Here is a 72,089-nt window from a genome sequence, read left to right as displayed (position 1 = left end):
TGCTGAAGAAAGGTGCGGGGCTGACCTTCAGGTTGTACAGGTACGACCATATACTCTCACTAAAACACTACTAACACAATAGGCAGATAAGGGATTTTCCAGAATTATCCTAGTAAATGTGTCTAATAACATCTGAATCGCTCCCACTGCCCTCTAGTCTTTTTTTTATAGGTAGGTAGGTCTTTATTGTCATTGCAACAAGTACAACGAAACTTTGTTTTCAGCACAAACCTGTTCAAGATTAGACAAACAAACAGTGTACAGGGTTACAGAACAAGAACGCTGATGGGTCGCAATAAGGCGCCCCGTAAAAGATGGGTAAAAAGGTAAATGCTGGGGAAGGTTGAGTAAAAAAATACAATCCAGACTGGGCTCCTAAGGGGGCCCAGTTCGGAGTGGGAAAAAACCTCCATAGCAAAGCACATATACATATTACAACATATATCTCGAGATATTTAGCAACAGAGGTTATGTAGTTCAAGGTCATGGTGGTAGGTCGCAGCTCTCAGGCGCTGACCATCCATTCATCACCCCTACAGGATTAGCGTCAAGGGCGTTGGATTGGGGGACAGGAGGGTGTATGTGTGGCGTATATTTTTTTGTGGATGTCTGTGTGTGTGTTTATAAACCCATAGTGTGTCTCTGTTCCGCGGCCTTGATGTATTTGCCGTCGCTAGTCCAAAGTCCACAACAACAGGTTTATGTCCATGAGAGACAAAAAAGGGAGTTTGTTGTGTGTTCCTGCAGTGATCTTCGGGAGAGTCTCGAAGCCAGGGAAAAAAATCCAAGTTAAAATGATTTGTACGCGAGTGGAAATAAAATTTGCCTTTCACTTTAAATTGTCAATGACTGGTCCTCAAAAACAGCGGAGTATATAGTCCGATGTAATCCACAGTTCTTCCTGCATCCTCCAATTTTTTGTGGCAGCTTTGGGGTACTTTGTAGACTGCCAGCAACTTCCAATTTGTTGACAAACCAGAGCAACGCTTACTCCAATCAGCAGATGTCCTGTTGTCATAATTCCCAATAGGTGGATATCTTCACGTCCTTGACAGAAAAGGGTCGCCAGGCACACGGCACTCCTTTTTCTCCCAAGAGTCCGTCGTGTGTCCAGCAACAACCGCTTTGTCACGACAGCAGGTTCCCCCAAACCCAAGATCTTGTCAATTTTGTTGAGGCCAGTTAAATAGTTCCAATGTTTAGATTTGGAGAGCAGTGCAAAAAGAGCCAACAAGAAAGTTAAGACAAGACAAAACAAAGAAGCAAGCAGGAGAGATAAGGGAGAGGAAAGGGGAGCGTCCACCCTCGGTGAGTCCTTCACTCTCACTTTCCTCATCCACGAATCTTTCATCCTCGCTCAAATTAATGGGGAAATCATCACTTTCTCGGTCTGAATCGCTCTCGCTGCTGGTGGCCATGATTGTAAACAATGTTCAGATGTGAGGAGCTCCACAACCCGTGACATCACACGCACATCGTCTGCTACTTCCGGTACAGGCGAGGCTTTTTTATTAGCGACCAAAAGTTGCAAACTTTATCATCGATGTTCTTTACTAAATCCTTTCAGCAAAAATATGGCAATATCGCGAAATGGTCAAGTATGACACATAGAATAGACCTGCTATCCCCGTTTAAATAAGAACATCTCATTTCAGTCGGCCTTTAATTTACATGCCTGCAATCACAAAGAACAAAGTCCTTCAAAAGTAAAGATCCTCTACGTCTGATATAAAAACACGTCCATTCCAGCTTTTCAAATGATCTCCGGATCAACGCGTAGCCCAAACATTTGCCCGGAAAGGACACGAACATTGATTTACTAAGCCGCTTTTGCTTTGTGGCGACGACGATTTAACATGTCTTTGCTCTCGTTTTCAGCAGCAGGAGCCGGAACGCCGCCCGCCCCCGTTCTGTTGTTTCAGCATGAATGATCTCTCCCATTGACAGCTTTGTTCATGCCTGCAGGCAGATCAGCACCTGTAGCCAAAGCCCAGTGGATACCGGCCTAATTACCGTTCTCATCCTGTCCTTGCACAACCCCGCTCAGCAAAACCTCATAAAAAGACGCAGCTGAGAGGAGCTTCCATCGTTTTTCGTTTTTTTTTGTGTGTCGCTGCTGCTGCTATACCAAGCAGTGCTGAGGAAGCATGTGGAAGAAAGCCATCTGGGACCTTCAAGGTCAGGGCGACACAAAAAGAGGCAAGAAGTACATCAGTGATCGTTGACAGTTCACACTTGTGTCATGTGGGCAGGTGTCAGCGTCTTTCTGATCCCATGGCGTGTCTGACAGCATGTGCAGCAGTTCTGTTGTTACATCCAGACATGCAGGAGCTGTCAGCACAGGAGTATCCACTGGCAGTGCTATTAGGACGTATTAGAACAGGAGTGTCAAAGTCAAGGCCCGCGAATGAATGATCTAAACCAGGGGTCGGGAACCTTTTTGGCTGAGAGAGCCGTGAAAGCTCGTTTCGCAAAATATTATTTTTATTAGCGCAGGTCTAGAATTTCCGCCGGGTCAAACTCCTTTCGCAAAAATAATTAGCGCAGAGTCAAACTCGTCACGTCACGAGTGACACTTCACCTGTCATCATTTTCAAATTGTGAAGGCTGATTCAATGATTTGAAATCGCATAAAGGGAAGAAGATTAAGAACTATTCAGTAGGATTTAAGGTCCAAGCTATTGAATATGCTAAAAAGAACAGTAAGCAGCTATGTTTTATTAATATACCGTAGCTGCGTGTGTCAAATATGAGTCATTAAATGACTCCCGCCTCCTGGTGGTAGAGGGCGCTAGTGATCCTTCTTGCGACTACTCGGCTGCAGAAGAAGTGACAACAAGCAGCCAGAGTGAGCAGCGATCGTTTATTTTTTCCTCTCGCTTGCACTTTTAACATGGAGGATTACATATCAATCAATCAATGTTTATTTATATAGCCCCAAATCACAAATGTCTCAAAGGACTGCACAAATCATTACGACTACAACATCCTCGGAAGAACCCACAAAAGGGCAAGGAAAACTCACACCCAGTGGGCAGGGAGAATTCACATCCAGTGGGACGCCAGAGACAATGCTGACTATGAGAAACCTTGGAGAGGACCTCAGATGTGGGCAACCCCCCCTCTCTAGGGGACCGAAAGCAATGGATGTCGAGCGGGTCTAACATGATACTGTGAAAGTTCAATCCATAGTGGCTCCAACACAGCCGCGAGAATTCAGTTCAAAGCGGATCCAAGACAGCAGCTAGAGTCCCGTCCACAGGAAACCATCCCAAGCGGAGGCGGATCAGCAGCGTAGAGATGTCCCCAACCGATACACAGGCGAGCGGTCCATCCTGGGTCCCGACGAGCGGTCCATCCTGGGTCTCGACTCTGGACAGCCAGTACTTCATCCATGGTCATCGGACCGGACCCCCTACACAAACAGTTTTCTAAACTGGACTTTCAATCGAAGCAGGAGGTAATAAAGGAAGATCTCCATCGAGACAGAGAGACTTTTAAAACTGAAGAAAGATAAGGAAGACTTCTATAAACAAGTTGATGCTTTTGATCAGAAGGAGCTGCGCATCACACTCAAATTTATAAGCGCAGGCCTAATTTTACGGCATGCCTTTGGTAAGTGAGAAGAGGTTTTGAATTAATTAGCGCCCCGGCGGCAATTCAAGGAAATACGATACTTTTAGATATTTTGGGAAAGTAAATAAAAAATACTGTTATCTTTAATTATGGTCATGATATGGTTATGTTAGGCTAGCAGAGAAGTCGCCACACCACTGGAAATACAGAATGATTTCACCTCTAAAAGGTTACGTTGCATGTCAGCTAATTGTGAAGGTCACATTCTTTTTTCCTCAGCAAAGTCATCATAATGTCATCAGGCCTTCATTAATGTGCAAATTTTGCTCTTTGCCATTCCGTTAGCAGAATGCTGCACTTTTCGTACATTCTTATCCTCCCCGGAGTCGTCTGCGGCTCACAATTTCTGTCAGCGCAATCGGTCCTTGTTCAGGAAATCCACTTTAGAGTTTGTGTTCACCTGAGCTAACTGGAGAGTTTTCACTCTCTGCAGGGACTTGGCGTGACGGGGCGCTGACAGCTCGAAATGTGATGTGCAGGGTGTCCAAAATACCAGTCGGCATGACCAGGCTAGTTCGAAAGGAACACCGAGTAAAAAGTGAGGAGCCGAAGCATGACGACACGCTTGTGCAATTCTGCTCGCTGCAAAAAGTCAGTGTTCAAAAACAAGAAAAACAAATGCAAATGTTAGTGGCATTTTATGTGAATCAAGCAAATTGATCTACCGATAAAACAAAAAAAATGGGCTTGTCAAGACTTTACACAAACAATGAACCCAAAAATACCTTCCAATAAGTACATTCTCACTAACAACAAGTGCACGTTTCTTCATAGAAAAAAAAAAAAGAGACCTTTTTGCTCAAAATATTCTTAAATTAAGTGAGTGTGAAGTGAATTATATTTATATAGCGCTTTTCTCTAGTGACTCAAAGCGCTTTACATAGTGAAACCCAATATCGAAGTTACATTTAAACCAGTGTGGGTGGCACTGGGAGCAGGTGGGTAAAGTGTCTTGCCCAAGGACACAACGGCAGTGACTAGGATGGTGGAAGCGGGAATCGAACCTGCAACCCTCAAGTTGCTGGCACGGCCACTCTACCAACTGAATTCTAGTGCCATTATCTTGAAATAATGATATGCGCTCCATATTTATTTTTTTTATCGTAATTTTGAAGAATTCATCTGAATGTGCAAGAACTATTTCTGTTCAAAATTATTTGAAATGTCACATGTTAAATGTTTAAATAATAACTGTCAGTTTGCTGTACTGTGCCCACTGTCCTATGTGAGTACGTATGTTCTATTGTTTCATTGAAAATAAAACAGCAAAATCCATTAGGCTGTCATCTGTTTTAATTATTGAGACACAATTGTGTCAAAGTCGTGATTATTTTATTTCATGCTGGAATAAAAAAATCTTACTTTGAAAAAGCAGTTTTATATTTGTGAGTGTTGATGACACAGCTTTGCAACAGTTGATGATAATCAATCAATCAATGTTTATTTATATAGCCCCAAATCACAAATTTCTCAAAGGACTGTACAAATAATTACAACTACAACATCCTCGGAAGAACCCACAAAAGGGCAAGGAAAACTCACACCCAGTGGGCAGGGAGAATTCACATCCAGTGGGACGCCAGTGACAATGCTGACTATGAGAAACCTTGGAGAGGACCTCAGATGTGGGCAACCCCCCCTCTCTAGGGGACCGAAAGCAATGGATGTCGAGCGGGTCTAACATGATACTGTGAAAGTTCAATCCATAGTGGCTCCAACACAGCCGCGAGAGTTCAGTTCAAGCGGATCCAAGACAGCAGCGAGAGTCCCGTCCACAGGAAACCATCTCAAGCGGATCAGCAGCGTAGAGATGTCCCCAACCGATACAGGCGAGCGGTCCATCCTGGGTCTCGACTCTGGACAGCCAGTACTTCATCCATGGTCATCGGACCGGACCCCCTCCACAAGGGAGGGGGGGACATAGGAGAAAGAAAAGAAGCGGCAGATAAACTGGTCTAAAAAGGAGGTCTATTTAAAGGCTAGAGTATACAGATGAGTTTTAAGGTGAGACTTAAATGCTTCTACTGATAATAGATTTTATTTGTAAATAGCACTTTACATTGAGCAAACAACCTCAAAGTGCTACAGTGTATTAAAAAAATAAAATTAAATCATAATAATAAATAAAAATAAAAACTACAACAGCAATGGCTAGAGCTAGTATGCATATATCATAAAGTTTTTTTTTTTTTTTTAAAGAAGGGTTTTTAAGCCTTTTAAAAAAATATCCACAGTCTGTGGTGCCCTCAGGTGGTCAGGGAGGGCGTTCCACAGACTAGGAGCAGAAGAGCAGAAAGCCCGGTCTCCCATTGTTTGTAGCTTTGTCCTCGGACGTTGGAGGATGTTAGCCTGTCCGGAGCGGAGGTGTCGTGTGGAGGACTTGGGGGTGAGTAGTTCTTTGAGGTAGAGGGGGGCATTTCCATGGAGGCACTGGTGGGTTAGTAGGGTGACTTTGTATTCAATCCTGAGTGGAACAGGAAGCCAGTGAAGGGATTTGAGAATTGGTGTGATATGGTCGTATTTCAATCAATCAATCAATGTTTATTTATATAGCCCTAAATCACAAGTGTCTCAAAGGGGTGCACAAGCCACAACGACATCCTTGGTTCAGATCCCACATAATGGCAAGAAAAAACTCACAACGGAGTGGAATGACAATGTCAATGACTATGAGAAACCTTGGAGAGGACTGCAGATGTGGGTGACCGCCCCCCTCTAGGGGAGACCGGATGCAATGGACGTCGAGTGGGTCCAGCATAATATTGTGAAAGTCCAGTCCATAGTGGATCTAGCATAATAGTGAGAGTCCAGTCCATAGTGGATCTAGCATAATAGTGAGAGTCCAGTCCACCGTGGGGCCAGCAGGGGACCATCCCGAGTGGAGACGGGTCAGCAGCGCAGAGATGTCCCCAACCGATGCACAGGCGAGCGGTCCACCCCGGGTCCGGACTCTGGACAACCAGCACTTCTTCCATGGCCACCAGACCTGTGTCCCCCCTTCTGTGACGTCTGGCTGGCATTGTGGTGAAGTGGATTTCATTCTCTCGTGGATGCAGGCGGAATGACACAGCGTGAAGGTAAGGATGAGGATTTATTTACACTAAAGAACAAACTAAGAACAAAAAGACTTGCACATAGGCACTATAGACAAAACGAACAAAAAGCGCTAGCATGTAAGCTAGGGACATAAACAGAGGAAGCTAATCAAGTCCAGAAAAGGGTAGTTATCAAAATGCGGGATAGCGACTTCATTTGTTGCATGGAAGCAAGTTTTAAACTGCGAGGCTGAACGGCAAACAAAGGCAGGCTTAAATAGGGAGGAAAATAATCAAAGGCAGGTGACACAAATGGGTTATCATGGGAACGGAACAAAACAGGAAGTGCCACTAGGAACTAAGGAAGTCAAATACTAAAAGGATGTGATACAAAACAGAACAAAACCAGAATATGCCATGATCCGAGTAGCGGATCATGACACTTTCCACAAGGGAGCGGGGGGCAGTGTAGAAAAGAAAAGAAACGGCAGATCAACTGATCTAAAAAGTGAGTCTATTTCAAGGCTAGGGTATACAAATGAGTTTTAAGATGGGACTTAAATGCATCTCTAACTGTTACCGGAAAGGCATTCCATAGTACTGGAGCCCGAATCATCAGGATCCTAGATATTCTAGTTTCAAGCGTGTTTTCCTCAATATAGGTCATCAAATGTCAGCAACAAGCTGTAATATCTTACTAAGATCATTGAGGACCAAAACCCTTAAAACAAGTAAAACACTAACATAAAATCTGCTTACTGAGAAGACTTTTCTTATCAGACAGAACATAAGCAAATATCACCCTTGTTTGAGATGTTTATTTTTACTTAGATTTCACTTTCTGCAGTGTGTGATCGGACCACAAAATGTGTGAAACGTAACACAACACATTGGAACCTTTCTAGACAAATTGGGCAGGGCCACTGGTACATGAAGGCAAGGGAGGACTATGTTTCTGTGTCGGACCAGTTAGTGTTTTGTCCTGCTGCATGCCATTGTGTCTCCCAGGTGCCTGCCATGGAATTTACACGCAGGAAACATGGCGGGGAAGTCTTTGTTTAACTCCAGAGGCACAGACCACTGCTCGTTAGTGCCGCCTGCTCACATCCAGTCTGCCAGCCAAATGTCGACGCTCCTGTAATCCCTACAGTTTGGGTGTGTGTGTGTGTGTGTGTGTGTGTGTGTGTTTGTGTGTGTTCTGGCAATGCTTACTTAATGGGGACATCGCTCAGTTTACACACCTTTAGGGGACTTCTGACGGTATGGGGACCAAAAAACAGGTCCCCCAAGTGAAGACTTTTCAAATGATGTTCATCATTTAAAAAAGTGTTAACCATTAACGGTATAGCTCGGTTGGTAGAGTGGCCGTGCCAGCAACTTGAGGCTTGCAGGTTCGATTCCCGCTTCCGCCATCCTAGTCACTACCATTGTGTCCTTGGGCAAGACACTTTACCCACCTGCTCCCAGTGCCACCCACACTGGTTTAAATGTAACTTAGATATTGGGTTTCACCATGTAAAGCGCTTTGAGTCACTAGAGAAAAGCGCTATATAAATATAATTCACAATACTACTGTGATTCTGTATGGTATCCATCCTTTTTTAAAACTAAAATAACCCCCCCCCCCAAAAAAATCTGGTTTAGTGTTCCTTAGGATGATATTTCCGTACAGCATGTTTATAAAACATTTTTACCTTAAAGTATGATTCACACCCCGAAAGGGAATAAGCGGTAGGAAATGGATGGATGGATGGAAGTTTCCATCTTTTTATATATGGTAGTTGGAGTTACAGAAAACTTCTTTACTGCTAAATAACAGTTTTCAGTATTGTCACAGAAGATGCAGGATTTGCTTTAACATTTAAGTGGGGAAACTTCCTATAAGAGGACAGCTGTAGTGCTGTATTCTGAGGATCATGTCATATTTAATTTGAACTTTTTTTTTAATGGTCCTCAGTAGTGACGTACAAATTTGCTCCCCATGAACCATATTAACTCTTTTTCCCCAGGGTCCCCAGTAAGTATGAACAGCACATTACTTCATCAATCCAGAGACTTAAAGACGTGTATGAGCTAACTGGGCAGTGGCCATTTTACCTATTTTTGTTTATGCTTCCATAACTTGTAGAAAGGATGGTCCCCACAAGTCATGATCAGAAACTTGGTCCACACTCCAAATGATAACCAGTGTGTGTGTGTGTGTGTGTGTGTGTGTGTGTGTGTGTGTGTGTTCTGGCAATGCTGACTTAATGGTGACATCACTCTGTTTACACAATCACCTTTAGGGCACCTCTGACGGTATGGGGACCAAAAAACAGGTCCCCTAAAGGGAAACCCTTTTTAATGATATTTAGATCCTTTCTGAAGCTGCCTAAGTGATTTTTAATCCTTGGCCCATATTTAATTTGAACTTCTTCTTTTTTTAAATGGTCCTCAGTAGTCAAGTATAAATGTGTGAATTATGAAAAATTATTTCAATTTGCTCCCCATGAACCATATTAACTCTTTTCCCCCAGGGTCCCCAGTAAGTATGAACAGCACATTACTTCATCAAACCAGAGATTTAAAGACGTGTATGAGCTAATTGGGCAGTGGACATTTTACCAAAACTTTTTAATGCCTCCCCTGTAATGACTGTTTGGCATAGTAATGCCGGGTTTGTCCCTCCGTGGATGCGTCGACAAGAACACAGCAATGGTAAGTTTAAATGATTTATTAAACTTAACAAAAGCAGGCTACGAACAAAAATACTGGAGCTAACAGACAAAATAAACCAAGGGCGCTAGCATAAAAGCTAGGAATAGAAAACATAAAAACTAAGACTGGCACAAAGGCACACAAAAAAGGAAAAACAATTCATCAGCGTGAGAGCTGGAATAAAACAAAGGTTTAGCATGAAAAGCTAACGAGAATATACTTACATGAAGTCAGTCAATACTGTTGCTAGACGGCAAATTTATGGACCCAGACTGAACAAAGAAAAGAGGAAAGCTTATATAGGGAGAAATCAAGGAGAACCAGGTGTGTGTAGAAAACAAGGAGCAAGTGAAATCAATGTGTAACCATGGTAACGGACTAAACAGGAAGTAAGTGGGTCAGAAGAGAATGAAACAAAGATGGAAAAATAAACATGTGAAGATCTGAGTCACGGATCGCAACATCCCCAACTTGAAGAAAGGGTGGTCCCCACAAGTCATGATCAAAACCTTGGTGCCCATTCCAAATGATAACCAGTATGTGTGTGTGTGTGTGTGTGTGTGTGTGTGTGTGTGTGTGTGTGTGTGTGTGTGTGTGTGTGTGTGGTTGTTGATAAAAAGTCTGGCCTCCCTGGATCAGAGTGACAACCCTCAACAGCTGTAAGAGTCACTGCCAAGGTACGCCCGCCCTTCCCGCCCGGTGTCAGTGTTTATGTCTCCTACTCTGGTTCCATTGTTCGACCCGTCTTACTTCACCACATTAAAACAATCATCACAAAATCGCGACTTATTTCCCCCCAAATGATCATTGTTTTTCTGCAGAAAGCCCCTCCCATGATGCACTGGGTCCCCACTGCAAAAAGTGAAATCTAAGTAAGATGAAATATCTCAAATAAGGCTGATATTTGCTTATTTTCTGTCTGATAAAATAATTCTTCTCACTAACCAGATTTTATGTTAGAGTGTTTTACTTGTTTTAAGTGTTTTGGTCCTAAATGATGTCAGTAAGATATTACAGCTTGTTGCTGAGATGTGATGACCTATATTGAGTAGAACATGCTTGAAACTAGAATATCGACTTTTGCAAAGCTGTGTCATCAACACTCACAAGTAGAAAAGTACTTTTTTAAAGTAATCATTTCTTACTTCAAGCAGAAAAAAAATAATGATGCCAAGCACATATCATTATGTCAAAATATGTCAGTAGAAGCATTTAAGTCCCATCTTAAAACTCATTTGTATACTCTAGCCTTTAAATAAAGCCACTTTTTAGATCAGTTGATCTGCCGTTTCTTTTCTTTTCCACAAGGGAAGGGAGAAGAGGGCGGGGTGAGGTTTCGGAGGGTGGTTGCTGGCGGTCCAAAGTTGAGACTGTGCATCAGTTGGGGACATCGATGCTAACCTGTCTCCACTCGGGATGGTCTCCTGTTGGCCCCACTATGAACTGGACTCTCGCTATTATGTTAGATCCACTTTGGACTGGACTCTAAATACTATGTTAGATCCACAATGGTACTGGACTCTCACTATTATGTTAGATCCACTATGGACTGGACTCTCACACTATTATGTTAGATCCACTATGGACTGGACTCTCACTATTATGTTAGATCCACTATGGTACTGGATTCTCACATTATAATGTTAGATCCACTAGGGACTGGACTCTTATAATATGATGTTAGATCCACTATGGACTGGTTTCTCACAATATTATGTTAGATCCACTATGGACTGGACTCTCACTATTATGTTAGATCCACTATGGACTGGACTCTCACTATTATGTTAGATCCACTATGGACTCGACTCTCACTATTATGTTAGATCCACTAGGGACTGGACTCTCTCACTATTATGTTAGATCCACTATGGACTGGACTCTAAATACTATGTTAGATCCACTATGGACTGGACTCTAAATACTATGTTAGATCCACAATGGTACTGGACTCTCACTATTATGTTAGATCCACTTTGGACTGGACTCTAAATACTATGTTAGATCCACAATGGTACTGGACTGTCACTATTATGTTGGATCCACTATGGACTGGACTCTCACACTATTATGTTAGATCCACTATGGACTGGACTCTCACTATTATGTTAGATCCACTATGGTACTGGATTCTCACATTATAATGTTAGATCCACTATGGACTGGGCATTTACTATTATGTTAGATCCACTATGGACTCGACTCTCACTATTATGTTAGATCCACTATGGACTGGACTCTCACTATTATGTTAGATCCACTATGGTACTGGATTCTCAAAATATAATGTTAGATCCACTATGGACTGGACTCTCACTATTATGTACGATCAACTATGGACTGGACTCTCACTATTATGTTAGATCCATTATGGTACTGGATTCTCACAATATAATGTTAGATCCACTATGGACTGGACTCTTACAATATGATGTTAGATCCACTATGGACTGGTTTCTCACAATATTATGTTAGATCCACTATGGACTGGACTCTCAATATTATGTTAGATCCACTATGGACTGGACTCTCACTATTATGTTAGATCCACTATGGACTGGACTCTCACAATATTATGTTAGATCCACTATGGACTGGACTCTCACTATTATGTTAGATCCACTATGGACTGGACTCTCACACTATTATGTTAGATCCACTATGGACTGGACTCTCACTATTATGTTAGATCCACTATGGACTGGACTCTCACACTATTATGTTAGATCCACTATGGACTGGACTCTCACTATTATGTTAGATCCACTATGGACTGGACTCTCACTATTATGTTAGATCCACTATGGACTGGACTCTCACTATTATGTTAGATCCACTATGGACTGGACTCTCACAATATTATGTTAGATCCACTATGGACTGGACTCTCACTATTATGTTAGATCCACTATGGACTGGACTCTCACTATTATGTTAGATCCACTATGGACTGGACTCTCATACTATTATGTTAGATCCACTATGGACTGGACTCTCACACTATTATGTTAGATCCACTCTGGACTGAACTCTCACTATTATGTTAGATCCACTATGGACTGGACTCTTACAATATGATGTTAGATCCACTATGGACTGGACTCTCACTATTATGTTAGATCCACTATGGACTGGACATTCACAATATTCTTAACTGCGGTCCTCTCCAAGGTTTCTCATTGTCATCCCACTGGGCTGAGTTTTTCCTTGCCCTGATGTGGGATCTGAGCCGAGGATGTCGTTGTGGCTTGTGCAGCCCTTTGAGACACTTGTGATTTAGGGGCATATAAATAAACATTGATTGATAGATTGAAGCGTTCTTCTTCTTTATTCTTCGTTCTTCTGCTTTGTCTCTGTTATAATTTTTGGACATTACTACTTGCCGTAGTTTTGAAGCAATGCATGATGGGAATGCGGATGTTGTGTGTCAGTGTATTAACGTGCCGGCTGGAATAAACACACGCTGAGAAATAGCTCCGTGCCTGCCTGCTTTATGGCTTATAGATGACTCTATGGATAACGGAGACATACATAATAGTCTCCTTTTCAGGTGAGAGAGGACACTAAAGGCACGCCCCCAATATTGTTGCCCCGGGAGATTTTCGGCTGGGTACTGAAATTCGGGAGTCTCTCGGTATAATCGGGAGTGTTGGCAAGTATGGTTGTCACACCTTGGCCAGAAACAATTTTGCTGACAAAGCACTTAAGCAGGAAGGAATATGGAGGCAGGACTAATTAGGGGGTGTCACCCTGCTGTAGTGCCCTTTAGCAATGAACAACAACCCTGTTTCACTCGGTCATGTGACCATACATGTTGTTGCACATCATTGAATATAAAGTGAGGGTGTTTGAATGCATGTGTGTTTATGTCCAATGCTTCTTTCTCCCGGGCAGAAACACAACACATGTAGAAGTTGTGCAAAAACTAGGGATGAAGTGAAGTGAATTATATTTATATAGCGCTTTTCTCAAGTGACTCAAAGCGCTTTACATGGTGACACCCAATATCTAAGTTACATTTAAACCAGTGTGGGTGGCACTGGGAGCAGGTGGGTAAAGTGTCTTGCCCAAGGACACAACGGCAGTAACTAGGATGGCACAAGCGGGAATCGAACCTGCAACCCTCAAGTTGCTGGCACGGCCACTCTACCAACCGAGCTATGCCGCCCCTATGACAAGATCCCAGAACTTTCCAAAACAACAACTGTTAAATTCAAATGAATTAACTAAATAAAATTAAATATAACAGACCAAGTAACCGTTATTTGTTGACATTCGGTTTCAAAGCCAAAGGGAGCCACGGCGGAGGCATGAAAGAGCCGCGGGTATGCACCGAAATGAAAATTTGTGGCCAAAGCCGAAGCCGAATAAAATTTAAACGCTTGGCCGAAGGCCGAATACTGAATACCGAATAATGAATGCAGTTTTTCACCATTTTTTAAATATTGCATAAATAGCCTAGAATAAACATTTAGACATATTTTTCAAATAAAGTAATTTTTTATTGAATATTGACGTTTTTTTAATATTCCAGTAGTCTTTGCTTTTCAAAAAAAGCACAGTTTTTCATTTATATTAGGCCTTCAAACAAAACATGCATTCCAAAAAAAAATAAAGTGCATTAAAGTGGATAAACCCACAACAAATGAATTATTGTCCTTTTGCCAAAAGTCTGCTTAGCCACAGTAGATATGCTAATAATGTAAACAGAAGGCTTAATTAAATTTCAATTAAGTGTGTGCTTGTAACTTGGGATGCACCGAAATGAAAATTTGTGGCCGAAGCCGAATAAAATTTAAACGCTTGGCCGAAGGCCGAATACTGAATAATGAATGCAGTTTTTCACAATTTTTAAAATATTGCATAAATAGCCTAGAATAAACATTTAGACATATTTTTCAAATAAAATAATTTTTTATTGAATATTGACATTTTTTTAATATTCCAATAGTCTTTGCTTTTCAAAAAAAGCACAAAGTTTTTCATTTATATTAGGCCTTCAAACAAAACATGCATTCCAAAAAAATAATAAAGTGCATTAAAGTGGATAAACCCACAACAAATGAATTATTGTCCTTTTGCCAAAAGTCTGCTTAGCCACAGTAGATATGCTAATAATGTAAACAGAAGGCTTAATTAAATTTCAATTAAGTGTGTGATTGTAACTACGGATGCACCGAAATGAAAATTTGTGGCCGAAGCCGAATAAAATTTAAACGCTTGGCCGAAGGCCGAATACTGAATAATGAATGCAGTTTTTCACAATTTTTTAAATATTGCATAAATAGCCTAGAATAAATATTTAGACATGTTTTTCAAATAAAGTAATTTTTTATTGAATATTGACATTTTTTTAATATTCCAGTAGTCTTTGCTTTTCAAAAAAAGCACAAAGTTTTTCATTTATATTAGGCCTTCAAACAAAACATGCATTGCAAAAAAAAGATAAAGTGTATTAAAGTGGATAAACCCACAACAAATGAATTATTGTCCTTTTGCCAAAAGTCTGCTTAGCCGCAGTAGATATGCTAATAATGTAAACAGAAGGCTTAATTAAATTTCAATTAAGTGTGTGCTTGTAACCTCATACACTTATACAGGTAGCCTACACAACAGGCTAATAATGTAAACAGAAGGCTCAAGTAAATCTCAATTAAGTGTGTGCTTGTAACCTCATACACTTATACAGGTAGCCTACACAACAGGCTAATAATGTAAACAGAGGCCCCACTAAATCTCAATAAGTGTGTGCTTGTAACCTCATACACTTATACAGGTACACAACATATCCCAACGTCACTGCACGTTGGTTGATTGCGTCACCGCGTCAAAAACTTGCGTCACACGCCACTATTCGGCCTTGTTTTTAACTCATTCCACCGAAGGCCGAATGTGGCTTTTTTTGCCATTTTCGGCCGAATATATTCGGTTACCGATTAATCTGTGCATCCCGAGCAAAAACCCACCATGTGTGTTTGGGAAGCAAACTCCTCTCGTGCGTGCGTGTGAGCGTTATGGCCGAGGGACGGTAGGAGGGAGGCTTAATGGGTTCGGAGACGATGACATCAGCGGTGCTGTTGGCGCCACTTATCTGCACGGGATCTCCCAGCTGCCCTGGCATTTCCTGAAATATGTCACATACAGTCAAAATAAAGATGCAGAAGATATTCCGAAATAATACGTCTACAGTTGTAAAAAAAAAAAAAGGTTTCTTTTATACCAAGCAATCATCAAACCTTTTGTTTCTTACTTTTATGGAGAAATGTAGAAGCACTCTTGCAGTGCAACAACAGAACCAAGTTGTTACGCTGTGGGGCCGGCTGGCACTAACTGTTATGAAGCACCGGAATGATCAACATTTATTAAAATGCATGTTTCTAGAAGTTTTGTCATTTTGGTACGGTATTGTTGAGAGGCGGAGCCGCCGGTCCGACGGAGGGGCAGGACACGCTGGAGCCCGGCCCAAGATGGCGGCATTGGTTTTGTTCATGATCAATAGCGCTTTTTCTATTGGTATTTGTATTGCTCCAGTTTTAGTGTAAAAATGCTCATTGTCATTACTATATTATTTATTTCACTAACTGCTTATTTGCTATCACTTTTACGATCATATTTGTACATATTATGTATGTGCTGGTGTTGTTCTATTGTTGTTGTTGTTATTGTTTTCTCTCTGTCTAATCCCCCTCTTATCCCCACAATTTCCCCCTCTGTCTTCCTTTTTTTCTCTTTCTATCCCCTCCTGCTCCGGCCCGGCTGCACCAAATGATAATATAAATACATTTAATAAAGTCACATTCAAATAAGTCAACAAGAGAAGTATCTTACACTTCTCTTTTGTAAAGTAAATCTGAACAGCCGATACGGGCATCTACATCAACTATAGGATTTGCCTGAGAAGCTGGACAGGACAAAAAAAACAAAAAACAAGATGGCGGCAAGGAGGCGGAGGATGCGAGCGAGCGGCGAGGCGCGGCGAGGCGCGGCGTGCCGGGAGCGACGCCACAATTAAGTTCAGGTGCGTGGATCGCGCACCGGTACACAATTAACATTTCTACTCACGATGTAAAAAAGGGGAGAAGGAGGAAAGAATGGGGCAGAAGGAAGAGGAGAGCCCGTAGCAGTGCCTGAAGAGCAAGAGCGACAGAGAGCAGACGACGACGACGGTGGCTGAAAAGCGACAGGCGAACGAGCATTGGAGGAAGGTGTTGAAAAGTGACCCGACCTACACTGGGGTTTATTGCAAAACAAAAAAAGAGTCAAACCTGCTCAAGCAAGATGTCCTTCCTTGATGGTCCATTGAACCCACACTACAGCGAGCGACTGTCACAGGCATTTATTATTATATGGCACTTCAGATATTGTGCCTTCACGACTTGACTACTTGCTAATCTTCAATGACCAGTAGTTCATCCTCTGTATATTCAGCTTCAAAAAAGCCAAGTTTGTGAATCCTCATTTGTCCAAAAATTGTTGTCTTTTTCGTTTATACTATACTTTCCATCCATCCATTTTTTTACCGCTTGTCCCTCTCGAGGTTGTAGGGGGGTGTGCTGAAGCCTATCCCAGCTGCACTCAAGCGGTCCTACAGTTTCGTTTCTTGAAAAACAATGTAACTAAAACTCACACTTTATTCATGGCAATGGGGTTTCTCTCAGTTCTGTTACCCAAACACATTACCTCCTCTGAAAATGTGAAATATTGCATCATTCGGATCATCTGCAGTCCACAGAAAGGCCAAATGTTGACTTATTTTTGTATATTTAATGATAGTCAAACTATGATTATTTTAATTTAATTTTTCATTTTTAAAATAAAAATTGTGTTGAATTGCTGTAGCGTGCTGCGAGTCAACATGCTATCAGCATTAATGTCATGTGACTACATTTCATGTATTTGCTAATTCTATGCTTAAAAACTACTGTGACTTTCCGTCCTGTTACTCAAATGAGTCATCTTTGACTTAAGAGCCTTGTACAAAAATGAATGACTATTTTGTGTCAGTCCAAATGTTTAGTTTTAAATTTAAAGTAAAAAAAGACACAACACAAACCAGTGAAGTTGGCATGTAGCACAATTCATAAATAAAAACAGAATACAGTGATTCGCAAATCCCTTTCAACTTATATTCAATTCTGGGTGTTGTTGATAAATGGCTTTGGCTTTGCATAGTAGAGTTTTAACTTGCACTTACAGACGTAGCGACCAACTGTAGTTACTGACAGTGTTTTTTTGAAGTTTTCCTGAGCTCATGTGGTGATATCCTTTACACACTGATGTCGTTTTTTTGACGCAGTACAGGTTGAGGGATCCAAGGTCTGTAAACATTTTGAAATGTGGACTCCTCAGACCGCAGAACACTTTTTCATTTTGCATCAGTCCATCTTAGACGAGTTAGGGACCAGCGAAGCCGGCGGTGTTTCTGGGTGTTGTTGATAAATGGCTTTGGCTTTGCCTAATAGAGTTTTGACTTGCACTTGCAGATGTAGCGACCAACTGTAATAACTGACAGAGATTTTTTCCGAAGTGTTCCTAAACCCGTGTGGTGATATCCTTTACACACCGATGTCGCTTTTTAATGCAGTACCGCTTGAGGATCGAAAGTCACAAGCATTCAATGTCACGTGCAGTGATTTCTCCAGATTGTCTGAATTTTCTGATGATATTACAGACCGTAGATGGTGAAATCCCTAAATTCCTTGCAATATCTGGTTGAGAAATGTTGTTCTTGAACAATTTGTTCACTCATTTGTTGACAAAGTGGTGACCCTCGCCCCGTCCTTGTTTGTGAATGAGTGAGCATTTCATGGAAGCTGCTTTTAAACCAGTGGTTCTTAACCTTGTTGGAGGTACCGAACCCCGTTAGTTTCATTTGCACATTCACCGAATCCTTCTTAGTGAAAAATAAAATGTTTTATTTTTCAAATTCAAGACAAAGTTATATGTTTTTGGTAACACTTTAGTATGGAGAACATATTCTAAGTAACAGAGACTTAATTTAGAGGGTTTTTGGACACTAGAGGAACATATTCTAAGGAACAAAGACTTAATTTGGAGTTATTTGGTTAGGGTTAAGGTTAGGGTTAGAGCAGGGGTAGGGAACCTATGGCTCTAGAGCCAGATGTGGCTCTTTTGATGACTGCACCTGGCTCTCAGATAAATCTTAGCTGACATTGTAAGAAATTAATAATTCTGCTGGTAATAACAGTGTCAAAAATAACGTTCAAAATACAAAACATTTTCATGCATTTTAATCCATCCATCCGGTTTCTACCGCACCTGTTCAAGAAGTCGCATTAATGGTAAGAAGCATTTTATTTATTGTTGGTTAGCTTCAGAATAAAAATGTTATTAAAAGGAACAAGAGACTTATTATACTGTAAAAAAGTTGGTTTTACTTAAAAATTAATGCATTTAGTTGTATTCAGTCTTTAAAAAAATATTATATGGCTCTTACGGAAACACTTTTTAAAATATTTGGCTTGTATGGCTCTCTCAACCAAAAAGGTTCCCGACCCCAGGGTTAGAGAGTTAGGGTTATAATGAGCTCATGCCGAATTAGGCATTAATAAGTACTTAATAATGACAAGTTAAGAGCCAATATGTTACTAATTTGCATGTTAATAAGCAACAATAATTAATGGTGAATATGTTCCCCATACTCAGGTGTTACCATGTTTTATTACTGATGCACAAAATGAACCGTGCATGAACATCACCTTGTTCAAAGAATAAAAACGACACAGTGCATAAACTCACAACAAATTACTCCTGCTGTTGCCGTATCCGTAATACGCCGATAGGTAGATTTTTTTATTGACACGATGAATCGGGTCTGTTTTGACCTCCGCCGAACCCCTGATGTCGACTCACCGAACGCCTATGGTTCGATCGAACCCAGGTTAAGAAGCACTGTTTTAAACCCAATCATGGCACCCACCTGTTCCCAATTAGCCTGTTCACCTGTGGGATCTTCCAAATCAATCAATCAATCAATCAATGTTTACTTATATAGCCCTAAATCACTAGTGTCTCAAAGGGCTGCACAAACCACTACCACATCCTTGGTAGGCCCACATAAGGGCAAGGAAAACTGGACGTCGGTGACAATGATGACTATGAGAACCTTGGAGAGGACGAAAGCAATGGATGTCGAGTGGGTCTAACATGATACTGTGAAAGTTCAATCCATAATGGATCCAACACAGTCGCGAGAGTCCAGTCCAAAGCGGATCCAACACAGCAGCGAGAGTCCCGTCCACAGCGGAGCCAGAAGGAAACCATCCCAAGCGGAGGCGGATCAGCAGCGCAGAGATGTCCCCAGCCGATACACAGGCAAGCAGTACATGGCCACCGGATCGGACCGGACCCCCCTCCACAAGGGAGAGTGGGACATAGGAGAAAAAGAAAAGAAACGGCAGATCAACTGGTCTAAAAAGGGAGTCTATTTAAAGGCTAGAGTATACAGATGAGTTTTAAGGTGAGACTTAAATGCTTCTACTGAGGTGGCATCTCGAACTGTTACCGGGAGGGCATTCCAGAGTACTGGAGCCCGAAATGAAAACGCTCTATAGCCCGCAGACTTTTTTTGGGCTTTAGGAATCACTAATAAGCTGGAGTCCTTTGAAGGCAGATTTCTTGCCGGGACATATGGTACAATACAATCGGCAAGATAGGATGGAGCTAGACCGTGTAGTATTTTATACGTAAGTAGTAAAACCTTAAAGTCACATCTTAAGTGCACAGGAAGCCAGTGCAGGTGAGCCAGTATAGGTATATATGTATGTATATATGTATATAAAGGTATATACAGTGTAAGTATATATGTATGTATATATGTATATAAAGGTATATACAGTATAGGTATATATGTATGTATATAAATAAATAATAAATGATAAATGGGTTGTACTTGTATAGCGCTTTTCTACCTTCAAGGTACTCAAAGCGCTTTGACACTAATTCCACATTCACACACACATTCACACACTGATGGAGGGAGCTGCCATGCAAGGCGCCAACCAGCACACATCAGGAGCAAGGGTGAAGTGTCTTGCTCAGGACACAACGGACGTGACATGGTTGGTACTAGGTGGGAATTGAACCAGGGACGCTCGGGTTGCGCACGGCCACTCTCCCCACTGCGCCACGCCGTCCCTATATATATGTATATAAAGGTATATACAGTATAGGTATATATGTATGTATATATGTATATAAAGGTATATACAGTATAGGTATATATGTATGTATATATGTATATACAGTATAGGTATATATGTATGTATATATGTATATAAAGGTATATACAGTATAGGTATATACGTATGTATATATGTATATAAAGGTATATACAGTATAGGCGTAATGTGATCAAACTTTCTTGTTCTTGTCAAAAGTCTAGCAGTCGCATTTTGTACCAACTGTAATCTTTTAATGCTAGACATTTAAAATAAGTGCCTGGTGAGCATTTCTCAACGTTCTCTGTCTTTTTTGCCACTTGTGCTAGCTTTTTTTTAAAACATTTTGCAGTCATCCAATACCAAATGAGCTAATATTTGCAAAAAGATAACAAAGTTTTCCAGTTGGAACATTAAATATCTTGTCTTTGCAGTCTATTCAATTGAATATAAGTAGAAATGGAATTGCTTTTGGTAGCAAAGCAGACAAAAGGGCTGTGACTACTTCAATAATTATGTATGGAATGCCATGTAAAAGAAATGATGTGTTTCTCCTCAAACGTCCAAGAAGGGGAACACTGGCGTTGATGAACTTGAGGCAGCCAGCGATGCACAGTTGGACAATCGCAGCCTCTCACACATGCACAGCCAGCACAGCTTGCCATTAGCTCAGGGTTGGCCCACCCCAGACGACGTTGCCAATCTCTCACGCCATCTGCTCGTCACCGCAGCGCCGCTGTCTTGAGGAGGAAGTGTGGAACTGTCTTTCCACGCCTCATGCTGACCATTCCTCCTCGATAAATGTAGGCCTGAGTGAACCGATTCATTGTTACTTCTTAACAAAGTCATGCCCTGCCATGAACAACAAAACATGCACAAGGAAGTTGTCACGTTGTGGAAATGGTAAATAAAAATAGAATACAATGATTTGCAAATCCCATATTAAATTTAATAGGGTGCAAAGACAAGGGTGGAATGCCATCTCCGGGTTGGGGAGGAGACCCTGCCCCAAGTGGAGGAGTTCAAGTACCTAGGAGTCTTGTTCACGAGTGAGGGAAGAGTGGATGGTGAGATCGACAGGCGGATCGGTGCGGCGTCTTCAGTAATGCGGACGCTGTATCGATCCGTTGTGGTGAAGAAGGAGCTGAGCCGGAAGGCAAAACTCTCAATTTACCGGTCGATCTACGTTCCCATCCTCACCTATGGTCCTGAGCTTTGGGTCATGACCGAAAGGATAAGATCACGGGTACAAGCGGCCCAAATGAGTTTGGGTCTCTCCCTTAGAGATAGGGTGAGAAGCTCTGCCATCCGGGAGGAACTCAAAGTAAAGCCGCTGCTCCTCCACATCGAGAGGAGCCAGATGAGGTGGTTTGGGCATCTGGTCAGGATGCCAACCGAACGCATCTAGGGGACGTCCAACCGGTAGGAGGCCACGGGGAAGACCCAGGACACGTTGGGAAGACTATGTCTCCCGGCTGGCCTGGGAACGCCTCGGGATCCCCCGGGAAGAGCTAGGCGAAGTGGCTGGGGAGAGGGAAGTCTGGGTTTCCCTGCTTAGGCTGTTGCCCCCGCGACCCGACCTCGGATAAGCGGAAGAAGATGGATGGATGGATGGATGGATGGACAAGATATTTAACATTTAAGCTGGAGAAAGTTGTTATTTTATGCAAATATTGGCTCATTTGGAATTTGATGCCTGCATCATGTTTCCAAAAAAGCTGGCACAAGTGGCAAAAACGAGTGCTAAAGATGAGGAATGCTCATACTTATTTGGAACATCCAACAGGTGAACAAATCTATCATGTTAGACCCGCTCGACATCCATTGCTTTCCGTCCCACATATGCAGTCCTCTCCAAGGTTTCTCATAGTCAGCATTGTCACTGTCACCGACGTCCCACTGGGTGTGAGTTTTCCTTGCCCTTATGTGGGCTGTACCGAGGATGTAGTTGTGGTTTGTGCAGCCCTTTGAGACACTAGTGATTTAGGGCTATATAAATAATCATTGATTGATTGATTGAACAGGCTAATTGGGAACAGATGGATGCCATGGTTGGGTATAAAATCAGCTTCCGTGAAATGCTGAGTCATTCACAAACAAGAACGGGGCGAGGGTCACCACTTTGTCAACAAATGCGTGAGCACAGTTTCAGAACAACATTTCTCAACCAACTATTGCAAGGAATTTAGGGATTTCACCGTCTATGGTCCATAATATCATCAAAAGGTTCAGAGAATCTGGAGAAATCATTGCATGTAAGCGATGATATTACAGACCTTGGATCCCTCAGGTGGTGTTCCATCAGAAACCGACATCAGCGTGTAAAGGATATCACCACATTGGCTCAGGAACACTTCAGAAGAACCACTGTCAGTAACTACACTCAGTCGCTTCACCTGTAAGTGTAAGTTAAAATCAAATTGAATCATATTTATATAGCATTTTTCTCTAGTGACTCAAAGCACTTTTATATAGCTAAACCCAATATCTAAGTTACATTTAAACCAGTGTGGGTGGCACTGGGAGCAGGTGGGTAAAGCGTCTTGCCCAAGGACAAAATGGCAGCGACTAAGATGGCGGAAGCGGGGATTGAACCTGGAACCCTCAAGTTGCTAGCACGTCCACTCTACCAACCGAGCTATACCGCCTCTAAAACTCTATTATAAAATAAATAAATGGGTTGTACTTGTATAGCGCTTTTCTACCTTCAAGGTACTCAAAGCGCTTTGACACTACTTCCACATTTACCCATTCACACACACATTCACACACTGATGGAGGGAGCTGCCATGCAAGGCGCCAACCAGCACCCATCAGGAGCAAGGGTGAAGTGTCTTGATCAGGACACAACGGACGTGACGAGGTTGGTACTAGGTGGGATTCGAACCGGGGACCCTCGGGTTGCGCACGGCCACTCTCCCACTGCGCCACGCCGTCCCTTATGAAAAAGAAAAGCCATTTACCAACAACACCCAGAACTGCAGCCGTCTTTACTGGGTCCGAGCTCATCTAAAATGGACTGATGCAAAGTGGAAAAGTGTTCTGTGGTCTGACGAGTCCACATTTCATATTGTTTTTGGAAACTGTGGACGCCGTGTCCTCCGTAACAAAGAGGAAAAGAACCATTTGGAGTGTTATAGGCTCTGAGTGTAAAAGCCAGCATCTGTGATGGTATGGGGGTGTATTAGTGGTAAGGCATGGGTAACTTACACATCTGTGAAGGCCCCATTAATGCTGAAAGGTACATACAGGTTTTGGAGCAACATATGTTGCCATCCGAGCAACGTTATCATGGACGCCCCTGCTTATTTCAGCAAGACAATGCCAAGCCATGTGTTACAACAGCGTGGCTTTATAGTAAAAGAGTGCGGGTACTAGAGTGGCCTGTCTATAGTCCAGACCTGTCTCCCATGGAAAATGTGTTGCGCATTATGAAGTTTAACACACCAAAACGGAGACCCCGGACTGTTGAACAACTTAAGCTGTACATCAAGCAAAAATGGGAAAAAATTCCACCTGAAAAGCTTAAAAAATGTGTCTCCTCAGTTCCCAAACCTTTACTGAGTGTTGTTAAAAGGAAAGGCCATGTAACACAGTGGCAAAAACTTTTTTGCAATGTTGCTGCCATTAAATCCTAAGTTCATAGTTATTTGCAAAACAAAAATGAAGTTTCTCAGTGTGAACATGAAATATCTTGTCTTTGCAGTCTATTCAATTGAATATAAGTTGAAAATGATTTGCAAATCATTCTATAAAAGACAGATAATAAAGTCTTCAAAAATGTCATTTAGTGACAACATTAACGGGACACACATTGATGGCTCCGCATCCAAGAAGACAAAACACATGGAATATCGGATTCCAAGTACCTGACTGAGGTGCAAGTATTCATCCTCTCCCTCTCCAAGGTCCTTAGATAAACGGAGAACCTTCTGCAGAATATGAAGCAGAGCACAGAATGCATCACACGTAAAGCTGAGAGGAACACATGAATCATATATGCTGACACATTCTTACACAATGTGCTTTCTTTATCCGCGTGTGCAGATCCTTTACACCACAGATGTCCATGGCCTGGGTCTGCAAACAAACACTCACATCCGATGGGAACAGTCTTTGAATTAATACGAACCCCGTTTCCATTTGAGTTGGGAAATTGTGTTAGATGTAAATATGAACGGAATACAATGATCTGCAAATCATTTTCAACCCATATTCAGTTGAATATGCTACAAAGACAACATATTTGATGTTCAAACTGATAAATATGTTTTTGTTTGCAAACAATCATTAACTTTAGAATTTGATGCCAGCAACACGTGACAAAGAAGTTGGGAAAGGTGGCAATAAATACTGATAAAGTTGAGGAATGCTCATCAAACGCTTATTTGGAACATCCCACAGGTGTGCAGGCTAATTGGGAACAGGTGGGTGCCATGATTGGGTATAAAAACAGCTTCCATGAAATGCTAAGTAATTTACAAACAAGGATGTGGCGAGGGTCACCATCCATCCATCCATCTTCTTCCGCTTATCCGAGGTCGGGTCGCGGGGGCAACAGCCTAAGCATGGAAACCCAGACTTCCCTCTCCCCAGCCACTTCGTCTAGCTCTTCCCGGGGGATCCCGAGGCGTTCCCAGGCCAGCCGGGAGACATAGTCTTCCCAACGTGTCCTGGGTCTTCCCCGTGGCCTCCTACCGGTTGGACGTGCCCTAAACACCTCCCTAGAAAGGCGTTCGGGTGACATCCTGACCAGATGCCCGAACCACCTCATCTGGCTCCTCTCGATGTGGAGGAGCAGCGGCTTTACTTTGAGTTCCTCCCGGATGGCAGAGCTTCTCACCCTATCTCTAAGGGAGAGACCCAAACTCATTTGGGCCGCTTGTACCCGTGATCTTATCCTTTCGGTCATGACCCAAAGCTCATGACCATAGGTGAGGATGGGAACGTAGATCGACCGGTAAATTGAGAGCTTTGCCTTCCGGCTCAGCTCCTTCTTCACCACAACGAATCGGTACAACGTCCGCATTCCTGAAGACGCCGCACTGATTCGCCTGTCGATCTCACGATCCACTCTTCCCTCACTCGTGAACAAGACTCCTAGGTACTTGAACTCCTCCACTTGGGGTAAGGTCTCCTCCCCAATCCGGAGATGGCATTCCACCCTTTTCTGGGCGAGAACTATGGACTCAGACTTGGAGGTGCTGATTCTCATTCCGGTCGCTTCACACCACCTTGTAAGCAAATTGTCGAACTGTTTTAGAACAACATTTCTCAACGAGCTATTGCAAGGAATTTAGGGGTTTTACCATCTACGGTCCGTAAAATCATCAAAAGGTTCAGAGAATCTGGAGAAATCACTGCACGTAAGCGATGATATTACGGACCTTTGATCCCTCAGGCGGTACTGCATCAAAAACCGACATAAGTGTGTAAAGAATATCACCACATGGGCTCAGCAACACTTCATAAAACCACTGTCAGTTACTACAGTTGGTCGCTACGTCTGTAAGTGCAAGTTAAAACTCTACTATGCAAAGCCAAACCCATTTATCAATAATATCCTGAAATGCCGCCGGCTTGGCTGGGCACGAGCTCACCTAAGATGGACTGATCAATCAATCAATCAATCAATCAATCAATCAATGTTTATTTATATAGCCCCAAATCACAAATGTCTCAAAGGACTGCACAAATCATTACGACTACAACATCCTCGGAAGAACCCACAAAAGGGCAAGGAAAACTCACACCCAGTGGGACGCCAGTGACAATGCTGACTATGAGAAACCTTGGAGAGGACCTCAGATGTGGGCAACCCCCCCCCCTCTAGGGGACTGAAAGCAATGGATGTCGAGCGGGTCTAACATGATACTGTGAAAGTTCAATCCATAGTGGCTCCAACACAGCCGCGAGAGTTCAGTTCAAGCGGATCCAAGACAGCAGCGAGAGTCCCGTCCACAGGAAACCATCTCAAGCGGATCAGCAGCGTAGAGATGTCCCCAACCGATACAGGCGAGCGGTCCATCCTGGGTCCCGACGAGCGGTCCATCCTGGGTCTCGACTCTGGACAGCCAGTACTTCATCCATGGTCATCGGACCGGACCCCCTCCACAAGGGGTACATTCACACACTGATGGCGGGGAGCTGCCATGCAAGGCGCTCACCAGGACCCATCAGGAGCAAGGGTGAAGTGACTTGCCCAAGGACACAACGGATGTGACTAGGATGGTTGAAGGTGGGGATTGGACCATCAACCCTCAGATTGCTGGCACAGCCACTCTACCAAATTCGCCACGCCGTCCATAAAAATAATCAAAAAGTTCAGAAAATCTGGAGCGATGATATTACGGACTTTTGATCCCTCAGGTGGTACTGTATCAAAATCCGACATCAGTGTGTAAAGGGTATCACCACATGGGCTCAGCAACACTTCATAAAACCACTGTCAGTAACTACAGTTGGTGGCTACATCTGTAAGTGCAAGTTAAAACTCTACTATGCAAAGCCAAACCCATATATCAACAACATCCAGAAACGCCGCCGGCTTGGCTGGGCTCGAGCTCACCTAAGATGGACTGATGCAAAGTGGAAAAGTGTTCTGTGTTCTGACGAGTCCACATTTAAAATTATATTTGGAAACAGAGGACGTGGTTTCCTCCAGAACAAATAGGAAAATAACCATCCGGATTTTTATAGGCACAAAGTTTAAAAGCCAGCATCTGTGATGGTGGTGGTGGTGGTGGTGGGGGTGTGGGGTGGGGGTGGGGGCGGGATGTAATAGTGCCCAAGGCATGGGTAACTTACACATCTGTGAAGGCACCATTAATGCTGAAACGTCCATAAAGGTTTTGGAGCAACATATGTTGGCATCCAAGCAACGTTATAATGGACGCCCCTGCTTATTTCAGCAAGACAAGTGTTACAACAGCGTGGCTTCGTAAAAAAGAGTGCGGGTACTTTCCTGGCACGCCTGCAGTCCAGACCTGTCTCCCATCAAAAATGAAGCGTAAAATACGACAGCGGAGACCCCGGACTGTTGAAGGACTGAAGCTCTACATAAAACAAGAACGGGAAGGAATTCCACTTTCGAAGCTTCAACAATTAGTTTCCTCAGTTCCCAAACGTTTATTGAGTGTTGTTAAAAGAAAAGGTGATGTAACACAGTGGTGAACATGCCCTTTCCCAACTACTTTGGCACGTGTTGCAGCCATGAAATTGTAAGTTAATTATTATTTGCATAAAAAAATAAAGTTTATGAGTTTGAACATCAAATATGTTGTCTTTGTAGTGCATTCAACTGAATATGGGTTGAAAATGATTTGCAAATCATTGTATTTGGTTTATATTTACATCTAACACAATTTCCCAACTCTTATGGAAACGAGGATTGTATCATAAAGGTTGTAGGAAATGATCCAAAAAAACACAACTGAATGAGAGAAACACTGTAAGTTCATGCTCGACCTGAAGAATGTCTCTTTTTAAAGACAAGAAGAAAACAGGACATTCTTTGGACGTAAAAATCTGTTGCTCTCCAAAAGGGCTGCAAGGATTAATCAATGACAAATGATGATTCGTTTAGAAAAAAGCTTCGATTCATATTCTCTTGTCTTGAGTGGGACAAATAAACATTGATCCAAGTCGGACTGCATGGAAGCTGCTGCAATGGAGACATTATTTCACTTCATTAACACACACGCTAAACGTGCAATTTAAATGTTGATTACAATTGTTTGAAAAAAAAAAGAACAGAAGGTTTTGGAAAGCAGAAAAATCGTTGTTTGTGCATGGAGGCTACAAAGTGTATTTTTTCTAATTACTCGATTAATCAAACAAAGTGTTGTATTTTCCGGACTATAAGGCGCACTTAAAATCCTTTTTTTTCCCTCAAAACTCGACAGTGCGCCTTATAACCCGGTACCCCTAATGTATGGAATAATTCTGGTTTTGCTTACCGACCTTTAAAGGGGATCATTATCACAATTTCAAAAGGGTTAAAAACAATAAAAATCAGCTTGTTTTATTTTTCGAAGTTTTTTTCAACATTTTACCGGTCCCAGAATATCCCTAAAAAAAGCTTTAAAGTTCTTGATTTTCGCTATTTGCGATGCGACTGTCCATTTCCCTGTGACGTCACACAGTGCTGCCAATACAAACAACATGGCGGTTACCACAGCAAGATATAGCGACATTAGCTCGGATTCAGACTCGGATTTCAGCGGTTTAAGCGATTCAACAGATTACGCATGTATTGAAACAGATGGTCGGAGTATGGAGGCAGATAGCGAAAACGAAATTGAAGAAGAAATTGAAGCTATTGAGCGAATCGCTATTGACGCTATTCGGCCATAGCATGGGTGTACCTAATGAAGTGGCCCATAGCATGGCTGCCTTATTAGCATCGCCGGTAAAATGTGCAGACCAAACGATCAGGACTTTCGCATCTTGTGACACTGGAGCAAGTAAAATCCGTTGATTGGTAAGTGTTTGTTTCGCATTAAATGTGGGTATCTAGTTTCAAATGTACATACAGCTAGCGTAAATAGCATGTTAGCATCGATTAGCGTAGCATGTTAGCATCGATTAGCTGGCAGTCATGCCGTGACCAAATATGTCTGATTAGCACATAAGTCAACAACATCAACAAAACTCACCTTTGTGATTTTGTTGACTTAATCGTTGCAAATGCATCTGCAGGTTATCCATACATCTCTGTGCCATGTCTGCTTTAGCACCGCCGGTAAATAGCATGTTAGCATCGATTAGCGTAGCATGTTAGCATCGATTAGCTGGCAGTCAAAATCAACAAAACTCCCCTTTGTGATTTCGTTGACTTAATCGTTGCAAATGCATCTGCAGGTTATCCATACATCTCTGTGCCATGTCTGCCTTAGCATCGCCGGTCAAATGTGAAGACACTCTGGCAAATTCAATGGGGGTCTGGCGGCAGACACTTTGGTATCTTGGGGCCAGTGGTGCAACTTGAATCCCTCCCTGTTAGTGTTGTTACACCCTCCGACAACACACCGACGAGGCATGATGTCTCCAAGGTTCCAAAAAATAGTCAAAAAAACGGAAAATAACAGAGCTGAGACCCGGTGTTTGCAATGTGTGGAAAATGGAAATGGTGGGTGTGTTACCTCGGCGACGTCACATTCTGACGTCATGGCCTCCAGAGCGATAAACAGAAAGGCGTTTGATTTGCCAAAATTCACCCATTTAGAGTTCGGAAATCCGTTAAAAAAATACATGGTCTTTTTTTCTGCAACATCAAGGTATATATTGACGCTTGCATAGGTCTGCTGATAATGTTCCCCTTTAAGCAATTTTTTTTTGGTACATGGTTTATTGATAAGTGTGACCAGTACAGTTAATAAGGAAATAATACAAAATGTTAGTGAATATCCTTACCTGGGTGTCACTTTGGAGCAAACACTCGGCTTTAAAAACACATCAAACTGATGTTCCAGAGTCTTAAATACAACATAAAAACATTGAAATGTATCAGGAATTCATTAACACTGGAGGCAGCTCAAACCTATTTTAATGCAATGATTATGTCTCGTTTTTATTATTGTATAACATGTTGGTCCCAGGCAAGCAAAACGACACTGAGGCCATTGGAAACTTTGCACAATAGCTCAAAATCCGTGACTGAAAAACACAACACCACCACCACTGTTTAGTTCTCCAAAAATACAGATTGTTAAATTTAGCTAAAATTCAAAGATTACCATCAATACGTATGGCCCGTGGAATCCTAAATAACATTACACCAGCGCCACTTAAGCACTTTGTCCAGATTACATCTGCTGTGACAACTAGAAACACACAAGCCTTCACCAGGGGGCGGTGTAGCGTACCCAGATGTCAAACTTATTTTGCACAATCAGCCTTTTCATATAAAGCCATAAAGTAATGGAACGACCTCACAACAAACTTGAAAAGTCCAACAGATTACTCTTCATTCACAATTGAAGTTAAAAAGTAGCTTTGGAGCGATCAAAGCTGCTCACACGGTCACTAAGGTGGACACTATGATTGGCAGATCAACTTAATGTGTATTCGATTTATCCATGAGAGTATTTTTGTTGTAAATTATGAGGTGTGTCTGTTAAAATCATGGTTCTTTTTACAAATGATGAAAGATGTGAACAAGAGCATGTATTGTATTTGTGTGATGATGTAAATGAGGTGTGGTTATATTGTATATTAAGTATGTGTACATGAAAGGGCATTTTGTGACTTTTCTTAATTTGATTACATTCTATAATATGATTTTATTGTCATAATTCTATTGCATGATTTTTGTATCCCTTTAGGGACTGCAGATGGAAATGAGCTATAATCTGGTACGGAACATATCTGTCTTTGAGCGAAATGTTTCTGTGGATTGTCCCTTCAAATAAAGACTAAACCAGTAGATGGCAGTCAAACATCAGAGATACGTGTATTCTGCAATAGGATGGCAATATGACTCAACATTTTATATGTTCCATTGAAAATATAAAACATTAAAAATCTATCAAAAATGTTATAGCAGGACTATGGTAAGCTATGAAGCCACACCCCTTTATGGATTGTACTGTGCTTCAACATAGGGGTACTATTATGGTGTGTGTATAAGGTAAGACATATTATCTGGCGTTTTGTTTTGCAATATTATGCAAAAGCAACTTTTCTTACCTTCTGGTACCTGCTGATCTGTATTTGGGATCTGCATAAGTCCTGAAAAATTGCACGAGTCCGCCTTTGTAGTCCGTGGCGACGCCGTAGTTTCTCTATCTTCTTGTTATGGGACGTTCATCCTCCGCTGTTGCCATTTCTACAATAAAGTAATAAAGTTCTTACTTATATCTGTCAGTACACTTGCCATGGAAGCGCTAAAACATACCGGTGTAGTGAGTTCACATTATTCACCCAAGGAACTTTAGTTATTAGAGAGTTCCGGTCGGACGGTATTTCATGAGACACATTTCCGGCTTGAAACTGAATGCAGTTCTATGTGCAGAATCTCCACACTGCAAAAAGTGAAATCTAAGTAAGATGAAATATCTCAAATAGGGCTGATATTTGCTTATTTTCTGTCTGGTAAGATAATTCTTCTCACTAAGCAGATTTTATGTCAGAGTCTTTTACTTGTTTTAAGGGTTTTGCTCCTAAATGATCTCAGTAAGATACTACAGCTTGTTTCCGGCATTTTATTTTGAGTAAAATATGCTTGAAACTATTTTTGTCCAAGTGTCCAAAACACACCCAGCAATGGTGCACAGGAAGGCGGGGAAGAAGAGGGGTAAAAGGCGGCCGAAATGTTCAAAAGTCCCAATTGTGTCCTAAATACCTCCCCGGGGTTCCAGTCCCACGAGTCCCGCCGCCGGCCACACAAGTCCTGGGATACAAAAAATGTCCAAAACGCACCCAGCAAAGTCCCACGGGAAGTAAGGGGGAAAAATGAGAAAAGTCGGCAAAAGTCCCCTCCCCCAAAATTTTCTAAATACCTACCCAGGTTCGAGTCCCAACCGGGTTCGAGTTTGAGTTTGAGTGCACACTCGAACCCGGGTGGGACTTTTGAACATTTCCCCGACTTTTCTCACTTTCCTCCCCACCTTCCCGTGGGACTTTGCTGGGCGCGTTTTGGACACTTTGGGCATCCCGGCCGGCGGCGGAACTTGTGGGACTCGAACCTGTGTAGTTATTTTGAACATTTTTGGGACTTTTGCTGACTTTTCCAACTTTCATCCCCTCTCCCCGTGGGACTCGGCTGGGTGTGTTGTGAACATTTAGGGCATCCTGGGACTTGCGCGGCCATACATAAGATTTTATGTTAGAGTGTTTTACTTGTTTGAAGTGTTTTGGTCCTAAATGATCTCAGTAAGATATTACAGCTTGTTTCCGGCATTTTATTTTGAGTAAAATATGCTTGAAACTATTTTTGTCCAAGAGTCCAAAACACACCCAGCAATGGTGCACAGGAAGGCGGGGAAGAAGTCGGGTAAAAGGCGGCCAAAATGTTCAAAAGTCCCAATTGTGTCCTAAATACCTCCCCGGGGTTCCAGTCCCACGAGTCCCGCCACCGGCCACACATGTCCTGGGATACAAAAAAATTCCAAAACGCACCCAGCAAAGTCCCACGGGAAGTAAGGGGGAAAAATGAGAAAAGTCGGCAAAAGTCCCCCAAAATTTTCTAAATACCTACCCAGGTTCGAGTCCCAACCGGGTTCGAGTTTGAGTTTGAGTGCACACTCGAAACCGGGTGGGACTTTTGAACATTTCCCCGACTTTTCTCACTTTCCTCCCCACCTTTCCGTGGGACTTTGCTGGGCGCGTTTTGGATATATTTTGGGCATCCTGGCCGGCGGCGTAACTTGTGGGACTCGAACCTGTGTAGTTATTTTGAACATTTTTGGGACTTTTGCTGACTTTTCCAACTTTCATCCCTTCTCCCCATGGGACTCGGCTGGGTGTGTTATGAACATTTAGGGCATCCTGGGACTTGCGCGGCCATACATAAGATTTTATGTTAGAGTGTTTTACTTGTTTGAAGTGTTTTGGTCCTAAATGATCTCAGTAAGATATTACAGCTTGTTTCCGGCATTTCATTTTGAGTAAAATATGCTTGAAACTATTTTTGTCCAAGTGTCCAAAACACACCCAGCAATGGTGCACAGGAAGGCGGGGAAGAAGTGGGGTAAAAGGCGGCCAAAATGTTCAAAAGTCCCAATTGTGTCCTAAATACCTCCCCGGGGTTCCAGTCCCACGAGTCCCGCCACCGGCCACACAAGTCCTGGGATACAAAAAATGTCCAAAATGCACCCAGCAAAGTCCCACGGGAAGTAAGGGGGAAAAATGACAAAAGTCGGCAAAAGTCCCCCAAAATTTTCTAAATACCTACCCAGGTTCGAGTCCCAACCGGGTTCGAGTTTGAGTTTGAGTGCACACTCTAACCCGGGTGGGACTTTTGAACATTTCCCCGACTTTTCTCACTTTCCTCCCCACCTTCCCGTGGGACTTTGCTGGGCGTGTTTTGGACATTTTTGGGCATCCCGGCCGGCGGCGGAACTTGTGGGACTCGAACCTGTGTAGTTATTTTGAACATTTTTGGGACTTTTGCTGACTTTTCCAACTTTCATCCCCTCTCCCCGTGGGACTCGGCTGGGTGTGTTATGAACATTTAGGGCATCCTGGGACTTGCGCGGCCATACATAAGATTTTATGTTAGAGTGTTTTACTTGTTTTAAGTGTTTTGCTCCTAAATGATCTCAGTAAGATACTACAGCTTGTTTCCGGCATTTTATTTTGAGTAAAATATGCTTGAAACTATTTTTGTCCAAGTGTCCAAAACACACCCAGCAATGGTGCACAGGAAGGCGGGGAGGAAGAGGGGTAAAAGGCGGCCAAAATGTTCAAAAGTCCCAATTGTGTCCTAAATACCTCCCTGGGGCTCCAGTCCCACGAGTCCCGCCGCCGGCCACACAAGTCCTGGGATACAAAAAATGTCCAAAATGCACCCAGCAAAGTCCCACGGGAAGTAAGGGGGAAAAATGAGAAAAGTCGGCAAAAGTCCCCCAAAATTTTCTAAATACCTACCCAGGTTCGAGTCCCAACCGGGTTCGAGTTTGAGTTTGAGTGCACACTCGAACCCGGGTGGGACTTTTGAACATTTCCCCGACTTTTCTCACTTTCCTCCCCACCTTCCCGTGGGACTTTGCTGGGCCCCTTTTGGACATTGTGGGCATCCCGGCCGGCGGCGGAACTTGTGGGACTCGAACCTGTGTAGTTATTTTGAACATTTTTGGGACTTTTGCTGACTTTTCCAACTTTCATCCCCTCTCCCCATGGGACTCGGCTGGGTGTGTTATGAACATTTAGGGCATCCTGGGACTTGCGCGGCCATACATAAGATTTTATGTTAGAGTGTATTACTTGTTTTAAGTGTTTTGCTCCTAAATGATCTCAGTAAGATACTACAGCTTGTTTCCGGCATTTTATTTTGAGTAAAATATGCTTGAAACTATTTTTGTCCAAGTGTCCAAAACACACCCAGCAATGGTGCACAGGAAGGCGGGGAGGAAGTTGGGTAAAAGGCGGCCAAAATGTTCAAAAGTCCCAATTGTGTCCTAAATACCTCCCCGGGGTTCCAGTCCCACGAGTCCCGCCGCCGGCCACACAAGTCCTGGGATACAAAAAATGTCCAAAATGCACCCAGCAAAGTCCCACGGGAAGTAAGGGGGAAAAATGAGAAAAGTCGGCAAAAGTCCCCAAAATTTTCTAAATACCTACCCAGGTTCGAGTCCCAACCGGGTTCGAGTTTGAGTTTGAGTGCACACTCGAACCCGGGTGGGACTTTTGAACATTTCCCCAACTTTTCTCACATTCCTGCCCACCTTCCCGTGGGACTTTGCTGGGCGCGTTTTGGACATTTTGGGCATCCCGGCCGGCGGCGGAACTTGTGGGACTCGAACCTGTGTAGTTATTTTGAACATTTTTGGGACTTTTGCTGACTTTTCCAACTTTCATCCCCTCTCCCCATGGGACTCGGCTGGGTGTGTTATGAACATTTAGGGCATCCTGGGACTTGCGCGGCCATACATAAGATTTTATGTTAGAGTGTTTTACTTGTTTTAAGTGTTTTGCTCCTAAATGATCTCAGTAAGATACTACAGCTTGTTTCCGGCATTTTATTTTGAGTAAAATATGCTTGAGACTATTTTTGTCCAAGTGTCCAAAATACACCCAGCAATGGTGCACAGGAAGGCGGGGAAGAAGTGGGGTAAAAGGCGGCCAAAATGTTCAAAAGTCCCAATTGTGTCCTAAATACCTCCCAGTCCTACGAGTCCCGCCGCCGGCCACACAAGTCCTGGGATACAAAAAATGTCCAAAACGCACCCAGCAAAGTCCTACGGGAAGTAAGGGGGAAAAATGAGAAAAGTCGGCAAAAGTCCCCCAAAATTTTCTAAATACCTACCCAGGTTCGAGTCCCAACCGGGTTCGAGTTTGAGTTTGAGTGCACACTCGAACCCGGGTGGGACTTTCGAACATTTCCCCGACTTTTCTCACTTTCCTCCCCACCTTCCCGTGGGACTTTGCTGGGCGCGTTTTGGATATATTTTGGGCATCCCGGCCGGTGGCGGAACTTGTGGGACTCGAACCTGTGTAGTTATTTTGAACATTTTTGGGACTTTTGCTGACTTTTCCAACTTTCATCCCCTCTCCCCATGGGACTCGGCTGGGTGTGTTATGAACATTTAGGGCATCCTGGGACTTGCGCGGCCATACATAAGATTTTATGTTAGAGTCTTTTACTTGTTTTAAGGGTTTTGCTCCTAAATGATCTCAGTAAGATACTACAGCTTGTTTCCGGCATTTTATTTTGAGTAAAATAGGCTTGAAACTATTTTTGTCCAAGTGTCCAAAACACACCCAGCAATGGTGCACAGGAAGGCGGGGAAGAACAGGGGTAAAAGGCGGCCAAAATGTTCAAAAGTCCCAATTGTGTCCTAAATACCTCCCCGGGGTTCCAGTCCCACGAGTCCCGCCGCCGGCCACACAAGTCCTGGGATACAAAAAATGTCCAAAACGCACCCAGCAAAGTCCCACGGGAGGTAAGGGGGAAAAATGACAAAAGCCGGCAAAAGTCCCCCAAAATTTTCTAAATGCCTACCCAGGTTCGAGTCCCAACCGGGTTCGAGTTTGAGTTTGAGTGCACACTCGAACCCGGGTGGGACTCTTGAACATTTCCCCGACTTTTCTCACTTTCCTCCCCACCTTCCCGTGGGACTTTGCTGGGCGCGTTTTGGACATTTTGGGCATCCCGGCCGGCGGCGGAACTTGTGGGACTCGAACCTGTGTAGTTATTTTGAACATTTTTGGGACTTTTGCTGACTTTTCCAACTTTCATCCCCTCTCCCCATGGGACTCGGCTGGGTGTGTTATGAACATTTAGGGCATCCTGGGACTTGCGCGGCCATTCTTAAGATTTTATGTTAGAGTGTTTTACTTGTTTTAAGTGTTTTGCTCCTAAATGATCTCAGTAAGATACTACAGCTTGTTTCCGGCATTTTATTTTGAAGAAAATATGCTTGAAACTATTTTTGTCCAAGTGTCCAAAACACACCCAGCAATGGTGCACAGGAAGGCGGGGAAGAAGAGGGGTAAAAGGCGGCCAAAATGTTCAAAAGTCCCAATTGTGTCCTAAATACCTCCCCGGGGTTCCAGTCCCACGAGTCCTGCCGCCGGCCACACAAGTCCTGGGATACAAAAAATGTCCAAAACGCACCCAGCAAAGTCCCACGGGAAGTAAGGGGGAAAAATGACAAAAGTCCGCAAAAGTCAAGTCCCCCAAAATTTTCTAAATACCTACCCAGGTTCGAGTCCCAACCGGGTTCGAGTTTGAGTTTGAGTGCACACTCGAACCCGGGTGGGACTTTTGTACATTTCCCCGACTTTTCTCACTTTCCTCCCCACCTTCCCGTGGGACTTTGCTGGGCGCGTTTTGGACAGTTTGTGCATCCCGGCCGGCGGCGGAACTTGTGGGACTCGAACCTGTGTAGGTATTTTGAACATTTTTGGGACTTTTGCTGACTTTTCCAACTTTCATCCCCTCTCCCCATGGGACTCGGCCGGCTGTGTTACGAACATTTAGGGCATCCTGGGACTTGCGCGGCCATACATAAGATTTTATGTTAGAGTGTTTTACTTGTTTTAAGTGTTTTGCTCCTAAATGATCTCAGTAAGATACTACAGCTTGTTTCCGGCATTTTATTTTGAGTAAAATATGCTTGAAACTATTTATGTCCAAGTGTCCAAAACACACCCAGCAATGGTGCACAGGAAGGCGGGGAAGAAGAGGGGGAAAAGGCTGCCAAAATTTTCAAAAGTCCCAATTGTGTCCTAAATACCTCCCCGGGGTTCCAGTCCCACGAGTCCTGCCGCTGGCCACACACTAGTCCTGTGATACAAAAAATGTCCAAAACGCACCCAGCAAAGTCCCACGGGAAGTAAGGGGGAAAAATGAGAAAAGTCGGCAAAAGTCCCCCAAAATTTTCTAAATACCTACCCAGGTTCGAGTCCCAACCGGGTTCGAGTTTGAGTTTGAGTGCACACTCTAACCCGGGTGGGACTTTTGAACATTTCCCCGACTTTTCTCACTTTCCTCCCCACCTTCCCGTGGGACTTTGCTGGGAGCGTTTTGGATATATTTTGGGCATCCCGGCCGGCGGCGGAACTTGTGGGACTCGAACCTGTGTAGTTATTTTGAACATTTTTGGGACTTTTGCTGACTTTTCCAACTTTCATCCCTTCTCCCCATGGGACTTGGCTGGGTGTGTTATGAACATTTAGGGCATCCTGGGACTTGCGCGGCCATTCTTAAGATTTTATGTTAGAGTGTTTTACTTGTTTTAAGCGTTTTGGTCCTAAATGATGTCAGTAAGATACTACAGCTTCTAGCTGAGATTTGATGACCTATATTGAGTAAAACATGCTTGAAATGAGAATATCAAATGTTGCAAAGCTGTCATCAACATTTACAAGTATAAAGCTATTTTTTAAAGTAAGAATTTCTTTTTTCAAGAATGTAAAACAAAATCATGTCTTTGACACAATTGTTTCTCATATTAAAACAGATGACAGCCAAATAGACTTTGCCGTTTTTATTTTAATGAAACAATAGAACATTCGTACTCGTATACTGTAGTAGTACACTTGTTATTAGTGAGACTATACTTATTTTAAGGTATTTTTGGGTTCATTGAAGTTAGCTAATTTCACTTGTTTTGGAAAGTCTTGACAAGCCAAATTTTCTTGTTCTATTGGCAGATCATTTTGCTTACTTCAAGTGAAATACCCCTCATTTTTGTATTTTTTTTTTCTTGTTTCTGAACACTGACTTTTTGCTCATGAACACACGAAAAGAAATTACATAATAAAATGGAATAAACTAACTTTTTTAACGTGGCAGACGGAGAGAAATGTCTGTGATTCATGGCGAGGACCGGCCTGCCAATATTTCCGGTTTCTGCAAACCAAAAAGAAATTGAAGCCGCTGCGTCGTTTGGTAGCGATCCAGTTTGCAGCAGGTACATGCAATGTGGTTAATTGTGTCGCGAATACAGCGCTCGTCTCAGCTGTGACAGCTAATGACAGAAGATAAACGCCGTGTTAGATTTCCGAGCGCGTTAGGAACAGATTTCGAGCAGACGAGCTGTGCAGGCAGACTCCCTGTCGAGCTTCCAACCATGGAGATTTTGACAGGTTTTGTATCACTCCAACAAACAGACCAAGTGTTGGTAAAATGAAGAGTTATATAAGCTGCTACTTTGCTGAAACACAAAGTTCCACCAAGACTGAAAGTAACCGGGGAGTGGAATTAAAACGGTTTGAAACAAACACAGACGGTGATTGGAAGCAATCATGCAACTATTTCCCCTTTCTGCTCATCTTTGCAGTCATTTGCTGTGGAGGATTTGTGAGGTGGTTGTTGCTTTTTCTGACCGGGATCAAGCATGGGAGGGACTTTGGGGCTCGGGTTGCAAAATTCCGGGAATATTCAAAGATGGACATTTTCCATGGGAATTAACGGCATTTAACGGGAAATAATGGGAATAAACATTGAATGCAACATGCTAGATCTTGCAGCATATTCACTAAAACAACCTGATTTCATGCAAATTCAGTAGAATTTTAACCCTGCACTGTGCATTCCTCCATCACATGTGGAGTGCATTCCTCCATCACATGCACAGATCATCCGCAACGTTTTGATACTAGGCTATTACAGCTAATATAAAATAAAATAGAATAGGAAGTAATTTATTGATCCCTGGGGGAAATTCAGCACCACAGTTCACTCACAAAAGACATCAAACACTTAAGTATTTTTTTTACATGTGAATAATATAAATACAGTCTTTTATACAGCATTATTCACATGTGAATAACATAAATACAGTCTATTATAAAGCATTATTCACATGTGAATAACACAAATACAGTCTATTATACAGCATTATTCACATGTGAATAACATAAATACAGTCTATTATACAGCATTTTTCACATGTGAATAACATAAATACAGTCTATTATACAGCATCATTCACATGTGAATAACATAAATACAGTCTATTATGTGAATAATATAAATAGTCTATTATACAGCATTATTCACATGTGAATAATATAAATACAGTCTATTATACAGCATTATTCACAAGTGAATAATATAAATATAATCTATTATCCAGCATTATTCACATGTGAATAATATAAATACAGTCTATTATACAGCATTATTCACATGTGAATAACATAAATACAGTCTATTATACAGCATTATTCACATGTGAATAACAAATACAGTCTACTCTACAGCATTATTCACATGTGAATAACATAAATACACTCTATTATACAGAATTATTCACATGTGAATAATATAAATACAGTCTATTATACAGCATTATTCACACTTGAATAATATAAATGCAGTCTATTATACAGCATTAGTCAGATGTGAATAATATAAATACGGTCTATTCTAAAGCATTACTCACATGTGAATAACATAAATACAGTCTATTATACAGAATTATTCACATGTGAATAATATAAATACAGTCTATTATACAGCATTATTCACATGTGAATAATATAAATACAGTCTATTATACAGCATCATTTACATGTGAATAATATAAATACAGTCTGTTATACAGCATTATCACATGTGAATAACAAATACAATCTATTATACAGAATGATTCACATGTGAATAAAATAAATAGTCTCTTATACAGCATTATTCACAAGTGAATAATATAAATACAGTCTATTATACAGCATTATTCACATGTGAATAATATAAATACAGTCTATTATACAGCATTATTCACATGTGAATAAAATAAATACTGTCTATTATACAACATTATTCACAATTGAATAATATAAATATAATCTATTATCCAGCATTATTCACATGTGAATAATATAAATACCGTCTATTATCCAGCATTATTCACATGTGAATAATATAAATATAATCTATTAAACAGCATTATTCACGTGAATAATATAAATACCGTCTATTATACAGCATTATTCACATGTGAATAATATAAATACAGTCTATTATACAGCATTATTCACATGTGAATAACATAAATACTGTCTATTATACAGCATTATTCCCAAGTGAATAATATAAATATAATCTATTATCCAGCATTATTCACATGTGAATAATATAAATACAGTCTATTATACAGCATTATTCACATGTGAATAATATAAATACAGTCTATTATCCAGCATTATTCACATGTGAATAATATAAATACATTTTACTTTTCCAAAGGAACATATGTATTATACAGTCTGATGGCTGCCGGTATGAAGGACTTATATAGACACTTACATCATGTGTTGCCTTCATTATAACACTTATATCAGACTTTTCATTTTTTGCGGCTCAAGACAGATTAGTTTTTGGTATTTTTGGTCCAATATGGCTCTTTCAATGTTTTGGGTTTTCCGACCCCTGGCTCAGGGTCACAGCACTTCGTAACAACTCAGTCACATGCCTGAAGTGTGATTTTTTGTTAAATACCGCATTAATATTTTAAAGAAAATAAGCTAAAAGTGTAAGTGGGATGCAAAGTAACATGTATGTATAAAAAAAATAACATTTTGAAGAATTTAGATGAATGTACCTAAATAATAGCTGCAGTGTCATCCGCCGTGGACATTTGTGTTTTACGCAAAACCAGCCTTACTTTGTGGATTAGTGCCATCCTTCATATTTTGAGTACATACATACACTCACGCATACAATCTCACCTCAGCAAACATATATTACCGTTGCCCTCCAAGGACACCGCTTTGAAAGACAGCACATGGCTAAAGCTTAACCTATGTTTACCCCATAACAATGTAAAAGGTTAATACAGTCCGCCCCATTAACTGCTGTCTTTTGGAATTAAATTTTTCATTGCATAACTTAAGGGACTTAAAGTTCCACCTTGAATCTCAGAGATCAGCAAACCCTGTCAGTGCTACAAGGAAGTTCTTCCTAGATCAGGGGCAAGCAACCCAAAATGTTGAAAGAGCCATATTGGACCAAAAATACAAAAACAAATCTGTCTGGAGCCGCAAAAAATTAAAAGCCATATTACATACAGATAGTGTGTCATGAGATATACATTGAATTATGAGGACTTAAAGGAAACTAAATGAGCTCAAATATAGCTACAAATGAGGCATAATGATGCAATATGTACATACAGCTAGCCTAAATAGCATGTTAGCATCGATTAGCTTGCAGTCATGCAGTGACCAAATATGTCTGATTAGCACTCCACACAAGTCAATAACATCAACAAAACTCACCTTTGTGTATTCATGCACGTTAAAAGTTTGGTTGACGAAAAGAGACAGAAAAAGAAGTGGCATAAAACACGTCTTAGAAAGTCGGAGAAAGTTGTACATGTAAACAAACGACGGTGAGTTCAAAGACCGCCAAAATGAGTAGGACAAAACGGTGCTCACTAAATACTTGGATCAGTGAAGCATGTTTAATATAAACAGTGTGCTTTATAACAATTAGGGGGGTTTGTGTCATGTTTGTCCTCCTGCAGAAAGTATATTAAAACAACACATATATTTTTTCCTCCCTTCATCTTTTTCCATTTTTCATATGTTTTTGAAAAAGTTCCAGAGAGCAACTAGGGCGGCGCTAAATCTGGAGCGTGGGTTGCCGACCTCCATCCTAGATGCTTTCCTACACTTTACTGTACTTTACTTTAAGTACGATCGGAAGAAGCAGAGAAAAATTTAAGTTGTTATAGTCCTGTGCTTTTTTTAAAGGCCTACTGAAATGAGATGTTCTTATTTAAACGGGGATAGCAGGTCCATTCTATGTGTCATATTTGATCATTTCGCGATATTGCCATGTTTTTGCTGAAAGGATTTAGTAGAGAACATCGACGATAAAGTTCGCAACTTTTGGTGCTTCTAAAAAAGCCTTGCCTGTACCGGAAGTAGAAGACGATGTGCAGTGCACGTGACGTCACGGGTTGTGGAGCTCCTCACATCTGAACATTGTTTACAATCATGGCCACCAGCAGCCAGAGCGATTCGGATCGAGAAAGCGACAATTTCCGCATTAATTTGAGCAAAGATGAAAGATTTGTGGATGAGGAAAGTGAGAGTGAAGGACTAAAAAAAAGAAAAAGAAAAAAAAGGCAAGGGCAGTGGGAGCGATTCAGATATTAGACACATTTACTAGGATAATTATGGAAAATCCCTTATCTGCTTATTGTGTTACTAGTGTTTTAGTGAGATTACACGGTACCTGAAAGTCGGAGGGGTGTGGTGACCCCCAGTGTCTCTGAGGGAAGCCACGCAGCTGCAGGACGCCGCAAGCTCCGCTCATGTCTACAATAAGAGCCGACTTATTACCACAATTTTCTCACCGAAACCTGCCGTTGACATGTGGTCAGGAACCATGTCCGATTGACCGCTGTGTCACCTTCGGTAATTTTAAACAAGGAAACACCGGCTGTGTTTGTGTGGCTAAAGGCTAAAAGCTTCCCACCTACATCTTTCTTCTTTGACGTCTCCATTATTAATTGAACAAATTGCAAAATATTCAGCAAGACAGATGTCCAGAATACTGTGTAATTATGCGATTAAAGCAGACGACTTATAGCTTGGATCGGGCTGGAAAAAGATGTCCGCTACAACCGGTGACGTCAAACGCAGGCGTCATCATACCGCGAGATTTTCAACAGGATACTAAATTTAAAATTGCAATTTAGTAAACTAAAAAGGCCGTATTGGCATGTCAATCAATCAATCAATCAATGTTTATTTATATAGCCCCAAATCACAAATGTCTCAAAGGACTGCACAAATCATTACGACTACAACATCCTCGGAAGAACCCACAAAAGGGCAAGGAAAACTCACACCCAGTGGGCAGGGAGAATTCACATCCAGTGGGACGCCAGTGACGATGCTGACTATGAGAAACCTTGGAGAGGAACTCCGATGTGGGCAACCCCTCCTCCCCCCTCTAGGGGACCGAAAGCAATGGATGTCGAGCGGGTCTAACATGATACTGTGAAAGTTCAATCCATAGTGGCTCCAACACAGCCGCGAGAGTTCAGTTCAAGCGGATCCAAGACAGCAGCGAGAGTCCCGTCCACAGGAAACCATCCCAAGCGGAGGCGGAGCAGCAGTGTAGAGATGTCCCCAACCGATACACAGGCGAGCGGTCCATCCTGGGTCTCGACTCTGGACAGCCAGTACTTCATCCATGGTCATCGGACCGGACCCCCTCCACAAGGGAGGGGGGGAGATAGGAGAAAGAAAAGAAGCGGCAGATCAACTGGTCTAAAAAGGAGGTCTATTTAAAGGCCAGAGTATACAGATGAGTTTTAAGGTGAGACTTAAATGCTTCTACTGTGTTGCAATGTTAATATTTCATCATTGATATATAAACTATCAGACTGTGTGGTCGCTAGTAGTGGCTTTCAGTAGTTCTTTAATTTTTATTTAAAACCTCAGGTGTTTGTTAGACATGAGTGTAATTAATTCCACATACTGAGGAGCCCAATCTAAGCCTGCACGGATTATATTTTTCAATATGTGTGGTTTTAAAAACACACTTTCCACACACTCGACACATCCAGCTCTCATCCTTCGCTGGATATTTATGAAACTGTGCTTGTTTTGTTCCTTCGAGAGGCTCTTAGTATTCTCCCGCCTTCTGTATGCAGATGTCTCAACAGATGCGGAAGAGGACGGCAGCAGAAGTATTCATGATGACACATTGACTGTCTTCAGGCAGAGACACGGCAAAAAATGAGCAGAATTTTAATGTGCGAACGGAACTCAAAACAAAAAGAGACCTCGCATCTGTTGAATTGACAAAAAAGCAATTTCTCCTCGAGATGAAGGTTAGGTGTCCGGAAGTACGCCAGCACATGTTCGACATGGTCTTTAACCCTTGTGTAACGTTCATATTGTTGTTAGTCAGCCAGCGTTTGTGGGTCTGATGGACCCCTTGCATTTTGTGGCTTTTCATACCTCACAATCAAACACTTTTATGTTCAAATACTGAACATATGTTTGTTGGGATAAGGCAAACATCTGTTCAGTATTTGAACATAAAAGTGCTTGATTGTGAGGCATTAAAACACACACACACACACACACACACACACACACACACACACACACACACACACACACACACACACACACACACACACACACACACACACACACACACACACACACACACACACACGAGGAGGACGGAGCGTAGGTACACAGAACATCAGAGGGTGAAATGTGCGAGAAAATGAGAGCAGTGTTGACAAACAATGTTGCAACCTTGTGTGGGAACCGCAGGGGCAGAAACACAAAAGAAGAATCCCTGTGGGATGCAGAAACTGGCAGAGAAATTTTCCATGTTCATATTGTTGTTACTCAGCCAGCGTTTGTGGGTCTGATGGACCCCTTGCATTTTGTGGCTTTTAATGCCTCACAATCAAACACTTTTATGTTAAAATATTGAACATATGTTTGTTGGGATAAGGTAAACATCTGTTCAGTATTTTAACATAAAAGTGCTTGATTGTGAGGCATTAAAAGCCACAAAATGCAAGGGAACACACACACACACACACACACACACACACACACACACACACACACACACACACACACACACACACACACACGAGGAGGACGGAGCGTAGGTACACGGAACATCAGAGGGTGAAATGTGCGAGAAAATGAGAGCAGACAGTGTTGACAAACAATGTTGCGAACTTGTGTGGGAACCGCAGATGCAGAAACAGAAAAGAAGAATCCCTGTGTGATGCAGAAACTGGCAGAGAAATTTTCCATGTTCATATTGTTGTTACTCAGCCAGCGTTTGTGGGTCTGATGGACCCCTTGCATTTTGTGGCTTTTCATGCCTCACAATCAAACACTTTTATGTTAAAATACTGAACATATGTTTGTTGGGATAAGGCAAACATCTGTTCAGTATTTTAACATAAAAGTGCTTGATTGTGAGGCATTAAAACACACACACACACACGCACGCACGCACGCACGCACGCACGCACGCACGCACGCACGCACGCACGCACGCACGCACGCACGCACGCACGCACGCACGCACGCACGCACGCACACACACACACACACACACACACACACACACACACACACACACACACACACACACACACACACACACACACACACACACACAGCAGGCCTAGACAGGAGGACGACGGAGCGTAGGTACACAGAAAATCAGAGTGTGAAATGTGCGAGAAAATGAGAGCAGACAGTGTTGACAAACAATGTTGCAAACTTGTGTGGGAACCGCAGGTGCCGAGACACAAAATAAGAATCCCTGTGTGATGCAGAAACTGCCAGATATATTTTCCGTGCAACGTTCATATTGTTGTTACTCAGCCAGCGTTTGTGGGTCTGATGGACCCCTTGCATTTTGTGGCTTTTAATGCCACACAATCAAATACTTGTATGTTAAAATGTTTAAAAAAAAGCAGTTTCTGCATCCCAGAGATTCTTCTTTTGTGTTTCTTCACCTGGGGGCGGCATGGCATAGTGGGTAGAGCGGCCGTGCCAGAAACCTCAGGGTTGCAGGTTCGCACCCTGCCTATTGACATCCAAATCGCTGCCGTTGTGTCCTTGGGCAGGACACTTCACCCTTGCCTCCGGTGCCGCTCACACTGGTGATTGAATAATGAATGAATGATTGGTGGTGGTCAGAGGGGCCTTTGGCGCAAACTGACAGCCACGCTTCCGTCAGTCTTCCCCAAGGCAGCTGTGGCTACAGATGTAGTTTACCACCACCAGGTGTGAATGAATGATGGGTTCCCACTTCTCTGTGAGTGCTTTGAGTATCTAATAATAGAAAAGCGCGATATAAATCTAATCCATTATTATTATTATTATTATTATATTATTATTGTCAACACTGTCTGCTCTCTTTTTCTCGCACATTTGACCCTCAGATGTTCTGTGTACCTACACTCTGTCCTCCTCCTGTCTGTGTGTACACAGGACATCATTTTCCACACTTCTATTAGCCCCGGGTCCAGACGACCAGGACATCTTAAATGTAATAGAAATGACCACACACAAAAAATTAGCCAAAGTCAGTGAGTCCCAGTTCGAAAAATTAATTAATCGTATAATTTTTGTTTTAATAAAAAATGAAAACAGGTCCCACAGACCCGAACACTGCCGTTAAAGGCCAGAGACGTTGCTTTTTACCCCAACGCAGGTAGGAAGAAAGCAGCAACGCGCCTCAGACGTGGTTTCGGATCAGGAATTGCCGCAGGCCACGATGTCAGCAGGTGATGAAGGATTCATGTCCTGTGGAAGTGATGCAACAAAATCCCCAGGGGGCAAGAAAGTGAAGTGCAAAAAAAAAAAAAAAAAACCCGACATGTGCAGACTCCCAGACATCTCAGTTTCAGTTTTGTGCACAGACAGATGCTGCTAGTGAGATGGGTAGGTTGTAGTCATAAAAAGACTTTAAAAAAAATGGGAGCCATTGCCTCCCTGCTTGGCAGACAGCATCAAGGGTTGGAATTGGGGGTTAATGTTAGGATTTGATCAAGTGGGGGTGACCCCAGGATGCAGAGACGGGAGGCCAGGTAGAATTACAAAAAAAGGGAAAATTCAAAAAGTGTAACAAAAAGCGATGGGGCAGAAGTGCACACCATGAATAATCAAACCCAAACAGGTCCCTTAGTGGTCGGCAAGGGAAAAGGCCTGGGCGCACTTGAGCATAATAAAAAGTCCAACACAAAATCCTCTTTACCTCAGGGAGGCTAGGAAGCAAACACAAAATGGTGAGGACTTCCAGGAAGAAGGAAAAACAACGTACCAGGACTGACGAGGTGAAACAGGCGCCTGCCCGTGGGAGGTACAAGAGACAATAAACGGCAAGACCCAGCTGTCGGTGACAAGCTTAAATACACCTGGGTAGGGATTTGTTGCAGGTGTGCCTCGCTGGGGACTAATTAACTGAAGAACACAGACAACATAAAAAAAGGAGAAGGCAGGGAAATGACAAAAAACTCGGCCGCCAACCAACTCTCGGCCAGTGTCCAGTCCGCATGGATGATCGGGGCTACGTTTACTCAATGTAAAGTGCTCTTTACAAATACAATCTACTATTATTATTATTATTATTATTATTATTATTATCATACTGTGTCACGTCCACATGCACAACTCTGACCATTAAGATTACATTTTAATTCATTTAAGTGGGTTGACACTGTTGCTATTAAAGTGCTTTTACATATATGTTACATTTCATCCCACTTATACTTTCAGCTTATTTTCTTTAAAATATTAATACAGTATTTAACTATAAGTCACATTGTAGGCATGTGTTATAGCGCTTTTCTACCTTTGAGGTACTCAAAGCACTTTGACACTATTTCCACATTCACCCATTCACACACACATTCACACACTGATTGTGGGGGCTGCCAGGCAAGGCCCTAACCACCACCCATCAGGAGCAAGGGTGAAGTGTCTTGCTCAGGACACAACGGACGTGACGAAGTTGGATGTACTTTGGGATCGAACCAGGAACCCTCAGCAGTCCACAGAAAACAATACTCCAGCACTGACTGGAGGGCAAGGCAGGTTTAAATAATGCCTGTGATTAATGTTTGGGCAGCAGGTGAGCGGGCAAACACCAATCAGAGGCAAGTGAAAATAATAAGTAGCCACGGTAACTAAAACAAACAAGGGTGCACAAAAAACAAGAACTAATGCAGTCCAAAAATAACAGAACATAACAAAACATAATCGGGGCCATGGATCATGACACTAATGAGCTAAATTGAATCCTGTCTCTGTTTGATTCCCTTGCTTCTTGTCTTGTTGAATATATAGTTCGGTGTTTTGAACCTGACAATAAGACAAGTGTGACTACAGCATGTGCAATAAACGCGGCACATTTCCTCCCATCACTAACTGAAAGGTTGATAGTGCGACGTCCTGTACTGTAGAATGTAGTATGGACCATAGGACAGGACGAAGAAGTCCCGTTAAGAAGCTGTGGAGGCCTAAGATGCTCTACTAGTCTGCTGGAGATCCAAAGAAGACGAAAGAGTGAAAAGCAAAATGGCGTTTGACAGAGAAAGCCTAAACGTGGCCACTGGCCATTATTGTTTCTCTATTTGTATTTAGTGCATACATGTACGCATATATGTGGTGTAGTAGATGAAACATTCTTAGTCATTGTTTGTATCCGGATACATTAGTCTGAGCGCACTTTATCGCCTCTTGTGCTAGTTAGCTTAGCTTGTTAGCTTAGCGTGTTAGCTGCTAACAAAAAGACGCGGAAGTAATCAACACATCGCTAAGTAGAGATCAAATGTGAGTGTAAAGTGTTGTGATTGTGTGAAAATGTGCGAAAGAACGATAGCAAAGTTTGAGGAGGAACTTTGTCCAACAAAAGAGGAGAAGGAGCGACAACATCAACTACTGGATGCTGTTTTCAAGAAACATCAAGTTGTGCTACACAGAACAGGTTTGTTTACTTCTCACTCTCACATCTTTACTTTCTTTATAATTCATTATTAACACTTTTCTTCAATGGGAATAGATATAAATTATTCACGAAAACGAGACAGTTTGAGGTTGATGTTCCTCGCAGTTTGTAACAATGTGTGATTGATTGATTGAAGGAGTTTTGAGAAGTTTGCATAGGAAAAGGTACAGTTTCATTCACTGCTGCAAGAAAGCCTGAGCTTCTTTCAGTTGAATTATTGTTTTTAGGGCCTGCTGGGATGGGATTTTCTTGTTTGGGCGGGGGTGGCGGGTCCTTTCTGTGTGTCATGCTTGATCATTTCGTGATATCTAGGTGGGGATGAACCAGGGACCCTCGGGTTGCGCACGGCCACTCTTCCACTGCGCCACGCCCCACCTAGTACCAACCTCATCACGTCCGTTGTGTCCTGAGCAAGACACTTCACCCTTGCTCCTGATGGGTGCTGGTTAGCGCCTTGCATGGCAGCTCCCTCCATCAGTGTGTGAATGTATGTGTGAATGGGTAAAATGTGGAAGTAGTGTCAAAGCGCTTTGAGTACCTTGAAGGTAGAAAAGCGCTATACAAGTACAACCCGTTTACCTTGAAGGTAGAAAAGCGCTATACAAGTACAACCCGTTTACCGTTTATAAATCTTGGAAATTGAGTCACTAATGTGTGAATAAATCTGCCTATTTTTCCAAAAGTCTCACTTCCTGGCCTCTAAGTAGCTTATCAACAATCATTTGAAGTCCTGATCATTACCGGGAAGGCGGCAACAATAACACCATCAATCCAAATTAATATTTCTAAATAAAAAGGGGTTGAAATGTGGATGGATGCCTCCACTATTGACAAAGTGACTTGAAGAAGTGCCATCACACCTGCAGGAAGGGAAAACAAGACAATGTGGTGAATGTGGTGCATAATGTAAAGCACGTTGGGTGTCATTCCAGGTGTAGTAAAGTGCCATATAAACACAGACCCTTTACCGTAATCCGGTGCGCCCTATTGTCCAAAAAAATACGGTAATTTCGTTCCCTGGATGTGAGCCAGGGGCGGGTCTAGGCATGTTTATATGAGGGGGCAGTCAGAAATGTGAAGGGGGCATCATGTGTACACATCATGCTCCAGCACTTTTTTTTGGTGCTTATAGTAACGATGCTTTCTTCATTGAAATGGGTCTTTAGCTATGTGTCCAACCCCAACCTGGAGTAGTGGATTGCACTTTGTCAGGCCTCGACCTTCAGACCTGTCCAACTTGGGTGTCCCACCTGAAGACTAAGCTCCTGCTGGTATAGCTCTTACGGTCACTGAGGCACGCAAACCCCCTGACCACAATAAGGTGGCAATCCCTCAGGGGGGGAAACTGGAAAATAAAAATAAAAATAAATGAATAAAATAAAAATAAAACATCCTTCAACTGATGCTGATTATCGGTCCTGCTAGACACCGAACTCTATTTAATAATACAACTCTAACATTTGACAACCAAACAATTAAACAAGGCGACACGGTAAAGAATCTGGGTATTATCTTCGACCCAACTCTCTCCTTTGAGGCACACATTAAAAGCGTTACTAAAACGGCCTTCTTTCATTTCCGTAATATCGCTAAAATGTGCTCCATTCTGTCCACTAAAGACGCTGAGATCATTATCCATGCGTTTGTTACGTCTCGCCTCGATTACTGTAACGTATTATTTTCGGGTCTCCCCATGTCTAGCATTAAAAGATTACAGTTGGTACAAAATGCGGCTGCTAGACTTTCGACAAGAACAAGAAAGTTTGATCACATTACGCCTATACTGTATATACCTTTATATACATATATACATACATATACACCTATACTGTATATACCTTTATATACATATATACATACATATATACCTATACTGTATATACCTTTATATACATATATACATACATATACACCTATACTGTATATACCTTTATATACATATATACATACATATACACCTATACTGTATATACCTTTATATACATATATACATACATATACACCTATACTGTATATACCTTTATATACATATATACATACATATATACCTATACTGTATATACCTTTATATACATATATACATACATATATACCTATACTGTATATACCTTTATATACATATATACATACATATATACCTATACTGGCTCACCTGCACTGGCTTCCTGTGCACTTAAGATGTGACTTTAAGGTTTTACTACTTACGTATAAAATACTACACGGTCTAGCTCCATCCTATCTTGCCGATTGTATTGTACCATATGTCCCGGCAAGAAATCTGCGTTCAAAGGACTCCGGCTTATTAGTGATTCCCAAAGGCCAAAAAAAGTCTGCGGGCTATAGAGCGTTTTCATTTCGGGCTCCAGTACTCTGGAATGCCCTCCCGGTAACAGTTCGAGATGCCACCTCAGTAGAAGCATTTAAGTCTCACCTTAAAACTCATTTGTATACTCTAGCCTTTAAATAGACCTCCTTTTTAGACCAGTTGATCTGCCGTTTCTTTTCTTTTTCTTCTATGTCCCACTCTCCCTTGTGGAAAGGGTCCGGTCCGATCTGGTGGCCATGTACTGCTTGCCTGTGTATCGGCTGGGGACATCTCTGCGCTGCTGATCCGCCTCCGCTTGGGATGGTTTCCTGCTGGCTCCGCTGTGAACGGGACTCTCGCTGCTGTGTTGGATCCGCTTTGGACTGGACTCTCGCGAGTGTGTTGGATCCATTATGGATTGAACTTTCACAGTATCATGTTAGACTCGCTCGACATCCATTGCTTTCCTCCTCTCCAAGGTTCTCATAGTCATCATTGTCACCGACGTCCCACTGGGTGTGAGTTTTCCTTGCCCTTATGTGGGCCTACCGAGGATGTCGTAGTGGTTTGTGCAGCCCTTTGAGACACTAGTGATTTAGGGCTATATAAGTAAACATTGATTGATTGATTCATCCAGATTTTATCAACCAACAACATAACATTTATCCTAACTGGATGGCCTAACTCTCAAATAAATTTTGACCCAAAGTAGGACTTCACACACTACAGTCAATATTTACAAAACTGAAAGGTAGTCTGATGAATAATAATAAAAAAGAATCTCAAACTAATTTATAAAACAGAACGTGGGCACAAAATTCATTCACTCCAATGTATGTGTGTTGCCCACTTGCTTGTAAATTGATGAAAACTGCTGTGTTTTTGTTTTTAGGTGTCTAGGTCATATCAAATGAAACTTATAATTTGTTTATTACAAAATGTAGATTGAAACATTAAAGGTTGACTAGATTAGATTAGATTAGATTAGATAGTACTTTATTTATTCCGTCAGGAGAGTTCCTTCAGGAAAATTACAATTTTCAGCACAATCCCATTCAAGATCAGACAAACATTACAGGGAGACAGAACAGGATCGCTGACGGGTCTGCCGGCTTCCAGCGCCCCTTACAAAAAAGATGACATACAGGTAAACAGCGGGGGGGATGGGAGAAAAGAATAGAAGATTAAACTAAAATAAAATTTAAAAAAAAAAAAAAAAAAACAAAAAAAAAAAAACGGTCTTAGCCTGGGCCCTGGAGTGGGGGTGCAGACTGAGGCCAAGGGAAAAAAAATAAAAAATAATAAAAAATAAAATGTAGAATTACAAGAAAAACTACAGAAAAAGAATTCCAGCAGTCGATTGCCAGACCGTTGCTAAGTAAAACGGGCCGTTGCTAGGGACTCCGCTCTGAACAGAGGACAGCAGAGGAGGACTGCTAAGCAGGGTATATACCTTATGTTTCATTTTTACCGTCATTAACAGCATCATAAATGACTTGTAGCTTGTTACAGGGACAGTGGAGGCTCTCTGCCTTCCAAGTCACTCGCTGTCACTGCTCTCGTCAAGTTGTAAAAAAAAAAAAAAAAGGAACTCCGTAGCACCGAAAGTCCGCGACGATAAACGTGTTTATGACGGGTAAGACTACACAAATACACCCATCCTAACAAGTATATGATAAATGGAGACAACTTTTCCTTTTCTTTTACTTTCATAATGCAACAGTGATTGGATGTTTACTGAGGGCTGAGGGGTGTGTGTCTGCTGCGCAGCCTGTGGAATGTTGAATACACGCACAGCGGAGGGAGGGATGAAAGGGAAGCCGACACTATTATATCGTGTGTGTCCCTTTTACGGCGGATTTTTCCACTAGTGCAGATCATTTTGTCAACTTGTAATGTAGTAATTTTGTGAGTTTATTAAAATTTACTTTCTCAAATTTTGATTGAGGGGGCAAGACATTTATTTAAGGGGGCTCTGCCCCCTCTCGCCCCTGCGTAGAGCCGGCCATGATGTGAGCTAGGGAGAATGACGATGACAATTAGCCTTAAAACCTTGAATTGCTGCTACACTGCAAATCATGTTGGCAGGCTGTGGAGCAGGAGCCCAGCACGCAGGTCAAAGGTCCACGTGCTCGGAAGACGCCGCGCTCTTCAGTATTGAAGCTGCAGCGGCTGGCTGGCGTCAGAAGTAACCTCGGAAATGAATTACCGTGGGTTGCTTTATCGCGTGACATGTCATGTTTGTCAATTAGTCCCGACGCCTTGTCTCGATGTGAATAAAACGATAAAAAAACCAAATGATGAACGAGGAAGTAAATGCCCGCAGTGTCGTGTCGGATGGCAAGGACGCACGCGATGACGCTCACAGTAGAGCAGCCTTTATTTCTCCGCTTGTCGTTCATTGTCAGATGAAAAGGCTCGGTCATAAACGAGGGTAGTACGGTATACAGGTATTAGTATTGTACTGCAATACCAATGAAGCATATTCGGTACTATACCGCCTCTGAAAAACACCGGTCCCGCATCCCCCCCGCACCTCACGTCGTGACTTACTGGTTACTGATTACTGGTTCATGAGCAGAGGAGCATGTTCGGCAGCGCGCACACACAGAGTACTTACAAGCAGACATAGTGTGTAGACCAGGGGTCTCAAACTCAATTTACCTGGGGGCCACTGGATGCAGAGTCTGGGTGAAGCAGGGCCGCGAGAAAATATTTCTTAAAAGAAAATCTTTTTAAATGTCTTTAATTTCATTTTCAAAGCAAAATAAAAATCTAAATATAAATGAACAAAATGACAATTAAGGAATTTGAGGCAATGCAAATTAAACAATAATAATAAAAAAAAATAACGGTTTGAATTGGTCCAGGTTATCGGGGACTGTTATTACTGACGGACGCCATAGCTCGGTTGGTAGAGTGGCCGTGCCAGCAACTTGAGGGTTGCAGGTTCGATTCCCCCTTCCGCCATCCTAGTCACTGCTGTTGTGTCCTTGGGCAAGGCACTTTACCCACCTGCTCCCAGTGCCACCCACGCTGGTTTAAATGTAACTTAGATATTGGGTTTGTAAAGCGCTTTGAGTCACTAGAGAAAAAGCGCTATATAAATATAATTCACTTCACTTCACAGGTGTCACGGTGCGACTGCAGCCAGGCACGTATGAAAACCCTCGTCTCCATGGCAACGTTTCTGTCGCTTTCACTCATTTGTCGCTTTCCCACTTACGCAGGGGTAGGCGATCCAGAACGTTGAAAGAGCCATTATGGACCCAAATAACAAAAATTGTTGCGTGGAGTTTACAGTTACGGTAGCGCAATTAGCCCCAAACGGGCTAACATCACCATTAACGTGTTACACGTCCGATTCGCCCAGCGACTCTCTGTCGGAGTATCAGCACTGGGGTCCAGTGCACCACAGTCTTGTATTGTCGCTCAGTCCTTCGGCGGAGTGCTACGGAAGCTTCCGAACGGCTCGTCTGGCGTCAACGTTCGGCCCTCGAGAGCCACATACCACACCGTAATTGGTAGATTCCTTTAGCGCCGCACACAACGTTGTCAAGCGCCATTCGTATTAAATTTGCAGGCCGCACTCACATTAAACTTTCATATTAAGCTGGGGGCCGAAAAATAATGTCTGGCGGGCCGTGTGTCTGAGACCCCTGGTGTAGACAGAAACGAGAGAACGGAGGCAGTTTGGCTTAAAAACTAACAATAAAGGTGAAGCTATAAACCTGAAACACCCTCAGGAAGAGGTGCCTTAAGACATGGCTGACTAACTACTTGTAAAATCACTAATCCTCGTCTCCATGGCGACAAATAAAGTGAGTCCCTGCAGGACGAGGAATAGCTAAACATGCTTCACTACACACCGTAGCTCACCGGCGTCAAAATATAAACAAACACCATGGCTGGATCTACAGCTGACATCAACTGTAATCAAACCAGATTCAGCACGTGTTACAACAGCGTGGCTTCGTAAAAAAAGAGTGCGGGTACTTTCCTGGCCCGCCTGCAGTCCAGACCTGTCTCCCATGGAAAATGTGTGGCGCATTATGAAGCGAAAAATACGACAGCGGAGACTGTTGAACGACTGAAGCTCTACATAAAACAAGAATGGGAAAGAATTCCACTTTCCGAGATTCAACAATTAGTTTCCTCAGTTCCCAAACGTTTATTGAGTGTTGTTAAAAGAAAAGGTGATGTAAAACAGTGGTGAACATGCCCTTTCCCAACTACTTTGGCACGTGTTGCAGCCATGAAGTTCCAAGTTAATTATTATTTGAAAAAAAAAAATTAAATTTATGAGTTTGAACATCAAATATCTTATCTTTGTAGTGCATTCAATTGAATATGGGTTGAAAAGGATTTGCAAATCATTGTATTCTGTTTATATTTACATTAAACACAATTTCCCAACTCGAATGGAAACGAGGTTTGTAAGTTAGTGCAGGCCCAAAAATATTTCGGGTTGAACTTAAAAGCCAAATATTAAATTGAGGACAAGGAATGTGCACGTGTGTGTAAGGTTGCTGTGAAGTGGAGGTGGGTAGGCTTGAATAAACTTTGCTTCTTACTCCTTTTTTGGACATGTGGTCATGAGAAATAAAAATATGTAATATGTGATGTAACATGCTGACATTGTAGGATTGTTTGAAATAAACAGAAACTAAATTAGAATGTGTGCAAGCTTAATAAGCATGCTGGCTAACTTCAACTTAAAAGAGAGTTAGCATCTCAACTAGCACATTAAACATCAGATAAATCACTGCCACGCAAACAACAGACCGTTACAGTACTAATGTCAAAATTAACCGCCTCATTTGCAGATTAAAAGAACTAATTAGCGATCGTTTACAGATCGTTATCACCAACCCTCGTCACAAACGCACATTCACATCCAGGCCAGTTTATTTATAGAGCAGGAGTCGTACCCAAGGCTCTTCATGGTGCTTTACAGAAAATTACCAGGAGGCAAAGTTAAACAATTAAATAATCAAAGCGTTTTAATTAATAACGTTTCATAATTCTAATTAAAAACAAACAAAAAAAAACTATTATGATTAAAGTTAAAATCGAAGAGTGTAGATAAATTATGTTCAGTTGTTTTCAGCCAGGATTTTACACACGAAAGAGATTTGGAAAAATTGCACTGTTTACATCGACAAGAAAAAATGTCACATAAAGTAACAAGGTGATTAATTTGGCCCCATTTTTCGTGGTTTACTTGACACATGAAACGTGACGAATTGGGGTGCACTATCCACTTTAGCCGTCACACAGCAGTAGTGTTGATATGAATAGCTTCCTTACTATCTGGGGGAAACAACTGGAATTGACCGGCAGTGGGAGCGAGGCCTTATTTGTATTGCTGGTGGAAAAGAAGGCAAACATTTGAAAAGAGTAGATTGTCTGGCGGACCCTCGCCAAATATATGCAGTACAGGTCATATTCATGACTATTTACATTGTAGAATGTCACATCAAAACTATGAATGAACACATGTGGAGTTATGTACTTAACAAAAAAAAATTTATATTTCTTCAAAATAGCCACCCTTTGCTTTGATTACTGCTTTGCACACTCTTGGGATTCTCTCCATGAGCTTCAAGCACACCTGTGACATGAAAACCATTTCAGGTGACTACCTCTTTTAGAGTTAAAGTTCAAGTACCAATGATTGTCGGCAAAATTCCCCAAAAATGTTCAAGGTACCCAGGTTCAAGGGCCACAAGTCCCGCCGCCGGCCAGAATGCCCGATATATGCCCAGCAAAGTCCCACAGGAAGGCGGGGAGAAAAGTAAGAAAAGACTGTAAAATGTTCAAAAATCACACGAGTGCCAGGATGCCAAAATGTCCAAAACATACCCAGCAAAGTCCCACGGGAAGGCGGGGAGAAAAGTGAGAAAAGTCTGCAAAAGTCCCCAAAAATGTTCAAAATTCGAGTCTTGCAAGTCCCGCCACCGGCCAGGATGCCCCAAATTGTCCAAAACGCACCCAGCAAAGTCCCACATGAAGGCGGGGAGAAAGGTGAGAAAAGCCGGTAAAATCTTCAAAAATCACACCCGGGTTCCAGTGCCACAAGTTGGGATGCCCACATTGTCCAAAACACACCCAGCAAAGTCCCATGGGAAGGCGGGGAGAAAATTAGGAAAAGTTTTGGACAATTTGGGCATCCCGGCCACCAAAAATGTTCAAAATACCTACCCAAGTTCCAGTGCCTTATGTCCCGCCACCGGCCGCACAAGTCCCGCTGCCGACCACGAAGCCCAAAATGTCTAAAACGCGCCTAGCAAAGTCCCACAGGAAGGCGGGGAGAAAAGTGTTGAAAATATCTACCCATGTTCGAGTTCCACAAGTCCCGCCAGCGGCCAGGATGCCCAAAATGTCTTAAACGCGCTGAGCAAAGTCCCATGGGAAGGCAGGGAGAAAAGTGAGAAAATTCGGTAAAATGTTGAAAAATCACACCCGTGTTCCAGTGCCACAAGTCCTGCCGTTGGCTGGGATGCTGAAATTGTCCAAAAAGCGTCCAGCAAAATCCCACAGGAGGGCAAGGAGATAAGTGAGAAAAGTCGACAAAAGTCCCCAAAAATGTTCAAAATACCTACCCAGGTTTGAGTCCCACAAGTCCTGCCGCCGGGTGGGATGTCCAAAATGTCCAAAACGCATCCAGCAAAATCCCACAGGAGGGTGGGGAGATAAGTGAGAAAAGTCGACAAAAGTCTCCAAAAATGTTCAAAATACCTACCCAGGTTCGAGTCCCACAAGTCCTGCCACCGGCCAGGATGCCCAAAATGTCCAAAACGCGTCCAGCAAAATCCCACAGGAAGCTGGGGAGATAAGTGAGAAAAGTCGACAAAAGTCTCCAAAAATGTTCAAAATACCTACCCAGGTTCGAGTCCCACAAGTCCCGCCACCGGCCAGGATGCCCACAATGTCCAAAACGCGTCCAGCAAAATCCCACAGGAGGGTGGGGAGATAAGTGAGAAAAGTCGACAAAAGTCTCCAAAAATGTTCAAAATACCTATCCAGGTTCGAGTCCCACAAGTCCCGCCACCGGCCAGGATGCCCACAATGTCCAAAATGCGCCCGGCAAAGTCCCACAGGAAGGCAGGGAGAAAAGTGAGAAAATTCGGTAAAATGTTGAGAAATCACACCCGGGTTCCAGTGCCACAAGACCTGCCGCTGGCCGGGATGCCCAAATTGTCCAAAACTCACCCAGCAAAATCCCACAGGAAGGTGGGGAGATAAGTGAGAAAAGTCGACAAAAGTCCCCAAAAATGTTCAAAATACCTACCCAGGTTCGAGTCCTACAAGTCCCGCACCCGGCCAGGATGCCCACAATGTCCAAAACGTGCCCGGCAAAGTCCCACTGGAAGGTGGGTATGAAGTGACAAAAGTCGGTAAAATGTTCAAAAATCACACCCGGGTTCCAGTGCCACAAGTCCTGCCGCCGGCCAGGATGCCCAAATTGTCCAAAATGCGCCTAGCAAAGTCCCACAGGAAGGTGGGGAGAAAAGTGAGAACAGTTGGCAAAAGTCCTCAAAAATGTTCGAAATATCTACCCAGGTTCGAGTGCCACAAGTCCCGCCATCAGCTGGGATGCCCAAATTGTCCAAAATGCGCCTAGCAAAGTCCCACAGGAAGGCGAGGAGAAAAGTGAGAAAAGTCAACAAAAGCCCCCAAAAATGTTCAAAATACCTACCTAGGTTCGAGTCCCACAAGTCACGCCACTGGCCAGGATGCCCACAATGTCCAAAACGTACCCGGCAAAGTCCCACTGGAAGGTGGGGAGAAAAGTGAGAAAAGTCGGTAAAATCTTCAAAAATCACACCTGGGTTCCAGTGCCACAAGTCCCGCCGCCGGCCGGGATGCCCAAATTGTCCAAAATGCACCTAGCAAAGTCCCACAGGAAGGTGGGGAGATAAGTGAGAAAAGTCGGCAAAAGTCCTCAAAAATTTTCAAAATATCTACCCAGGTTCGAGTCCCACGAGTCCCGCCCCCAGCCGTCCAAAACGTGCCCAGCAAAGTCCCACTGGAAGGCGGGTAAAAAGTGAGAAAAGTTGGTGAAATGTTCAAAAATTATACCAGGGTTCCGTGCCACAAGTCCTGCCGCTGGCCGGGATGCCCAAATTGTCCAAAATGCGCCTAGCAAAGTCCCACGGGAATGTGGGGAGAAAAGTGAGAACAGTTGGCAAAATTCCTCAAAAATGTTCGAAATATCTACCCTGGTTCGAGTGCCACAAGTCCCGCCCCCAGCCGGGATGCCCAAATTGTCCAAAATGCGCCTAGCAAAGTCCAACAGGAAAGCGGGAAGATAAGTGAGAAAAGTTGACAAAAGTCCCCAAAAATGTTCAAAATACCTACCCATGTTCGAGTCCCACAAATCCCGCCACCGGCCAGGATGCCCACAATGTCCAACACGTGCCCGGCAAAGTCCCACTGGAAGGCGGGTAAAAAGTGAGAAAAGTCGGTGAAATGTTCAAAAATCACACCCGGGTTCCAGTGCCACAAGTCCTGCTGCTGGCCAGGATGCCCAAATTGTCCAAAACACACCCAGCAAAGTCCCATGGGAAGGCAGGAAGAAAATTAAGAAAAGTCGACAAAAGTCACCAAAAATGTTCAAAATACCTACCAAAGTTCCAGGGCCTTATGTCCCGCTGCCGACCACAATGCCCAAAATGTCTAAAACGCGCCTAGCAAAGTCCCACAGGAAGGCGGGGAGAAAAGTGAGAACAGTCGGCAAAAGCCCCCAAAAATGTTGAAAATACCTACTACCCATGTTCGAGTGCCACAAGTTCCGCCGCCGGCCGGGATGCTCAAAATGTCTAAAACACGCTGAGCAAAGTCCCATGGGAAGGCGGGGAGAAAAGTGAGAAAATTCGGTAAAATGTTGAGAAATCACACCTGGGTTCCAGTGCCACAAGTCCTGCCGCCGGCCGGGATGCCCAAATTGTCCAAAATGCACCTAGCAAAGTCCCACAGGAAAGCGGGAAGATAAGTGAGAAAAGTCGACAAAAGTCCCCAAAAATTTTCAAAATATCTACCCAGGTTCGAGTCCCATGAGTCCTGCCCCCAGCCGTCCAAAACGTGCCCAGCAAAGTCCCACTGGAAGGCGGGTAAAAAGTGAGAAAAGTCGGTAAAATCTTCAAAAATCACACCCGGGTTCCAGTGCCACAAGTCCTGCTGCCGACCGGGATGCCCAAATTGTCCAAAATGCGCCTAGCAAAGTCCCACAGGAAGGTGGGGAGAAAAGTGAGAACAGTTGGCAAAATTCCTCAAAAATGTTCGAAATATCTACCCTGGTTCGAGTGCCACAAGTCCCGCCCCCAGCCGGGATGCCCAAATTGTCCAAAATGCGCCTAGCAAAGTCCAACAGGAAAGCGGGAAGATAAGTGAGAAAAGTTGACAAAAGTCCCCAAAAATGTTCAAAATACCTACCCATGTTCGAGTCCCACAAATCCCGCCACCGGCCAGGATGCCCACAATGTCCAACACGTGCCCGGCAAAGTCCCACTGGAAGGCGGGTAAAAAGTGAGAAAAGTCGGTGAAATGTTCAAAAATCACACCCGGGTTCCAGTGCCACAAGTCCTGCTGCTGGCCAGGATGCCCAAATTGTCCAAAACACACCCAGCAAAGTCCCATGGGAAGGCAGGAAGAAAATTAAGAAAAGTCGACAAAAGTCACCAAAAATGTTCAAAATACCTACCAAAGTTCCAGGGCCTTATGTCCCGCTGCCGACCACAATGCCCAAAATGTCTAAAACGCGCCTAGCAAAGTCCCACAGGAAGGTGGGGAGAAAAGTGAGAACAGTCGGCAAAAGCCCCCAAAAATGTTGAAAATACCTACTACCCAGGTTCGAGTTCCACAAGTGCCGCCGCCGGCCGGGATGCTCAAAATGTCTAAAACGCGCTAATCAAAGTCCCACATGAAGGCAGGGAGAAAAGTGAGAAAAGTCGGTAAAATGTTGAGAAATCCCACCTGGGTTCCAGTGCCACAAGTCCCGCCGCCGGCCGGGATGCCCAAATTGTCCAAAATGCACCTAGCAAATTCCCACAGGAAGGTGGGGAGAAAAGTGAGAACAGTTGGCAAAAGTCCTCAAAAATGTTCGAAATATCTACCCAGGTTCGAGTCCCACAAATCCCGCCACCGGCCAGGATGCCCACAATGTCCAAAATGCGCCCGGCAAAGTCCCACTGGAAGGTGGGTAAAAAGTGAGAAAAGTCGGTGAAATGTTGAAAAATCACACCCGGGTTCTGTGCCACAAGTCCTGCCGCCGGCCGGGATGCCCAAATTGTCCAAAATGCGCCTAGCAAAATCCCACAGGAAGGTGGGGAGATAAGTGAGAAAAGTCGGCGAAAGTCCTCAAAAATGTTAGAAATATCTACCCAGGTTCGAGTTCCACAAGTGCCGCCGCCAGCCGGGATGCTCAAAATGTCTAAAACGCGCTGAGCAAAGTCCCACGGGAAGGCAGAAGAAAAGTGAGAAAATTCGGTAAAATGTTGAGAAATCACACCTGGGTTCCAGTGCCACAAGTCCTGCCGCCGACCGGGATGCCCAAATTGTCCAAAATGCACCTAGCAAATTCCCACAGGAAGGTGGGGAGAAAAGTGAGAACAGTTGGCAAAAGTCCTCAAAAATGTTCGAAATATCTACCCAGGTTCGAGTCCCACAAATCCCGCCACCGGCCAGGATGCCCACAATGTCCAAAATGCGCCCGGCAAAGTCCCACTGGAAGGTGGGTAAAAAGTGAGAAAAGTCGGTGAAATGTTGAAAAATCACACCCGGGTTCTGTGCCACAAGTCCTGCCGCCGGCCGGGATGCCCAAATTGTCCAAAATGCGCCTAGCAAAATCCCACAGGAAGGTGGGGAGATAAGTGAGAAAAGTCGGCGAAAGTCCTCAAAAATGTTAGAAATATCTACCCATGTTCGAGTTCCACAAGTGCCGCTGCCAGCCGGGATGCTCAAAATGTCTAAAACGCGCTGAGCAAAGTCCCATGGGAAGGCAGAAGAAAAGTGAGAAAATTCGGTAAAATGTTGAGAAATCACACCTGGGTTCCAGTGCCACAAGTCCCGCCGCCGGCCGGGATGCCCAAATTGTCCAAAACACACCCAGCAAAGTCCCACAGGAAGGCGGGAAGATAAGTGAGAACAGTCGGCAAAAGCCCCCAAAAATGTTGAAAATACCTACTACCCAGGTTCGAGTTCCACAAGTGCCGCCGCCGGCCGGGATGCTCAAAATGTCTAAAACGCGCTAATCAAAGTCCCACATGAAGGCAGGGAGAAAAGTGAGAAAAGTCGGTAAAATGTTGAGAAATCACACCTGGGTTCCAGTGCCACAAGTCCCGCCGCCGGCCGGGATGCCCAAATTGTCCAAAATGCACCTAGCAAATTCCCACAGGAAGGTGGGGAGAAAAGTGAGAACAGTTGGCAAAAGTCCTCAAAAATGTTCGAAATATCTACCCAGGTTCGAGTCCCACAAATCCCGCCACCGGCCAGGATGCCCACAATGTCCAAAATGCGCCCGGCAAAGTCCCACTGGAAGGTGGGTAAAAAGTGAGAAAAGTCGGTGAAATGTTGAAAAATCACACCCGGGTTCTGTGCCACAAGTCCTGCCGCCGGCCGGGATGCCCAAATTGTCCAAAATGCGCCTAGCAAAATCCCACAGGAAGGTGGGGAGATAAGTGAGAAAAGTCGGCGAAAGTCCTCAAAAATGTTAGAAATATCTACCCAGGTTCGAGTTCCACAAGTGCCGTCGCCAGCCGGGATGCTCAAAATGTCTAAAACGCGCTGAGCAAAGTCCCACGGGAAGGCAGAAGAAAAGTGAGAAAATTCGGTAAAATGTTGAGAAATCACACCTGGGTTCCAGTGCCACAAGTCCCGCCGCCGGCCGGGATGCCCAAATTGTCCAAAATGCACCTAGCAAAGTCCCACAGGAAGGCGGGAAGATAAGTGAGAACAGTCGGCAAAAGCCCCCAAAAATGTTGAAAATACCTACTACCCATGTTCGAGTTCCACAAGTGCCGCCGCCGGCCGGGATGCTCAAAATGTCTAAAACGCGCTAATCAAAGTCCCACATGAAGGCAGGGAGAAAAGTGAGAAAAGTCGGTAAAATGTTGAGAAATCACACCTGGGTTCCAGTGCCACAAGTCCCGCCGCCGGCCGGGATGCCCAAATTGTCCAAAATGCGCCTAGCAAATTCCCACAGGAAGGTGGGGAGAAAAGTGAGAACAGTTGGCAAAAGTCCTCAAAAATGTTCGAAATATCCACCCAGGTTCGAGTCCCACAAATCCCGCCACCGGCCAGGATGCCCACAATGTCCAAAATGCGCCCGGCAAAGTCCCACTGGAAGGTGGGTAAAAAGTGAGAAAAGTCGGTAAAATGTTGAGAAATCACACCCGGGTTCTGTGCCACAAGTCCTGCCGCCGGCCGGGATGCCCAAATTGTCCAAAATGCACCTAGCAAAATCCCACAGGAAGGTGGGGAGATAAGTGAGAAAAGTCGGCAAAAGTCCTCAAAAATGTTGAAAATACCTACCCAGGTTCGAGTTCCACAAGTGCCGCCGCCAGCCGGGATGCTCAAAATGTCTAAAACGCGCTGAGCAAAGTCCCATGGGAAGGCGGGGAGAAAAGTGAGAAAATTCGGTAAAATGTTGAGAAATCACACCTGGGTTCCAGTGCCACAAGTCCTGCCGCTGGCCGGGATGCCCAAATTGTCCAAAATGCGCCTAGCAAAGTCCCACAGGAAAGCGGGAAGATAAGTGAGAAAAGTCGACAAAAGTCCCCAAAAATGTTCAAAATACCTACCTCGTTGACGTCACATTCTGACGTCATCACTAAAAGAGCGATAAACAGACAGGCGTTTAATTTGCCAAAATTCACCCATTTCGAGTTCGGAAATCGGTTAAAAAACTATATGGTCTTTTTCCTGCAGCATCAAGGTATATATTGACACTTACATAGGTTTGGTGATAATGTTCCCCTTTAAGTAACTCTGCTAGAAGACAGATTGAGGCCAGCTCACAGTGTCTGTCATCTCACGCGTTGAGCAAATCGTCAGCGGGGAGAAAACGAGGAGGGCGTCTCCATCTTTGTTATTTTGTTGTCTCTGGCATAATTGATGGATCACAACTTCCCGTCAGGCAAGTTTAATTAGAAGCAATCCAGCGATCAGGCTGGCAAATGAATGGAGCAGAAGGATGGGTGAAGACTTCTAATGAAGAGATGTACGCAAACAAAGTCATTAAGCCGACAGAAAGTGTAAATAAACATCTGGAGAAGAAGACGGTATTCAACACCTTCTGTGACCTTGGAGCCATTGACATTTCTCAACTTTATTTACCATGAATTGATTAACGTGGACCCCGACTTAAACAAGTTGAAAAACTTATTGGGGTGTTACCATTTAGTGGTCAATTGTACAGAATATGTACTGTACTGTGCAATCTACTAATAAAAGTATCAATCAATCAATCCTGACGCTGCTTCAACCTCAGAAGCAGAGACAGTGACAAAGCCGAAACTAAATGTGTAATTATTGCTCACATTGTCTCCAACTATTTCATAAAAGGTGACTAAAGAGAAGACAAATGTAAATTATAAACAAAAGGCAAGCTGGGAAACTAGCGAGCAAGATTGAATAGAAAGCAAAACAGTGAAGTGAATTATATTTATATAGCGCTTTTCTCTCGTGACTCAAAGCGCTTTTACATAGTGAAACCCAATATCTAAGTTAAATTTAAAGCAGTGTGGGTGGCACTGGGGGCAGGTGGGTTAAAGTTTCTTGCCCAAGGACACAATGGCAGTGACTAGGATGGCGGAAGCGGGGATCGAACCTGGAACCCTCAAGTTGCTGACACGTCCACTCACTCTGCCAACCGAGCCATACCGCCCCAATTCCTGCTTAGTGCTCAAAAGTCCTCGTCTTGAGATGACATCAACATACATTGAAGTTACCGTCTAGTTACACGCCATTAAAACATGTATGACGTGACTTCCTGTTCAGTGCAAAATAAGCTTCAAAATAAAAGCACAACAGCACTAAACTGGATTGACAACTAACAAAAATGGTTATTGTTAAGAATTCTCCATGTTTATATACGTTTCCAGATACTTTTATTTTGAAGCTTTTCTTGGCAGTATCACTTCCACTTCCTTTTTGACTTGTGTTAATGTGACATTGTCAAGTTACACAGCATCAAAACATGTATGAAGTGACTTCCTGCTCTAGCTTCAAAATAAAAGCAATACACTGGATTGTTAGTCCATCCCTCCATCCATTTTCTACCGCTTGTCCCTTTTGGTGACGCAGGGGAAGCTGGAGCCTATCTCAGCTGAATTTGGGCGGAAGGCGGCGTAAACCCTGGACAAGTCGCCACCTCATCGCAGGGCCATTGATAGTAACTAACAAAAATTGTTATTGTTAAGAATTCTCCATGTTTATAAACGTTTCCAGATACTTTTATTTTGTAGCATTACTTGACAGTGTCACTTCCACTTCCTTTTTGACTTGTGTTAATGTTACACTGTCAAGTTACTGTCTAATTACATGACATGAAAACATGTACAATGTGACTTCCTGCTCAGTGAAAAACAAGCTTCAAAATAAAAGCACAACAGCATTAAACTGGATTGACAGTAACTAACAAAAAAAAATATTGTTAAGAATTCTCCAGGTTTATATAAGTTTCCAGAGACTTTTATTTTGAAGCATTTCTTGGCAGTGTCACTTCCGCTTCCTTTTTGACTTGTGTTAATGTGACACTGTCAAGTTACTGTCTAGTTACGCGGCATTAAAACTTGTACAACGTGACTTCCTGCTTAGTGCAAAATAAGCTTGAAAATAAAAGCACAACAGCATTAAACTGGATTGACAGTAACTAACGAAAAAGGTTATTGTTAATAGTTCTTCATGTTTGTATATGTTTCCAGAGACTTTTATTTTGAAGCATTTCTTGACAGTGTCTTTTCCACTTCCTTTTTGACTTGTGTTAATGTGACATTGTCAAGTTACTGTCTAGTTACACGGCATTACAACATGTATAATGTGACTTCCTGCTCAGTGCAAAATAAGCTTCAAAATAAAAGAACAGCATTAAACTGGATTGACAGTAACTAACAAAAAAATATTGCTAAGAATTCTCCATGTTTATATATGTTTCCAGAGACTTTTATTTTGAAGTATTTCTTGACAATGTCACTTCCGCTTCCTTTTTGACTTGTGTTAATATGACACTGTCAAGTTACTGTCTAATTACATGACATGAAAACATGTACAATGTGACTTCCTGCTCAGTGCAAAATAAGCTTCAAAATAAAAGCACAACAGCATTAAACCAGATTGACAGTGACTAACAACATTTTTTATTGTTAAGAGTTCTCCATGTTTTGTATACGTTTCCAAATACTTTTATTTTGAAGCATTTATTGACAGTGTCACTTCCGCTTCCTTTTTGACTTGTGTATATGTGACACTGTCAAGTTACTGTCTTATTACACGGCATTACAACATGTATAATGTGACTTCCTGCTTAGTGCAAAATAAGCTTCAAAATAAAAGCACAACCGCATTAAACTAGATTGACAGTGACTAACAACATTTTTTATTGTTAAGAGTTCTCCATGTTTTGTATACGTTTCCAAAGACTTTCATTTTGAAGCATTTATTGACAGTGTCACTTCCTTTTCCTTTTTGACAATGTGACACTGTCAAGTTGTGTCTATTTACACGGCATTACAACATGTATGACGTGACTAGACGCTCAATGCAAAATAAGCTTCAAAATAAAAGCACAACATCATTAAACTAGATTGACAGTGACTAACAACAATTTTTATTGTTAAGAGTTCTCCAAGTTTATACACATTTCCAGAGACTTTTATTTTGAAGCATTACTTGACAGTGTCACTTCCGCTTCCTTTTTGACTTGTGTTAATGTGACACTGTCAAGTTACACAAGTAGATGAATAATTCATTTCCTACCACTTGTCCTTAAATAATGTGTACAAAATAATAGGTGTATAAATGACACAATATGTTAGTGCATATGTCAGCAGACTAATTAGTAGTCTTTGTTTGTTTCCTTACTACTAAAAGACAAGTTGTCTAGTATTTTCACTACTTTATTTAAGGACTAAATTGCAATAATTAACATATGTGTCATGTACCCTAAATGTTTTTGTTCAAATGAAGCCAATAATGGAATTTGTTGTGGTCCCCTTTATTTAGAAAAGTACCAAAAATTATCAAAATAATTTTGGTACTGGTTAACTTACCAAAATATTGGTATCGGGACAACACTAGTAGGAATTGACTACAAAATAAAAGAGCACATTAAAAATGATCTGCTACTTTCACATCCAAATCCAAAAAAAAAAAGTCCTTTGTCTTACAAGAGCAATGCTTTGTAAATGTCATTCTAGGGCCTGCTGAGCGACACTTTCATCCTGCCTTCACATCCCCTGAAGGACATCTTCACTCCCACATAAAGTATATGACATGGGTAAGCACGCCTTTTGATGTAAATCCTGCACGGAGGAGCACCTGTGAATCTTTGCTTTAATGAAACTTGAGAGGCTAAAAGACGGGAGACGGATTTGATATCAATGGTGCACTCAATCAATGCCCCCGGACAGAATGGAAGATGAAAGGCTGAGAGAAAAGCCGACAAGAAGAAGGTTGTGTTACAGAGTCCAGAAGCCATCGATCTGAATCATGCAGCCAAGATTGATCTGACTCAACACACCAAATTCATGTTTCATTCATTAGTTACTCACCATCTTTCTCTTATTGTCACTCACTGCACTGCATAAATGGACCTTCTTTATTTAGCCACAAATTATTTATTCACCATCACATTATTATATTCACAGGTGACACATTTTCACTTTTAAACTTTTGAAACAGCAGATAAACTACACTAAAATACTACACGGTCTAGATCAGGGGTGTCGAACTCAAATACAGAGTGGGCCAAAATTTAAAACTGAACAAAGCCGCCGGCCAATGTTGAACAAATGAACCTTTTAATAGGGACCCAAACAAGTTTTGCATTAAATATTGAACAAGCAAGGCTTATATAACTTTAGTGACATGCAAAATCCAGTTTTAAATAATAATCATTCAAAAAATATCGATGGCATATCAAATATAATTTAAATAAAAATTGAAGGCCTCTTTTGTATTTGCAGCCCTTTGGGGTAAATTTCAAAATAAACTTTTTCCACAGGCTAATAATAAAATAACAATAACAAATTAATCAAACATTCAAGCCTTGAAGTAGCAAGAGAAAGTGCATGATCTATTGCTAACGATGGACTCTGATGCGTCATCTATGTTGCTGCTCCTCGATCTTAGCGCTGCTTTCGATACCGTCGATCATATTTTATTAGAGCGTATCAAAACACAAATTGGTATGTCAGACTCAGCCCTGTCTTGGTTTAACTCTTATCTTACTAATAGGATGCAGTGTGTCTCCCATAACAGTATGACCTCGGACTATGTTAAGGTAACGTGTGGAGTTCCCCAGGGTTCGGTCCTTGGCCCTGCACTCTTCAGCATCTACATGCTGCCGCTGGGTGACGTCATACGCAAATACGGTATTAGCTTTCACTGCTATGCTGATGACACCCAACTCTACATGCCCCTAAAGCTGACCAACACGCCGGACTGTAGTCAGTTGGAAGCGTGTCTTAATGAAATTAAACAATGGATGTCCGCTAACTTTTTGCAACTTAACGCCAAAAAAACGGAAATGCTGATTATCGGTCCTGCTAGACACCGACCTCTATTTAATAATACAACTTTAACATTTGACAACCAAATAATAAAACAAGGTGACTTGGTAAAAAATCTGGGTATTATCTTTGACCCAACTCTCTCCTTTGAGTCACACATTAAAAGCGTTAATAAAACGGCCTTCTTTCATCTCCGTAATATCGCTAAAATTCGCTCCATTTTGTCCACTAAAGACGCCGAGATCATTATCCATGCGTTTGTTACGTCTCGTCTCGATTACTGTAACGTATTATTTTCGGGTCTCCCCATGTCTAGCATTAAAAGATTACAGTTGGTACAAAATGCGGCTGCTAGACTTTTGACAAGAACAAGAAAGTTTGATCACATTACACCTGTACTGTATATACCTTTATATACATATTTACATACATATATACCTATACTGTATATACCTTTATATACATATATACATACATATATACCTATACTGTATATACCTTTATATACATATATACATACATATATACCTATACTGTATATACCTTTATATACATATATACATACATGTATACCTATACTGGCTCACCTGCACTGGCTTCCTGTGCACTTAAGATGTGACTTTAGGTTTTACTACTTACGTATAAAATACTACACGGTCTAGCTCCAGCCTATCTTGCCGATTGTATTGTACCATATGTCCCGGCAAGAAATCTGCGTTCAAAAGACTCCGGCTTATTGGTGATTCCTAGAGCCCAAAAAAAGTCTGCGGGCTATAGAGCATTTTCCGTTCGGGCTCCAGTACTCTGGAATGCCCTCCCGGTAACAGTTCGAGATGCTACCTCAGTAGAAGCATTTAAGTCTCACCTTAAAACTCATCTGTATACTCTAGCCTTTAAATAGACCTCCTTTTTAGACCAGTTGATCTGCCGCTTCTTTTCTTTTTTTTTCCTATGTCCCCCTCTCCCTTGTGGAGGGGGTCCAGTCCGATGACCATGGATGAAGTACTGGCTGTCCAGAGTCGAGACCCAGGATGGACAGCTCGTCGGGACCCAGGATGGACCGCTCATCGGGACCCAGGATGGACCGCTCGCCTGTGTATCGGTTGGGGACATCTCTACGCTGCTGATCCGCCTCCGCTTGAGATGGTTTCCTGTGGACGGGACTCTCGCTGCTGTCTTGGATCCGCTTTGAACTGAACTCTCGCGGCTGTGTTGGAGCCACTATGGATTGAACTTTCACAGTATCATGTTAGACCCGCTCGACATCCATTGCTTTTGGTCCCCTAGAGGGGGGAGGGGGGTTGCCCACATCTGAGGTCCTCTCCAAGGTTTCTCATAGTCAGCATTGTCACTGGCGTCCCACTGGGTGTGAGTTTTCCTTGCCCTTTTGTGGGTTCTTCCGAGGATGCAGTCCTTTGAGACATTTGTGATTTGGGGCTATATAAATAAACATTGATTGATTGATTGATGTCTGTTGATCATGTTTTTGTTTGGCCATGTGCTGTTTGTCCTTTGGACTCTTTGGGTTCCTGTTTTTTCCACTCCCTTGTCTGGTTTCCCTGGTTACCCATTTTGTCCTCCTGCTTCCCGAGCACTAATCAGAGGCAGTATTTAAGCTAGTCTTTGCCAGTCAGTCGCCCTGTGCTGACTTGTTTCATGCCTTGCCATAGTTTCGTGCTTCATGCCATGCCAAGTAAGTTTTGTTTGATTTATGTTCTTAGTCTGTTTGTGCGTTAGCTTTGTTTTTTAGCCCAAGTTGTGCCTCCGCTGTGAGCGATTTTTGTTTGTATATTTTTTTAGTTAAAATTAAAACATTTTTTTACCTAAATGCCATGTCCCGAGTAGTCCGTCTGCATTCCTGGGAGAACGACTTCTTGAACAGTTGCTTTAGAAAACGGATGGACGGATTTAAATGCATGAGAATTTTTTGTATTTTGCACGTTATTTTTAGCACTGGGATTACCAGCGAAATGATTCATAATTATCGCGTTAAGCAATGTCAGCTAAGACTTATCTGAGAGCCAGATGCAGTCATCAAAAGAGCCACATCTGGCTCTAGAGCCATAGGTTCCCTACCCCTGCCTTAGCTCCTCAGACCACATCTCCATTATGTGAACACTTGAATACAGACCATCTGTAAAAATAGTCTAATTCAAAGAAAGATAAGAGTGCGGCCTGAGGGAAGCATCTGAACTCTATAGGACCCTCTTGACAAGACTGCCTGGGACATTTTCAGAGAAACAGCCACTTATAACTACATCAACCTGCAAGAGTACACAGAGACCGTGATGGATTACATCAGCAGATCTGAACTATCACTCTGCACTGGAACCACAAGTCTTGAATGGCTGCGGTTCACTCTCCGGAACAGGATAGAACGAGGCTCTGAAATGTACAAAACTTGTCTCGCAGGATTCAGAGAGCAAAATAACAACATACAGAACAGGTCAAGTCCAAATTGACTGACAACCGAGCTTTAAGGCACCTGGGCCAGGGAATCTAGGCCATCACAGCTCCCCCACAGACCTGTATCAGGGACCGCACTCTCCAGGACCGGCTGAAAGACTTCCATGACAGGTTTGATGCCACTAACAGCACATCTGCCCTCGAGCCTGAGGAAAAAACACTAAGATTTTTCAAATAGTTCCATTATTTGTATTTTCACAAAAAACCCATACTTTTCGTATTTTGAAGTTCAAGAGTCCATGCACTCTCTCTAATGCGACTATCGGTCACACGCTGTGAGCCTCCCGTACACCGGGGGGCGCTTATATCCCTTTGGTGCGGCTGAATATAATGATTTTCGGTTGACCTATGACGTCACACTAGCCTCTGTGGTTCCTTCCAAATGACCAGTCTGCGGTCTGTCGG

The sequence above is a fragment of the Nerophis ophidion genome, linkage group LG27 (assembly GCF_033978795.1).
Source record: "Nerophis ophidion isolate RoL-2023_Sa linkage group LG27, RoL_Noph_v1.0, whole genome shotgun sequence".
In the NCBI taxonomy this organism is placed as follows: Eukaryota; Metazoa; Chordata; class Actinopteri; order Syngnathiformes; family Syngnathidae; genus Nerophis; species Nerophis ophidion.
Note: the sequence above shows the minus strand (reverse complement) of the source record.